At 30.9% G+C, this 54,772-nt stretch overlaps 1 protein-coding gene and 3 non-coding genes across 4 annotated transcripts; 3 read left to right on the forward strand and 1 right to left on the reverse strand.

Annotated features, from left to right (window-relative positions):
* The first annotated feature begins 15,752 nt into the window (after positions 1-15,752).
* Positions 15,753-35,244, forward strand: LOC139094446 (leucine-rich repeat-containing protein 15-like). The gene is made up of 3 exons (XM_070645483.1): positions 15,753-16,581; positions 20,024-20,128; positions 34,469-35,244. The coding sequence occupies exons 1-3, from the start codon at positions 15,753-15,755 to the stop codon at positions 35,242-35,244; spliced, it is 1,710 nt and encodes a 569-aa protein (XP_070501584.1).
* TRNAK-CUU (transfer RNA lysine (anticodon CUU)) lies at positions 28,144-28,216 on the forward strand. Its single transcript has one exon. It is a non-coding gene; the product is annotated as a tRNA-Lys (tRNA).
* On the forward strand, positions 31,168-31,240 carry TRNAK-CUU (transfer RNA lysine (anticodon CUU)). The gene has a single exon. It is a non-coding gene; the product is annotated as a tRNA-Lys (tRNA).
* On the reverse strand, positions 31,473-31,545 carry TRNAK-CUU (transfer RNA lysine (anticodon CUU)). Its single transcript has one exon. It is a non-coding gene; the product is annotated as a tRNA-Lys (tRNA).
* Positions 35,245-54,772: the final 19,528 nt, after the last annotated feature.

The following is a 54,772-nucleotide window of genomic DNA, read 5'->3' on the forward strand; positions in this document are numbered from 1 at the left end:
ACGGACTTTCGGAGTCCGGACTCCAATGTCCTGCCAGTTCTGATCCCATCAAATCCTGTTCACTTTGATTCAATTTTAAATATTAAAATGCTAATAGATGGAAACATGATTTTAAGTATCTTCAGAGACAATTAAATGCCTGTCTCCGATACTCATAGTCCATGACTCCGAACCATAAAGGATAAATTTGAAAAATAAAAGAAGACTCAGCTGTGAAGGTGCAGGTCATGAAAATTAATATCAAATTGGAACTCAAGGGTTTGAATCACAACATCAGTCTAGTTATTTTTCGATAGTTTTAGTTACTTTAACTTTTGTAGGAGTTTTACAATGTACACTAAGAATTAGACAACGTGAGATGTTAGAATGAGTCATGAATGTTGAAGATAAAATGAGAAAGATAAGAGAGAAAAGATGAATAATTTATAAATAAAACAACAATTCTTACCCAACGTGGTTTGAATAAAGCAACCAAATTCAGAGAAAGATTCTCAAAAAAACCAAAATTCTCTTTTTCTTCTCCCAGTAAATTAAATTATCTCAATCTCCTGATTCAAATTTTTAAATTTTTTTACTAGCCAGGACATGAATTTTTGATATAAGATGTTCAAAAATTCTTATTAGAAAAAGAATATCCAGCATAAAAAAATCACTTCCATTCACCACCAGATGTCACTTTCGTGTCTTGACTTTAAAAACTGTTTCAGCTACTCAAAAAATTATTTTGCAATTTTTCCCCTTTCAGTTTATAAAATTTCTGATCTTATTCCTGTTTGTACATCAAAAATGGAAGGGATTGTAGGAAATTTATGTATTTTTTTTCATGTCCAACACATTCAAAACTCCATTCATGAACATTTTTTATGTAATTTTTTTTCTGTATTCTTTAACAAAACATAAAACTCCGCCTACTTTTTTCATTGTGATTTTTACTGCAGATTCAGAAGATTTTTCTGCTTTGTAATGGACACAGAGGACTGTGCGGGGTAGATAAAATTGATGTGAGAATGGAAAAATTTTGAAATTCATGAAATTTATTAAATTGGGAATGTTTGAAAATTGAAATTAAAACGATTTAAAATTAGAATTTTTTTAAATTTTGAATTTTTATAAAATTGTTAAAAATTAAGAGAAAAAATTAAAAATTTAAAAATTGTTAAAAATATTTAAATATTTATGTTAAAAATTGTCAAATATTTAAAAAATTTAAAATATTTAAAATGATATTTCCAGAAACTTAGAAATTATATAGTAATTTTTTTTCTTATTTAATTTTCATTTCAAAAATTTAAACTTAATTTAATTCGAATTAATCAACAAACTTATAAATTATTTAAAAATATTTTATCTTTTTCTTAAATTATAATTTGTTTTAGAATTTAATTAATAAAAAAAAATTAATTATTTTAAAAAAATAAACTTCTAATTTTAAAATTCAAAAAAATACAATTTTTTGAAAATAATTGAAGTTTTGATTTTTTAAAAATAATTTAAATTTTAAATTTTTAAAAAAATCAAATTTTTAATTTTTTAAAAAAATTTAAATTTCCAATTTATTTAAAAAATTAAAACTCAAATCCAATATTCCTATAATAAATTCAAAAATTCTCTCCAATCCACATAATAGAATTTATCAAAATCAGATTGGTATTTAATGCGGAATTTGATTTCAAATCGAAACTGATATGAGAAAGTATTTCACTCATCAATGAACGCATTTGAACAATTTCTGATTAAAAAGTTTCTAAATCGATTGATTTTGTTTTCTGCGAATGAAGTGGAATGTTAAACTAAAATGAACGGAATTGCTGAATAGATCTGCGGATTTATGTATTTTATCAATAAATGCACAATTGTGCACTTAAAAGTGAAATAAAATTTGATTTTTTAATAATTTGAATTGAGAAATTAGTTTTGTAATTTTTAGGAATAATTTTTTTTAATTTTTAATAATTTTTAAATTATAAAATTTAAATATTTAAATTTAAATAAAATTTAACTTAATTTTTTTTTTAGAAAATTAAAAAAAATAAGGTAAATTTTTACAAAATTTAAAAAAAATTAAATAAAATTTTTATAAATTAAAAAAATTTAAAATTTAAAAATTCAATGTTTTAACCAAAAATTAGCAAAAATTCAAATTATTTTCATAAAACTTTAAAAACTCAACCCGAACAACACAAATTGGGTAATTTACCCAAAACCCCAACACCAAGCTGACATGACCCAGACTTGGTGTCATATGCAGTTTAAGTTTGATAGCTACATCAACCTAGTGCCAGATTTTGGGTCTATCAACCAACTTGAACGAAAATAATCCTAAAAATCCACAAGAAATGCCAAATTTCCCAGTAAACTTCATTATTTTCAGGATTAATCCAGCATACCCACGCCATACTTTTACCTTCATCGACCCACTAACAATACCAACAACAGCAACAACAACAAAAACTTTCACAACTCATCGATAAATTCCCAAATTATAATTAAATTGTCATTACAAATCAACACAAGAGAAGCAAAATTTTCTCACAAGAAGACGACGTCGACGTTTAGTTGAATTTGATGATGGATTATCGGAAAACTTTTCATCAATAATTTTCAATCACATGTGATTATGAATTATGTGATAGGATGTGAATGTGAGGGCGTGTGTGTGGAAGGTTTGAGAAGGTTATAAAAAAAGTTTTACTGATTGATATTTAAAATGTAGTTTTGGGGTTAATTTGAGTAAACTGGTGATTTGACGGGTTTTTTGGCATTGAAAATTCAATGGTGATGCATTTTTTATGCTAATAAGCTAGAGAATAGTCCCAAAGAACACTTGGCAATCAACAGTTTCCATGTTGATAGAGATAGTGTTAGACTCGGCATTGAAAATAGGTAGATAGAAGTCAGCGATTAAACCAGTTTCAGATGACATCTATGAGGAGTCATTGGCCACAATTGATCTGTATGAACAGCGCAGTAAGTAAGTAAATTTGGCTTATTTTTTTGGTTAATGCGTATGAGGGCCCACAACAGATCATCGATCGCAATGCCGTCGCTATAAGCGAACCCAACATTATATTCTATATAAGGGCCAACTGCCTTCCAGTTTGGAATATTAAGAACATCAGCCAGTTTCAGCATTTTTAAAATATCCTAGCAAATTGAGTATTATTTTCAAAAATGAGTAGATGGGGCTGATTCCCTCCTAACCATGCACCGAGTCCAAATACAGCATTCATTAAATAAATTGACAATATGTCTAATTTATTTTTGGAATATTCATAAAATTGTCACGAGTTGAAGACCTTTCTATGCATTAACTGCACATTATGCTAAGTTGTCCGAAAACATCTTGATTCCCTGTTACCATATGTATCAGAGGTACATACAGATTGTCATACTTTGACATTTTGAATAAATTCAGAGAACCAAACTGACAAAAGGTCAAGATTCTTAGCTGTAATGATATGAGAATTGGGAGAATCTCTGTGAAATAGACAGCATTATATGTAATTTCTTGTCTGTAGTCTCTGATGGGAGTCGAACCCAAGTACTCACAAGAGACTGATACAGATTTAAAGTCTGTTATCTACCCATTCGAGTACAGAGTATTTACTCTCGAACTAGCACATTCGCCTTTATATGACTCGATACCCTATATGTCACTCTGCTCATACACCATATTTCCATTCTCAACAATAGGAAAAGTTCCAATTTCCTACCTTTATTCACTTTAAATTTCCGACAAAACATTCAGCATTAAAATATTGTTAAAGCACAAATCTTGAACAAAACACACAAAAATAGCCCAAAATAAAATTATCGATTTTTTTATTCATCTTCAAAAATTTATTTCCATTTCCTAAACTTTTCATTCTCTCTCTCCATCTCACTCACTCTACACATGTGTCAAGTCCAATTACATTCAACATATTCTCTCTGCCTGCTCATTCTGTGACCTTTCATTCCATTCACAAACAACAAATTTTTTGCCGTTTCCCTTTCAACCTCAAAATATGTACAAAAATTTTAGAAAATTTTAGAAAAATTGATAAAAAACTTTAAAATGGACATGAGACTTTAAAGCAGGAAGGCAGACGGAAATCGATAAGAGAATTGCTTCATCTTTGTCCCTTTTTTTGTACGGAGTAAATTTTTGTGGCATGAAAGTTTTGTGAATGAGATTTTGGGAATATTTAGGTCAAGAATAATGTGTATTTTGTTGGATATGCAGCCTGTTGAGGCAGAGATGTGTGTGTTGAATTTTGGAGATTGTTTTGGCAAATTTCCATTGATGAGAGGTGTTGTGGATGGCATGCTTGATATGTTGCACAATTTTATTTATTTTGAGGTTATTCTATCGAAAGTTGATATAAAAGTGAGGTTGAGTTGACAAAATTTGTGCTAATTTTGAGGTTATGTCATTGAAAATTGACAGAAAAGTGAGGTTAAGTTGACAAAATTTGAAGCTAACTTTGAGGTTTAGTCATTGAAAATTGACAGAAAAGTGAGGTTAAGTTGACAAAATTTGAACTAATTTTGAGGTTAAGTCATTAAAAATTGACAGGAATTTGAGATTAAGTTGACAAAACTTGAACTAATTTTGAGGTTATGTCATTGAAAGTTGACAGAAAAGTGAGGTTAAGTTGGCAAAATTTGAGCCAATTTTGAGGTTATGTCATTGAAAATTCACAGAAAAGTGAGGTTAAGTTGACAAAATTTGAACTAGTTTTGAAGTTATGTCATTAGAATTTAACAAAAAAGTGAGGTTAAGTTGACAAATTTTGAGTTAATTTTGAGGTTAAGTCATTGAAAATCGACTGAAAAGTAAGGTTAAGTTGACAAAATTTAAGCTAATTTTGAGGTTATGTCATTGAAAATTCACAGAAAAGTGAGGTTAAGTTGACAAAATTTGAACTAGTTTTGAAGTTATGTCATTAGAATTTAACAAAAAAGTGAGGTTAAGTTGACAAATTTTGAGTTAATTTTGAGGTTATGTCATTGAAAATTGACAGAAAAGTGAGGTTAAGTTGACAAAATTTGAAGCTAACTTTGAGGTTTAGTCATTGAAAATTGACAGAAAAGTGAGGTTAAGTTGACAAAATTTGAACTAATTTTGAGGTTAAGTCATTAAAAATTGACAGGAATTTGAGATTAAGTTGACAAAACTTGAACTAATTTTGAGGTTATGTCATTGAAAGTTGACAGAAAAGTGAGGTTAAGTTGGCAAAATTTGAGCCAATTTTGAGGTTATGTCATTGAAAATTCACAGAAAAGTGAGGTTAAGTTGACAAAATTTGAACTAGTTTTGAAGTTATGTCATTAGAATTTAACAAAAAAGTGAGGTTAAGTTGACAAATTTTGAGTTAATTTTGAGGTTAAGTCATTGAAAATCGACTGAAAAGTAAGGTTAAGTTGACAAAATTTAAGCTAATTTTGAGGTTTAGTCATTGAAAATTGACAGAAAAGTGAGGTTAAGTTGACAAAATTTGAACTAATTTTGAGGTTAAGTCATTAAAAATTGACAGGAATTTGAGATTAAGTTGACAAAACTTGAACTAATTTTGAGGTTATGTCATTGAAAGTTGACAGAAAAGTGAGGTTAAGTTGGCAAAATTCGAGCCAATTTTGAGGTTATGTCATTGAAAATTCACAGAAAAGTGAGGTTAAGTTGACAAAATTTGAACTAGTTTTGAAGTTATGTCATTAGAATTTAACAAAAAAGTGAGGTTAAGTTGACAAATTTTGAGTTAATTTTGAGGTTAAGTCATTGAAAATCGACTGAAAAGTAAGGTTAAGTTGACAAAATTTAAGCTAATTTTGAGGTTTAGTCATTGAAAATTGACAGAAAAGTGAGGTTAAGTTGACAAAATTTGAACTAATTTTGAGGTTAAGTCATTAAAAATTGACAGGAATTTGAGATTAAGTTGACAAAACTTGAACTAATTTTGAGGTTATGTCATTGAAAGTTGACAGAAAAGTGAGGTTAAGTTGACAAATTTTGAGTTAATTTTGAGGTTATGTCATTGAAAATTGACAGAAAAGTGAGGTTATGTTGACAAATTTTGAGTTAATTTTGAGGTTAAGTCATTGAAAATCGACTGAAAAGTAAGGTTAAGTTGACAAAATTTAAGCTAATTTTGAGGTAAAGTCATTGAAAATTGAAGGAAGATTAAGGTTAAGTTGACAAAAACTGCACAAAATCCCTTTCCCCACTCACAAATCCCTCACTTTAATCCACAGCTTCTCAAACTACATCCACAATCCCAAAAATACTCTCAAACTTAATTTACATCCGCGTGCACAGACACAAAAATTTTCCCATGTTAATCCCAAATCCATTCATTTGCATCTCAATTTCAATTACCATGTTTTTACATCGGTCCAGTACGGCTCTTTATGCTAAATCGCAGTCAATTTACAATCAAGCATTTGGTACGAGGGCAACAAATATCCATCCAAATTGACCACTAAAACAATTTGAGGAAATTTTTTCCGTCTCTCAACGCGAATTTTTTACTTTTTTTTGTATTTAAATTCTCCCTCGTGTGCAATTTTTTTTTGTTGCTGCTTCTCGTCTTGCTTCTCGTTACGTTGAATGGCAAACCACAGCGTTATGGGTAAAATGAGTCCTTTTCGGACTGTGCTGGACTGTGTGGACGTTCTTTTTTGGTGGGAAATTTGCATTTTTTTAACTTTTTTTTTTTTATTTCATTTCATGACACCGCAAATCTGTTTTCTGTTTCTGATGTTGTTTGGTGCTGTGGATGTGAATGGATGGGAATTGAAATTGGAGGTTAGGGGTGCACTGAGAGGAATTAAATTTGTTTTTGGTCATTTTGGAGCTTTTGAATCAAATTTTTTATAGAATTTCTGTAAATTTTGTCATTTTTCTCTCTAATTTTGGTCAAATTTTTTCAATTTTCTTCAGTTTTTCTTAATTTTTCCTCAATTTTTTCTCAAATTTTCACCGTTTTCCTTCAAATTTTCACAATTTTCCATTAAATTTTCTCAATTTTCTTCAGTTTTTCTTAATTATTCCTCAAATTTCACCGTTTTTCCTCAAATTTTCACAATTTTCCATTTTATTTTCTCAGTTTTCCATCTAATTTTCTCAATTTTTTTCAATTCTTCTCAATTTTCCCTGAAAGTTCTACAATTTTCCTATGAATTTAGTCTTTTTTCATCAAATTTTTTAGTTTTTCCACAATTTTATTAAATTTTTCCTAAAATTTTCAAAGTATTTCCTTAATTTTCTCTATTTTTCTTTAATTTTACACCGTTTTCCCTCAAATTTTCATAATTTTTAATCTTATTTTCTCAATTTTTCCAAAAATTTTCCGTTTTTCTTCAATTTTTCTAAATTTTTCCTCAAATTTCTTCAATTTATTCTCCAAATTTTCTCAATTTTTCCTCAATTTTCTTACTTTTTTTCAATAGTTTTTCCATTCTTCTTCAAAATTTCACAATTTTCCTCCAATTTCCTATGGAATTGCCCTCATTTTATTCACAAATTTTCTTAACATTTCCTCAAATTTTTTTCCATTTTTCCAAAATTTTTCTCAAAATTTCCCCATTGCTCTCCTCATTTTCTTCAATTTTGTCACAATTTTCCATCAATTTTCCCACAGTGTCCTCTCAAAAGCATGTCCATTTAGCGGTTTATTTCAACTCCATCGTCTCCGTCCACCTTCAAATTTTTTCATTCATTTCACTTCATTCATCGTACGCGCGAAAAAAATGTGTTTTTCATTGAATTTTCCTCACAGGCGGCATTTTTTTTACAGCACAGAGAGATTTTTTTTTTCATTTGGTTTATTTTGATCCCCGCATTCGCGTTGATTGTTACATAATTTCATTTACCTTCATTCATTTAGTAAACGACAAGCGAGGGAATTTTTTTTGTCGTCATCGTCAATTTTTTAACAAAATTTGGAGCGGTATTTGAGGAAAATTGAAGGAATTTTAATGCATTTTGGGTGGGATTATTGGAAAATTTGAGGTTATGTTAGGAAATTTTGTTGGCAATATTGAGGTTATGTCAACAAATATTGAGGTTATGCCCAGATATTTTGATGTTATGTAGGGTTGGGCAAATATTCGAATATATTCGAATATATTCGAATATGCATTATTCAAAAAAAATCCGTTGCGTTTTGTTTCTTCAAAGAGTAATTTCTAATCGCGTTTGTGAAGTATGTAATTTCATACAAAAGTTGATCAAAAATCCTTTTTTTGCTTATTTCAAGCAAAAAATTAGAAATTCTTAATAAAATTGCATTAATGCGTCATCATTCTTTAATAAAAGCATTATTCCAAGTCATAGATACATGATTTACCACAAATTTACTAAGGTTTCAACTTTTTTTGCCAAAAATAAACAAAAAAAGGATTTTTGATCAACTTTTGTATGAAATTACATACTTCACAAATGCGATTAGAAATTACTCTTTGAAAAAACCAATTGCAACGGAATTTTTTTGAATAATGCATATTCGAATATGATTCGAATATATTCGCATAAAATATTCGAATATTTGTATTCGAATATATTCGAATACGATTTTGCCCAACCCTAATGTTATGTCAAGAAATGTTGAGGTTAAGTCAAGAATTTTGAGGTTATGTCAAGAAACTTTCAGGTTATGCCAAGAAACTTTCAGGTTATGTCAAGCAATTTTGAGGTTATATCAAGAAATGTTGAGGTTTTATCAAGAAATTTGGAGGATAAGTCAAGAATTTTTAGGTTATATCAAGAAATTTGAAGATCAAAAGTTTGTAGGTTATGTCGAAAATTTTGAGGCTATGTTAAGGTTTTTGAAGTTATTTCAATGCTTTCGAGGTTATGCCTAGCTCGGTAGTCTACACTAAATCCTAAACTCCAATCAACTCCCCAATCCCAAAAAATGCGCCTTAACCATCCACCAACCAATTTCCATCATCCTTCCAACGCATCACAGTACGCTGCTCACATTCTGAACACTTGATGAGGTGCAAATGATCCGCTTATCATGTTCACCGAATATTCAACATTTTATGTTGATTCAACATCTAAAATCTGTTTTGTTGGTTAATTGATTTATGGTAGACGTATGTGTGGAGTGAAAAAAATAAAAAATTTACAAGCACAAAAAAAATCGCTTAGAGTGATTTAAAAATCAATTACATGCTTGCTCCATTGTTTGCGATGTGAAAAAATCTTTTGTTGACTTTGTTGTGGATAAAAAAAAAAATAAAATATAAACAATGAGGTAAAAAAAATGCAAAAGTGGTTAGACAATCGATTATTGTTGTTTTTATGGAAGTGATAAATGTGGAGGTGGGGGATGTATAGGTATGGTTATGTTGATGAAAATTGAGTGGAATTTGAATTTTGATAGATATTGAAGGAATTTACTTTGTAAATTCAAATAATTGAGTGACTTTCTGATGATAATAATTTAAGGTGATGCATTTATTGAGAATATATGAAAAATTTCATAGTTTTGGGCCCCTTTTTGTAGTTTTATCCTCCTTCAAGCTTAAAATTTCTTTCAAGCTCCTTTGACTGAAAATTAACAGTTTCATATCTGTAGGCCTCTTTAATCAAAAATTCGTAGTTTTTTTGCCCCTTCTTTTTTCATAGTTTTATGCTCATTTAATTGTAAATTCGTAGTTTTGTACCCCTCATAATTTCATAGTTTAATGTCACTTTATTAATATTTGATAGTTTTGAACACCTTAAAGCTTATAAATTCATAGTTTTAGGGCCCTTTTTTTAAAAAATGGAAGTTTTGTGGCCTTTTTGCTAAAAAATTCATATTTTTAAACCCTTTAATTGAAATTCTGTAGTTTTGCACCCTTTTGAGCTCATAAGTAGGCTCCGCGAATTAAAAATTCGTAGATTTGTTCCCCGTTTAGCTCATAATTGCATAGTTTTAGACCCTTTTTAATTGAAAATTCGTAGTTTTGTCCAACTTAAAACTCATAGTGTAGTAATTTTTGGCCCCTTTTACTGATAATTTGTACTTTTGTACCCCTCTTGGCTCATAAGTTAATAGTTTACGTCCCTTTTGTGGACTGTTGTAGTTAAGTATCATTTTAAGGTTATAACTTCATAGTTTTAGACCTCTTTTTTAAAATTAGCAGTTAAGTACCACTTTAAGCTCTTAGTTCCTCTCAAAACTATTTTTAAGCTTAAAAAACCCCAAAAATTCTCATTTCAATCCAAAAAAAAAAATCAAAAAAATTTTACTTAAAAATAAAATTACAAAGAAGCTTAAAACTTCAAACATTAATACCTTCTCCCCAAAAAAATACTTCATAATCCTCAAATTTTCACAAAAAATTCTCAAATCTCAAAAAGAATTAAAATTTTTCCTTCCATTTTGAATTCTTTCACCATCGTCGACAAAAAAACCTTCTTTTCTTATCATGTGAGCGTAAAAAATTCAATTTCAGATGGGGTGGAATTTCACCCTCGCTTATTTTTTTTGGAAATATATTTTTTAGTGTATTTTTATCTCGCGCGTGTGTTTGCTCCGAATAAAAATGAAATTTATTCATTCTTAGAAAACTGTTTGGAATAAACAATGATGAAGATGGAATGATGAAGGAGATTAGAAATTGAATTTTTTTTTTGGATGGCGTTGAGTTTGAGATTAAAATGGATTTTTTGGAAGAAAGAGTTTTTTGAGATTTTTTTTAATGTAATTTGGTAAATACTTTTGAAATTTGGCTTCTAAATTCAATAAAATTTCCTTAAAGTTTTTCGAACGGGACATCTTGGTCTCGATCTCGAGTAGCTCTGTTAAAACTCAATTTTAATTGTCTTTAAATTTTTAAACTTTATATTTTGATAAAACATTTGAATAGGCTTCAAAAAACCAAGAGTTTGGCCGTCTCAAATTCGTGTTTTTCGAAATTAGATTGTCGAAAAATTCGGACATTTTAAACTCAACTTATTTTAAAATAAAAATTTACGTTACGAAGAAAAATTAAAGTAACGGTTAAAATAAATTTGAATTTTAACGACAATTTTTTTTTTGAAAAAAATTAACGGTAATTTTTGAGGCAGCCATGTTCTGAAAAAACCAACCAAATGAGTCCAGTTTTCATCCTAATTTTACTGATTCACAGACTAATAGCAAACTTCTCATAGATTTCGCCTGAAGCTGGACCTATCGCTAGCTTCCATAAAACAACCAACCTTGATTTTCTTCAAAATTTCACCACTTTTTCATCCCATAATTAGTCCCAAATAGCACAAATCGATTAATTGATCTAAAATCCAGCCCAGCTCGGAATCCGACCCTACCTGACATGGTGCTTGATTGGCTTCTATTCCGGCAACAACCCAGAGTCAAGTTAAATACCGGATTTTAGATCCATTAACCGATATATACTCTTTAGGTAAACATCATCATCATATTATTTCTGTAGAAAATTCTTACACAATCTTTAGTAAACACAATCAAGGATCATGAAAATAATTACGGGTAACATGATATTGTGGGCTGTTGATCAAGTTTTATGAGATGAATTTTAAGAAGCTTCTTGATTGATGCAATTTAAAACTTTTGCGTCAAAAAGTTTTGTGCTTGTTTAGATTTTTGTAATAAAACCAAAAATTATGGTTAAATTTTAAAAAAAATGGAATTTTAATTTGAAATTTCATAAATTTATTTGAATTTTTAAAGTTTACAAAATTTATTCAAATTTTAAGATTTTTGAATTTTAAAATTTTTTTTATATTTTTAAATTTATTTAAACTTTTAAATTTTTAAATTTTTTAAAATTTATTTAAATTTTAAATTTTTGAATTTTAAAAGTTAGTTTAAATTAATTATTTAAATAAATTTTTAATATTTCAAATTTTAATAAATTTTTAAAATATTTTATTTAAAATTTTTAAATTTTTTTATTTAATCTTTTTTTTATTAAAATTTTGAAAATATTTAAATTTTTCAATGATAAAAATCATCAAAATTTACATTTCCTTACAACTGACCGTTTGACCATCTGTTGCACAATCTTATAATTCACCCAATTTACCCCTTTTTACAATCTTATTTCTTACTTATTATTCCGATTTCTTCAACATTTCTTCCCAGACTGTCCTGCATGCGTACGATAGCCACAAGGAAAAATATTTACGAATGGAGAAATCACAAAGGGATGAATTTTTTAATTTTTAAGGAACAAAACAAGTTTCTTTTGTCTCAAAATCATTTTCATGTGAAAAAACTTGTTCTCATTTTTTTCAATTGACCAACGGTCAACAAAGGGATTTGCTTGATTCCCAAACTGGACGATATTGTTGATTTTTTTTGTGATTATTTGTCCCAAATGAGAATTATTTAACCAGTTTTACTGGATATTTTTGTGATTATTTTGTGATGTAGTTTAGATTTGGGACTTCTTTTTAAAATAAGGGGAACTAACTTTATATAAATGCATAAAAAATTGTAATTTTAATGAATATCACTTTTTGTTTCTAGATTAATGAAGTTTATCATTTGATTATTTTTAAATTTTACTCCTTATTTAAATTTCAGAGATCTTTTATATTTTTATTTTTATTAATTTACTTTTTATTACATTTTCAACTTTTTTAAAAATGACAAATTTTTGATTTTTTTTTGTTTTTTAAATTTTTTAAAATGTTTCAATATTTAATTAAACTCTTTTTTTTAAATTTTCAATCATTTTTAAATTTTAAACTTTTTTTAAATTTTCATTTTTTTTTTAATCTTTTATTTATTAAAATTTTTTTTTAATTTTGAATTTTTTAAAATATTCAATTTTCTTTAAAAAAAATTTCAGTTTTTAAAGTTTTCAATATTTTTAAAATTATCAATTTTTTTAAAAGTTTTAATTTTTTTAAACTTTCAGTTTTTTTAAACTTTCAATTTTTTGACATTTTTAATTTTTTTAAAATTTTCAATTTTAATGTTTTTAAATTTAAATTTTTGTAATTTTGCTTTTAGTGTTACTTTTTATGGTTTTTTAAATCATATTTAACTTTTTAAATTTATAAAAATTTGAAACAATTTACATTTCTTAAAATTCAAAACTATTTTACAAAATATCAAAACTTATAATAAACTAACAAATTTCCATTCAAACATTTAATTTAAATAATTAATGAAATAAAAAAAAACCTTTCAAAATTTTAATTCACAAAGGAAATAAAATTAAAAAATTTTCCAACCCGTTTTTCCATCTTTTTCTTTTCCTTTAATTACATACATTAGGAAAAACTTTTTTCTCCATTTTCATTTTCACAATTTTTTATTCCAACATTTTCTTACATAAAAATATGATTTATTTAAATATAATGAGCTCTCTTAAATCTCATTTTCCTGCCGTATTTCCATCCCGCATTAAAAAAAAGCAGCAACAAAAAAAATTATCATGAAAAAATGTCTCAGCACACTCGCATAGCTGAAAGAAAAAAACCAAAAAAATAGAGAGAAAAAAATCCATTAAAAACTTTTTTTTCTTCTCCACCTTCATCTGCCGTACGTACTTTATAGTCGCATAAATGTGGATATGTGTATGATTTTATTATGTGCTGTAGAATCATGGAGTAAAAAATTGTATATAAAAATATTTATTTAATTTATTAAGCGGGAAGTGGGAGGAATTTTTGTATGAAATTTTTTTTTAAGGGTAATGGAAGGTTGCAGGAATAAGTTAGAAATGGAACTAAGGTTACATGATGGAGCGCTTGTTAGAAAATATTGAGTATTCATGATCAGATGCCTCAAAATTGGAGTTTTGAGGTCAAGGTGCCTTCACATTAGAGTTTTGAGGTTCAGCTGCCTTTACACTAAAGTTTTGAGGTTCAGGTGCCTTCACACTAGAATTTTAAGGTTCAGGTGCCTTCACACTAGAGTTTTTGAGGTTCAGGTGCGTTCACACTAGAGTTTTGAGGTTCAGGTGGCTTCACACTAGAGTTTTGAGGTTCAGGTGCCTTCACACTAGAGTTTTGAGGTTCAGGTGCCTTCACACTAGAGTTTTTGAAGTCCAGGTGTCTTCACACTAGAATTTTGAGGTTCAGGTGCCTTCACACTAGAGTTTTGAGGTTCAGGTGCCTTCACACTAGAGTTTTTGAAGTCCAGGTGTCTTCACACTAGAATTTTGAGGTTCAGGTGCCTTCACACTAGAGTTTTTGAGGTTCAGGTGCCTTCACACTTGAGTTTTGAGGTTCAGGTGCCTTCACACTAGAGTTTTGAGGTTCAGGTGCCTTCACACCAGAGTTTTGAGGTTCAGGTGCCTTCACACTTGAGTTTTTGATGTTAAGGTGCCTTCACACTAGAGTTTTGAGGTTCAGGTGCCTTCACACCAGAGTTTTGAGGTTCAGGTGCCTTCACACTAGAGTTTTGATGTTCAGGTGCCTTCACACTAGAGTTTTGAGGTTCAGGTGCCTTCACACTAGAGTTTTTGAGGTTCAGGTGCCTTCACACTAGAGTTTTTGATGTTCAGGTGCCTTCACACTAGAGTTTTGAGGTTCAGGTGCCTTCACACTAGAGTTTTTGATGTTAAGGTGCCTTCACACTAGAGTTTTTGAGGTTCAGGTGCCTTCACACTAGAGTTTTGAGGTTCAGGTGCGTTCACACTAGAGTTTTGAGGTTCAGGTGGCTTCACACTAGAGTTTTGAGGTTCAGGTGCCTTCACACTAGAGTTTTTGAGGTTCAGGTGCCTTCACACTAGAGTTTTTGAGGTTCAGGTGCGTTCACACTAGAGTTTTGAGGTTCAGGTGGCTTCACACTAGAGTTTTGAGGTTCAGGTGCCTTCACACTAGAGTTTTGAGGTTCAGGTGCCTTCACACTAGAGTTTTTGAAGTCCAGGTGTCTTCACACTAGAATTTTGAGGTTCAGGTGCCTTCACACTAGAGTTTTGAGGTTCAGGTGCCTTCACACTAGAGTTTTTGAAGTCCAGGTGTCTTCACACTAGAATTTTGAGGTTCAGGTGCCTTCACACTAGAGTTTTTGAGGTTCAGGTGCCTTCACACTTGAGTTTTGAGGTTCAGGTGCCTTCACACTAGAGTTTTGAGGTTCAGGTGCCTTCACACCAGAGTTTTGAGGTTCAGGTGCCTTCACACTTGAGTTTTTGATGTTAAGGTGCCTTCACACTAGAGTTTTGAGGTTCAGGTGCCTTCACACCAGAGTTTTGAGGTTCAGGTGCCTTCACACTAGAGTTTTGATGTTCAGGTGCCTTCACACTAGAGTTTTGAGGTTCAGGTGCCTTCACACTAGAGTTTTTGAGGTTCAGGTGCCTTCACACTAGAGTTTTTGATGTTCAGGTGCCTTCACACTAGAGTTTTTGAGGTTCAGGTGCCTTCACACTAGAGTTTTTGATGTTAAGGTGCCTTCACACTAGAGTTTTTGAGGTTCAGGTGCCTTCACACTAGAGTTTTGAGGTTCAGGTGTCTTTACACTAGATCTGTAGTTTGTAAATATGCCCAAACTTTACCACAATTTCAGTTTTTACTAGCAACAGCTGAATAGGAAGTGAATTGTGTAAATTGCTTGTCCAGGAAATGTTTCAAGTATAAAATGTGCTAAAAATTGCACACAAAATTTAATAAAAATTTCAAAATTTTTAATATTTCCCAATCAAACTTGAACTACAGCTGCATAAAGATGCTCAAATTAGTTCTCCTGCTAATCCTGTTCCAAATAGTAAAAGGACAAATCCTGAATTGCAAGTATTCAGAGGAAGGTTCCGAATATTTATGCAGATTGGACATCATAGTCGCAGACGTACAGATCAACATGACAACCTTCGATGGTGTACACGTGGACAACAAGACCGACAACGATGTCGTCAAGGTCATATCAGATTCTGGAACTTTTTCGGACATTTTTCCATCATTTTTATGTGAAAAATTTAAAAATTTAAAATCCGTTGACATTTATGAGATGTGGCTGATGAGAATCCAAAGCAATCCATTCCAAAATTGTTCAAATTTGACGACATTGTCGATTCGTTTCTTGAACGATCAGGAATTGCCAGATTATTTGTTTCCAGACAGCATGAAGTTGAGGAACTTAAAGCTGCGTGGTGATTCTTTAGTGACTTTATCCCGTGACTTACTCGAAAATCAGCAAGAATCATTGAACAATTTAGAAATTGAGGTTTATGGAAATGATAAATTTGTGCTTCAAGGTTCCTTTTTTAATCCACTGGTGAATCTAGTCATCCTTAAAATTGGAATCACTAACTTGACATATCTCAATCCAGAATGGTTCCTGACATTGTCAAAACTGGAAGTTCTCGAATTTCATCAAACAAATTTTACAGTTTTAAAGAAATTCATTTTTGAGCCATTGAAAAGTTTAAGGAAGCTTCAATTGCAAGGAAATTCCCTTCTTGTCATCAATTCCGATTCCTTTACTGGACTTGACAATTTAAGCTCTTTGGATCTATCGAGTAACAAGATTTATGCCATTGATCCAAAATTATTTCAACTTAAAAGCTTAATATTTGTTGATTTAGCTTTTAATAAATGTAATGATAGCACGGTTGTAGATTTATCTCTAAATCATACAAATCTGCGAGGACTTACGAATGAATGCACTATTAATTATGTTAATAATGATGGTAAGTTTTCGACAGGGACATAGACAGAAATTTATCATTTGAGGTAATCGGAAGGAAGTTTGGAATTTTGAGAGGTTTTTAGAATTATTTTACCAAAGACCAGGGGCTTAGCCAGGGTAGGGGGACATAGGGGAACGAGCCCCCCTCTGAGAGTTGAAAAACTTTATTTTGCAACGTTTTTTTTTTTTTTTAATTTTAAATTTTTTGTTAGTTTTTTTCTAATTCAAAAAATAATGGCCGGTGAAATTTTCTGGCTACGACCCTGCCTAGCAACCTGATCAAACAAGGAACATGCGTATGTTCATGAGTATACTCACAAAATTGAACATACTGATTGAGTATACTCATAAATTCGATCATTTAAGTGAACATGATTGTTGACTGTTACGACAAATTGAAGATCTTTTAATCAAGAGGGGGTTAACCAACCCAACCTTTCTCCTTAAATACGCCCCTGGTCACCATCTGGTCACTAGATAATTGATTTGAAAATAAAAAAATTAAATTTTTGTTTTGTTTTACATTTTAATTGTTATAATTTTGATATTTTAACTATTAATTGGATTAAAAATGCATATGGTAATTAATCAATCACTTCTATAGCTGAATCCGCCATCAAGTCAAAGTCATGTCTTCCTGTGACCAAATTAAAAATTAATTAATTTGTTCGATTAACCGATTTATGCTATTCGAAATAGTTTCATAATTACTTCCTTAATTGAGGCGTATGTAAGCCCATTTTCACGCGGACAAAACGTCTAAATATCTGCCATTTCGAATGTAGCTTTATGTCTTTAGTTACACATCCAATCCAGGATTTCGGGATAGATATTTGGGAAAGACCTGTTACATAGTTTGCTGGATATTACTTTATAGTCCAACTCCTGACTACAATGAAATCAACCATTGAAGTTCGTCTGAAGTCCAAGAGTTCTGCCAAGCTTGGCCTACTCCGCTCTACCGGTTTACATTAGTAAGAACAATGACATTCTATAATGTAAACCAACCGCTCAACTTCATAATTTTAATAATTTGACCATAAAAAGAAACTGTTGATCAAGAATCTTGATTCAAGATAGTATTATACTTGGAGTCGGGAATTGGCAAGCTGTAGTCAGCGATAGAGTTAGTTCCAGGCGACATATATTGGTGAACAAGGATCTTAATTGAACCGTAAGTTCTGCGAAGTAAGTGCTAGTTTGATTCTTTGTTCATTTGATGCATCAATACCTGATTTACTTGAACTTTGCGTCAGAATTCCGAAATTATTTAGCCAAAAATCCTAGGAAATCAAACATATGTTGTACATGCCTCGATTTTGGATGCCGTAACACACCTCTTGACAACAACGTAGATTAGCGTACGCACATTGTATTATCTAATGGATACATTTGTAAAAAGTGTTAGAAATGTCAAAATTCTACCGGAAGTTTCATGTCAAACATAACACAAAAAACCTAGCCAAAATTAAATAAATTTTCAATTCCAAAACTGATCAGTGTGATTTCAGTCAGAACTGCCAAAAGATGTTAATTCAAATTATATTCTCAATTTTGATATTTATTCAAAAATCCAAAAGTCAAGTGTTACATTGTAAATATTCAAATGAGCTGGTTTATGCCTGCAAGATTGACGTCCTCGTTGGCATAAATCTGAATACAACAGAGCTGACCGGTGTGCATTTAGATGACAAATCAGATGACGATGTGATCAAAGTTAGAAGCTGTTTTGGAACTTTTTCGGACATATTTCCAGTCACGATTTGTGAAAAATTCAAGAATTTAAAAAGTTTGGATCTGAGGGAATTGAACATACAGACTATCCAAAATAATTCATTTGATAATTGTCAAAATTTGGAAAGATTGGGATTTAGTATTAAAAGTAATACTGAGTTGCCGGACAATTTGTTCAGTAACAACTTGAAGTTAAGATATCTGACACTTTTGGCAGGTTCATTGCAGTCGCTGTCAAAGAATCTATTAAAAAATCAAGGAAATACTTTAACTAGACTGGAAATTCAAACAAAAAGAGCGAATTGTTTAATTGCTTGGGACTTTTTCAAGCCACTCATTAAGCTTCAAACTTTAATCATGGCCATCAAAGGATTGAAGACTCTCGATTATGACTGGTTTAAAAATCTAACAAAACTTGAGGAACTCGGTATTGTAAAGTCAAACTTGCTTCATATTCCCAAAAATATTTTTGTAAATTTGAAAAATTTACGTAAATTGATCCTACACAGCAACTTGTTGCGGGTTGTCTACGCGGATTCCTTTAATGGACTTGACAATTTAAACTTATTGGATATAGCAGCTAATCTCATTTATGCTGTAGATCCTAACATACTTAAGCTGAAAAAATTAAGATTTGTTACTTTTGCAGATAATTATTGTAAACAAGATATTGTTTTTGATTCGAGTCTTAATAGAACTACAATGTCGTTCATTACAAATCAGTGCACGCAAAATTTTACACTTCAACAAGGTCAATCTAAGACTTAGTTTGATGATCTAATTTGTAGAAAAAATTGTACGGATTTAATAAAGACATTTAAAGTTGTCATTTTGGTTTTTATTGCCTAAATTTGGATTAATATTAAGTGTTACTTTAGATTCGAGTCGGTGCTGTGAAAATAATCTTCAAAATTTAAGTTATGACTCGGTTGTAGTTTTGATGTTGAACCTTAAATTTGCTTCATTGCTTTGAAAGTGAACTTAAAATGTTAATCGTCGTTTTAAAATTGAACCTTAAATTTATATTAAAATCATTGATTTAAAGCCTCGCTTAAAATTAAAACCGTTCCCTTGAAGTTGAGTTTTAATTATAAATCAGTGCTGTAAAGTCGAATTTCAATTTCGAAGAATTTTTGTGCAATAAAATCAAATTTAGGTCGTCGCTTAAAAGCTGAGCTACAATTTTAAGAAACTGAGTTAAATTAAAATCGTTGATTTAAAACTGAATCATTAATTTAAATCACTTACTTAGAGCAAAGTTACTTACAAATTTGAACCATCACTTTAAAGCTCAACCTCAAATTTGAATCATCACTTTGAAGCTAAACCTCAAATTTGAATCATTACTTTGAAGCTAAACCTCAAATTTGAATCATAACTTTGAAGCTAAACCTCTAATTTGAATCATCACTTTGAAGCTAAATCTCAAATTTGAATCATAACTTTGAAGCTAAACCTCTAATTTGAATCATCACTTTGAAGCTAAACCTCAAATTTGAGTCATTGCTGTAAAGTTGATTTACAGATTTGAGTCATTGCTGTAAAGTTGACTTGCAGATTTAAGTTGTTGCTCTGAAATTGAATAACTTTCTTAAAGCATCGCTTCATATCTAAGTCATCACTTTGAAGACATGCTTCAAAATTAAGTCATCGCTTCAAATTTTGTCCAAAATTATTTCAACTTAAAAGCTTAATATTTGTTGATTTAGCTTTTAATAAATGTAATGATAGCACAGTTGTAGATTTATCTCTAAATCATACAAATTTGCGAGGACTTACGAATGAATGCACTATTAATTATGTTAATAATGATGGTAAGTTTTCGACAGGGACGTAGACAGGAATCTTTTGAGGTAAACGGAGGAGAGTTTGACAATTTTTAAATAAACTTAGGATGTTTTGAATTTTTTACATCAAAGACTAGGGGCGTAGCCAGGAGGGTAGGGGGACATAAGAGCATGAGCCCACCTCCGAGAATTGAAAACCTTTATTTTGCAACGTTTTTTTTTTTAAATTTTTTGTTTGGTATTTTTTAATTCAAAAAATAACGGTCGGTAAAATTTTCTGGCTACGACCCTGCTAAAGAATTTAGCAATCTGATCAAACAAGGAGCATGCTCATGAGTATACTCACAAAATTGGGCATACTGATGAAGAATACTCATGAGTACGCTCATTTAGGTGAGGGTGTTCAATGTCTGTTACGGCAAATTGAAGAGTTTTGTACCCTAGAGAGGGTTGACCAACCCAACCTTCCTCCTTGAATACGTTTGTTGTTACTAGCTGATTATTGCTTTGAAAATAAAAAAAAATTAAATTTTTGTTTTGTGTTACATTTTAATTGTTATTAATTTGATATTTTAACTACTAATTGGATTTAAATTGCGTATATTGATTAATCGATCACAACTATAGTTGAATTCGGCATCAAGTCTGAGTCTTCCTGGGACCAAATATTATTTCGATTAATCAATCGATGGTTTCTTAATTACTACCTTGTCTGAGGCGTACGTAGGTCGTGTGGAGAGAACGTCTAAAGTAGACTCTATTATTGGAGAATTTCAACCAGTTCAGAATGTTAAGCACTTTACTGTGTATAAACATCCAATCTAGGAATTTAGGATAGATTGCCTACTTATTAAGTTCGTTTACTTTTTAGATGATTATGTAACCTGCTACAGAATTGGCAGGACTCTTTTTTAGTTCTTTCTTTGTATCCAACTAAAATAGAGTCTTAACAGCAATGGAGTCAGACGCTCAACGTTTAGAGTCCTGTCATCTCTGACTTGCTGAAACAATGACATTCTTCAATGTGAACCAAGCGCTCAACTTCAGAAAGTTACTCATTTGACCATAGAAGGAAGCTGTCGATCGAGACAATATTGCACTTAGAACCAGGAATCGGTAAGCGGCAGTCAGAGATAGATTTAGTCCTAGTCGACATCTATTGGAGGCCATGGATCACAATTGATATGTACGGCCTTCGAAGTAAGTTCTAGTTTAATTCGTTGTTCATTTACCGTACCTATACTTAATTTGCTTAAACTTTGCGTCAGAATTCCGGTTGATGCAGTAACACACCTCTTGACAACAACGTAGGTTAACGTACGCACATTGTATTACCTAATGGATACATTTGTAAAAAGTGTTAGAAATGTCAAAATTCTACCGGAAGTTTCATGTTAAACAAAACATAAAAAACTAGCCAAAATTTAATAAATTTTCAATTCCAAAACGGATCAGTGTGATTTCAGTTAGAACTGCCAAAAGATGTTAATTCAAATTATATTCTCAATTTTGATATTTATTCAAAAATCCAAAAGTCAAGTGTTACATTGTGAATATTCAAATGAGCTGGTTTATACCTGCAAGATTGACGTCCTCGTTGGCATAAATCTGAATACAACAGAGCTGACCGGCGTGCATTTAGATGACAAATCAGATGACGATGTGATCAAAGTTAAAAACTGTTTGGGAACTTTCTCGGACATTTTTCCAGTCACGATATGTGAAAAATTCAAGAATTTAAAAAGTTTGGATCTGAGGGAATTGAACATACAGACTATCCAAAATAATTCATTTGATAATTGTCAAAATTTGGAAAGATTGGGATTTAGTATTATAAATAATACTGAGTTGCCGGACAATTTACTCAGTAACAACTTGAAGTTAAGACATCTGACACTTTTGGCAGGTTCATTGCAGTCGCTGTCAAAGAATCTATTAAAAAATCAAGGAAATACTTTAACTAGACTGGAAATTCAAACAAAAAGAGCGAATTGTTTAATTGCTTCGGACTTTTTCAAGCCACTCATCAAGCTTCAAATTTTAATCATGGCCGTTACAGGAATGATGATTCTCGACCATGACTGGTTTAAAAATCTAACAAAACTTGAGGAACTCGGTGTTGTTTACTCAAGTTTGCTTAATATTCCCAAAAATATCTTTGCAAATTTAGAAAATTTACGTAAATTGAGCCTTCGCGGCAACTACTTGAGTGTTGTCTACGCGGATTCCTTTAATGGACTTAACAATTTAAACTTTTTAGACTTGGGTTACAATCACATTTATGCTGTGGATCCAGACATACTTAAGTTGAAAAAATTAAGATTTATTACTTTTGCAGATAATTATTGTAAACAAGATATTGTTTTTGATTCGAGTCTTAATGGAACTTTAATGTCGTTCATTACAAATCAGTGTACGCAAAATTTTACACTTCAAAAGGGTCAATTTAATTGTGGCTTTAAAGTTGAACCTTAAATTTGAGTCATCACTTTGAAGCTAAACCTCAAAAATTGAGTCATCACTTTGAAGCTAAACCTTAAATATAAATCATCACTTTGAAGCTAAACCTCAAATTTGAATCATCACTTTGAAGCTTAACCTCAAATTTGAGTCATCACTTTGAAGCTAAACCTCAAATTTGAGGCATCACTTTGAAGCTAAACCTTAAATATAAATCATCACTTTGAAGCTAAATCTCAAATTTGAATCATCACTTTGAAGCTAAACCTCAAATTTGAATCATCTTTTTGAAGCTAAACCTCAAATTTGAGTCATTGCTGTAAAGTTGATTTGCAGATTTAAGTTGTTGCTCTGAAATTGAATAACTTTCTTAAAGCAACGCTTCATATCTAAGTCATCACTTTGAAGACATGCTTCAAAATTGAGTCATCGCTTCAAATTTTTAAAAATGCTTATTTATCTTTTCAAGTTAATTTCAAAATAAATAGTAAAAAAACGTATAATTCCCAAATTTAAATTCCTTCCATCACGTTCCCACTCCCCTCAAAAATTTTCCCCACTTTTTCCTTTTATTTTCTTTCAACTTTTTGTTTGTATTTAATTATTTTTCCTTAACGTTATTTAACCTCGCTTCAGTGATTTTTTTATTGCCACCCAAACCCAAACTTACTTGAGTTTGCTGCTTTTTATGTGTCACACATTTTCCAATGTGCTTGTTTTTTTTTTCATGCGACGAAAAATTTCCATTCGAAAAGAAAAAGATTTTTCAATTTACGCACGAAAAACGAGGGAAAAATGGAAGGAAAATTCTTATTTTTTTGGTGAAAAAGGAGGCAAAAAAAGCTGCGGAAAGATTAATGAATTTCCACCCCCATCGTGTGTTCTTTATGGTATCGAGGCTGTTTTTCGTCTTTTTCTTTTTGTTTATCATAAAAAAAATTTTTCTCTTTTTAGCGCGCATAAGCTGCTCGGCACAACCCTCTGGTGTTGATGTTGTTTTTTGAGGAAATTTATGGCAATCGTCTTCTTTATGAAGATTCTTTTTGAGATTGTGGAATGAGCGAAAATGAAATTTTTTAGTTTTAGGTCTTTAAATATTGATGCTATGAATAGATTTGAATCTTCAATTTTTTGTGTGTTTCATTTTCCATGTCGTTTCAAACAAATTAAAAATGAAATCCAAATGGTCATTTTCAACCATGTTCTTCTTTTTAGCATAGTAACTACGGTCATAACTATTTTTATTGAATTTAGATGCTCAACCGTAAGAAGGCGCAGCTCGAAGACGCTCAGCAGAGGCTACAATCAGCTATTCACAATCTGCAACTTTAGGTCTTTCACAAAAGAGCATGATTAACTTACTCAGTCATGAAGATGCTTAGTTTTTAGAATGCTCAACTGCAAAGACGCTCACTCATGAAGATGCTCAGCCGTAAAAACGCTCAGCTGCAGAAACATTCAGCCGAAATGACTTTAAACAATTCAAATTCTACAATTTTATTACCTTCGGAGATGATAGGCTTAGGTGACGTTTAATACTCCAAAAATCACAACTTTATCACCAGTATACGTGCTTTGCTTTCAATACGTTCAGCAATAAATATGCTCAGTCATAAAACGGTTCAGCTGTAGAGATGCTCAGTCAAAATGATGTTCAGTCAAAAAAAAAGCTACAAATTTAAGGCATTAATCAGTGAAGGAGTTTTAAAGACACTCAGCAAACAAGATGCTCAGCATTAAGAAACTTCAGAGTAGCTCAGCTGGTGGAACGCCCAGCCATTACAATGCTCAATCGCCACGATGCACAGACAAAATGAGTTTCAGCAATATAGATCCTAAGTTTTAATGATATTTAGCTGTGAAACAACTTGGCTTTAAAAATGCTTAGTATTAAGAACCCAGCAATAATGACACTGCTGAGTGTAATAACGCCCATCTGCAGTGACGCTTAGCCGTTAGAACGCCCAGCGACAATAGCGCTTTGCCGCAGTGACATCGACGTAAGAATGCTTTGCTGAAGTGACGTTCAGCTATATACTTGGCTAAATTTATGGTTAATTATTAAGCATAAGGATGCTTGGCCATTATAATAACCTTATTGCATTAAAATGTTTATTCTTGTTGTCACTAGGTAAAAAAAATAGTCAAAATATAACAAAATCTCAAAATATAGAGCTGGCAAGAACCTCAAAATCTTAAAATTTAATTTTTTCCCCAATTTTCCCCATCACTTTTAGTTAGTTTTAATCAAGAAACTCCTCTTTAATCATTTCCATTTCCCCCCATAATCATGTAACATTAATTTCAACATTCCCATATACAACATAGAAGTAAGCCTACCTCATCTCATCTTACACGAAAAACAAAATTCAAAAAGATTGCGAAACAAGCACACACAAAAAAAATTTGTTGTTCATCAAAAATTCATCTCAGGCACTGAAAAAATTTCTGTTTTTCTTTCTTTTTATTTCAACTATGGTTGGTTGCTAAGTGAACGAAGTGCCTCAAACCATAAAGATGAAGAAAAAGAAGGCATTAAAAAATAACGAAAGGAGAATTTTTTGCTGCTGCTTCGTGCTTTGAAAAATAAGAAAGCATGATTGAGGATGTGAAAAATTTATGAAAAATTCATTTTTAAACATGGTGAAGTGGATGTGTCAAGGAATGAATGAGATGCTCTAAGTTAAGGAAAAGGAGTTTGTTTGAAGATTTAAATAGCAAGGGGGGTGCTTACGGCTGTGCGTAGTTGTGGCTAGGCGTCATTGTCTAAAACAGAGCGGAGCAACTTAAAATGAGCATCTAATGCAAACTATTTTGAAGCTGAGAATCTTGAAGCTGAGCGTCTTAAAGCTGAACAACTTAAAATTAAGCAACTTTGTAGCTGAGCATCATATAACTGAGCGTCTTAAAGCTGACTACCTTGAAGCTGAATTACTTAGAGTTGATCATCTTGAAGCTAAATAGCTTAAAGCTTTAAACATTTTATTGTTGAGCAATCTTCCGCTGAGCAACTTAATGCTGAACGTCTTAATGCTGCGCAACTTAATGCTGAACGTTTTAATGCTGAGTAACATAAATCAGAGAATCTTAAAGCTTTACAACCTAATGCTGAGAGTCTTAGAGCTAAGCAACCTAAAGCTGAACGTCTTAAAGCTGAGCGTCTCGAAAATAAGTGACTCTGAGCTAATAACCTTAAATCTGAGCTTCTTGAACCGGATCAACCTGCATCTGACCGACTTAAAACTGAGCATCTTAAGGCTGAGCGAACTAATTCTGAGCGTTATTCTATTCTTGCTTAATTCGAACAAATCACTCTTAAAGCTGAGCGTTCTTAAGACTGAGCATCCTAATAACAGCACCTAATTCAAATCTATTAAGAAATACAACAAGCACACCCCCTAAAACCCCCCTCAAAATTCAATAAAAAACTTTTAAAAAATTATTTTTTTTTTCCCCATCTAAATTCATCTCACAAAGCACATAGCACATTTAATAGAAAGGATGTGTAAAAGAAGGGAAGAAAATAAAAAAAAATTCATGCATGAAAAAATGAGAAAGAAAATGAAAAAAAATTTTTTTTTCCATTCTCGAAGGTGAATGTGCTTGCTGAAGCATATACAAGCAGCATATAACGTTATAGCAAGGAAAGCTCTTGGAAAAAGAGAAAAATGAGTCGAGGATAAAAAAAAATTGGTGATGGAAGTGAGTTGGATTGGGGTTTTTGGGGAATGAAGGCGCATTTTTTGAACATTGATCAGCTATGTATCTTGAAGCTGAGCGTTATTGTAGCTATGCATCTTGAAGCTGAGCGTTATTGTGGCTATGCTTCATAATGCTGAACGTCATTGCAATTATATACTAAAAGCTGAGCGTCATTGAATTTATTCATATTAAAGCTGAGAATTATTGAAGTTATGCATCTTAAAGCTGGGCGTTATTGCAGATTTGATTCTTAAAGCTGAGCGTTATTTCATCTATAAATCTTAAAGCGTTGTTGTAGTTATTCATCTTAAATATAAGCGTTATTGTAGCTATTCATCTTAAAGCTGAGCATTATTGTAGCTATGCATCTTAAAGCTGAGCGTTATTGTAGATATGCATCTTGAAGCTGAGCCATTTTGTTAGCTATACATCTTAAAGCTAAGCGTTATTGCTACTTAACATTATTGAAGCTGAGCGTTATTGCTACTTAACATATTAAAGGTGAGCGTTATTGCTACTCAACATAGTAAAGCTGAGCATTGTTTCGGCTTAGCGTTGTTCCGGCTGAGCGTTGTTTCGGCTGAGCGTTGTTCCGGCTGAGCATTATTTCATCTGAGCTTCTTGAAACTGACAGTTCTAAATTTTGTGTAAACGCCAGTCAAACTGCCATGATTACCTTAAAAATTCTTTCAAAATTATAATAAAAAAAGACTCAGCATCAAAAAAATATTCGAGTAGATGAGGTTTCTGTTCTGCTGCCTCGCTTGCTTGCGGTAGAAACACCCATTAAGCAAACTCGTATAAAAAATTTTTCCTCCTCGTCTTCTTTTCACTGAGAAAATTACGATGAGCAAAAAAAAAAAGAGAAATTTTTTTATATTTCTTCACTGCTGCTCATGGAGGTCTCACCAAACCACATCGAGTCGAGGCGGGTTTCAAGAATAAAAAAAAAAATATAAAAATTCCATCTTTTTCCTGCAAAGCTGCCGTTCATTTTGGTTTTTCAGCGAGAAAACTTTTTTTCATTCACAATTTTTTTGCTGCTGATGCTGCAAGCTGTATTTATGAGATATGTAGTTAGTTAGACTTTAGTTTTAAAAAACTGTTTTTTTTTTGTGCTGCTGGAAAAATAAAGACGAACGAAGCGAATGAGAGGAACTAAAAAAAAAAGGAAAAAGTTTCTCGACAAATTGCTTCGCTTTCATGATTACAGACGATGGAGAAAAATGGAAATGAAGAATGGAAAAAGTTTTTTTTTTTTTTATTCTAGTTAGTTAATGATGAACGACTGAGCTACGAGATAGGAAATGTGATGAGGATGAGGATGGAAAAATGAGAATGGTCGATGGGTAGAATTGTGGGTGAAGATTTTGATGCTGGATGGAGCTCGGCAAAAATTGTAAAATGGAGGTTTAAATAAAGACTTTGAAGGTAGAATTTTTGGGTAAAATAATCTGCATGAACCGCAGTTTTTTGGAGATGTCTTTTGGATGAATTGAGAGATTTGCTGGGGATTTACTGATCATTTGTGCTTTAAAATTGAATAAATTTGCATACCATTCAAGGAATTATAGTAAAATTGTCGAAATTCATTCAAAATTGCAGCTTGTTATGTATTTCTTGAATTTCAGACAGTATCAAGGTCAAGAACCCCTGATCGGATGGCACACAACATAGAATACCGAAGATCGAATCACATACCAATTTAAATTGAGCTTCTTACCATTCAAAACCCAATAAAACTCCCCAACCTTCAATTCTCAATATTTAAACACGTGTTTCCACAAATTCTTCTATTTACGCAGCTGATCTTCATTCTGTACGATCACATAGAACATTTATTTTGTACCAAAGGCCAAAGTCGAAACATCAAATGAGAAGCCGAGCTAGCTCAGTCGGTAGAGCATGAGGCTCTTAACCTCAGGGTCGTGGGTTCGAGCCCCACGTTCGGCGATTTCTTTTTTGCATTTTTAGCGCATTTTTGTTTAGATTTTTTGGCATAAATTGAAGAATTTTTTGGACAATTTTTTATTGATTTTTTGAATTTCAAATTTTATAAATATTTTCTTATAAGATTCAGATTGTAAATTAAGATCAGTGTGCAGCATCCTTACTATTTAATCCCAAACCTCATTTTTCTTCCACCTTATCTTCTTAAAAATAGCTTTTTTCATCATTTTCCAATTTTTCTTCATCTTTTCACAGCAAAAAAATGAGAAAATTTTCTTCAAACTCAGCAAAAAATAATGAAAAACACACACAAAAAAGCAGCTCAACTTTCATATTTATTATTCTCTTTTTTCCATATATTTTGCAGCATAAAAGAAGGAAGAAAATTTAAATTTATCAAAATGACAGCAGGAAAAAGTTGTGGAATGAGACAAAAAAAGAGGAAGAAAAGTTTTCTGAAAAGAAAGTGCGATGGTGGCAAAAAATGAGAAGATGAAAAATGAAATCTCATTGAGGAACAGAAAAAAAAGGGTTGAAGAAGCTGGAATTAAGGCAGACACAAGCTAAAATGACAAAAAAATTTAGTTCGAAGATATTAAAATTTTAAGAAGCAAGAAAAATATTTTTTTTTAATCTCCTTCATGGGAGTCAACAACGGTAAGTGACGGTAAATCAAGTATAAATGACGGAACGAAATTCTTTAAATTTAACGCGCATTTTTAGATTATGAAAGGATTTAAAAAATTTTAAAATAATTAACCAGATCTGCTTAATAAAAATTCCCGTTAAATAAACTTGACCAATGATCGAGACGAAGACAATCACAGGATACCCTTAAAAAACTCACTCAAATGTTATTCATGCGATAGCTTAGTGGACAGAACAACTAAAAAAATATTGTACCTGCTGCTGTACTATGACACCCACTTGGATTGCTTTTAATGTACTAAATACTAGCTTAGTATTGCAAAAACTGTTCGTTTGGGTGTCGTGTAGACACTGATTCAAATAATTTTACGGATTACTGTCAAATTAAATGGAAGTTCACCTCAATTTTCTATTAAAGCCAATTTTGAGCATTTCTGGAATAGAAAATTTGTGAAAGAATTGGTAATTTACAGATATCTAAGAAACTAAACCTTACCTCATCCTACATATTGCCCTAAAACAGACACTTTGCTTAATTATCTCACAAGTACTCACTTTTTGCTTAAAAATTCTGTCTTTTAAAAAAACTTAAAATTTGTTCCATAATTTACAAGAATGATGAGCACAAAAAAGTATTTTCATCGTTTTTTGATGCTTTGTGAAAAATCAAAAAGTTTTTAATGAGATGAAAATGATAGGAAAAATGAAAAATGTTTTTTCGAGAAAATTTTCTTTTATTAGAAAACTTTTTTGTCATCTTTTGATTTTCTCAGCTTTTTGTAAAGTGATTTTTCCCTATATTTGGGTAAAAATAAGGAATTATTAATCATAAAAAATTGGAATTTTTAGGTACTGGAAGGGGATTAAATGATAAAGGAAAGTTTTCAATTTTTTTTCCTAAAATTTAAGATTTTTTAATCCATTTTTTAGGAAGAATTTTGAAAAATGTACCCAAAATCTTCAAAAATGGCAGAAGTAAAATGAGGTTTGGGACTGTGCACGAAGGATTATGTACACTGATCTTAATTTGCAATCTGAACCTTACAAGAAATTAATGTAAAAAATCATCAAAAAACTTAAAACTTTAATAAAATTGTCCAAAGAGTCGAACTACGCCTTTGATGGCATTACCGTTTAAAGCCTCTTTAAAAGGAAGTTTTTGGCAGCATTACGATGCTTGGAAAAAAGACAATTGAAAAATTTCGCATGTTGAGTTTCGGAACCCCACTCCTCTACAATCTTTAAGAGGCTATATAATAATAACATCGCGAATAATGGAACCACTAAGTTACCGAGCCACTTTGATTCACCTTAAAGTTAGAATTTTCCGATTATACTTGGATTCGAACTCGAAACCTCTTTGTCGCTGTCAAATACCATCGCCGTAGTCATTACTCCAATGATTTATTTTATCTAAAAATTAATATATGGCAAAAACAATACATAAGTACTGCAAATAATTGATTGATTGGACTCAATCGCTAAAATGAAATGCTCAATGAAACTTAATGGAAAGTATATATGCAACGGACCGTGATGGTCTACACAAATAAATAATAGAAGTTTTAAACAAGTTTAAACAATATTTTTTCGATTGCATGAAATTATATGCTTCACAAGAGCTGATTAGAGTCTACTCTAGGGAATACTATGCTGCATTCATTATATGCTCATGATAACATGCTTAAGAGAGCGCATTATTGAACATACTTTCTAACATGCTCAATTTTGCTAGCATAATTTATGACTTTTAGAGAAATTACACACAATTTGTTCAGATTCCTTTAGAGTTTTGCCAAATTTGAAGTTTATTGATTTTAGTTTTAATGAAATTGCAGCAATTGATGAAGCATTGATTGACAATACAGGAGTTGTGTCGATGGATATGAGGAGTAATGACTGTGCAAATGAAAAATCAGAAGAAATTGAAGGAAATAATAAAGAAAATTTGAAGAAACTGCAGAAAAAATGCTTTGAAAATTACTATGGATGTTGATGATGACATGAAGCATGCAGGAAGCTAGAATTTACAGGAATATTTACAGTTTAAATTTTAAAGAATTTTAAATTCAATTTTTATATTGAAAAAATAAACGAAAACTATAGTAAAATAGAGACATCATCACAATGTCACACACAAACCACGTGCTAAAAATAGCCTAACATGTGGCTTCAATTCTCAATATTTTTCATGTTCCAATGTTCTATTATTTACGCAGCTGATGATCATTTAGTACGATCGCACAGAACATTTTCTATCTGTATCGGCTGCGGGCTAATGCAAAATTCGAAACATCAAATAAGATGCCGAGCTAGCTCAGTCGGTAGAGCATGAGGCTCTTAACCTCAGGGTCGTGGGTTCGAGCCCCACGTTCGGCGATTTCTTTTTTTGCAGTTTTTTGGATTGTTTGGCATAAATTATGGAAATTTTGAATATTTCATTAAATTTTTATGTTTTATGCTGATTTTTGCATAAATTTTGTTTAAAATCCTATAAAAAAATTTTATAATATTTTTACAAAAAATCAAATAAAAATCAATAATTTAGTAAATTTATTCATGAATTCTATCATTTATGCTGCAAAACTCAAAAAAGATGCAAAAAAGAAATCGCCGAACGTGGGGCTCGAACCCACGACCCTGAGGTTAAGAGCCTCATGCTCTACCGACTGAGCTAGCTCGGCTTCTCATTTGATGCTTCCGGTTTTGCATTTGGTACAAAATGATAATCATCTGCGTAGAATTGTAGGAATTTATAGGAACACGTGGGTAAATATTGAGTATTGAAGCCTGAGTATTTTTATTTAATTTCTTAGTATTGCTACATATTTGAAGATGATACTGAATAAGAATCTGAATTAAGTTTTGAAGAATTTTATATGATTTTGACTCAATTGATTCATTTGGTGACAAAAAGAAGAAAAAATTGATGTGGATGATATGTACAATATAGTCATGAATAATTTATATTAATACATATGTTGGGCTATTGTTAGCACGCGATGTACCTGACCTTGGAATGATGTTTCTATTTTTTGTGTATTCTTTATAATTTTTATTGGATTTTTTTGATACTTTATTTCAATTTTCTTATAATTTTCGAATAAAATATTGTAAAATTAATATTTAAAATTCTATAAAAATTAAATTTAACTTTAATTCTTGCTTCATCCATGCCTCACATCCACATCAACATCCATTGTAATTATCAAAGCATTTTTTCAGAATTTTCTTCAAATTTTCTTTGTCATTTCCTTCAATTTCTTGTGATTTTTCATTTGCACAGTCATTACTCCACATATCCATCGACACAACTCCTGTATTATCAATCAATGCTTCATCAACTGCTGCAATTTCATTAAAACTAAAATCAATAAACTTCAAATTTGGCAAAAATCCAAACGAATCCGAACAAATTGTGTGCAATTTATTATTGGATAGACTTAAATCTGTCAATTTTTTGAGATTGTTGAATGTGTTTTTGGGAATTTTGGCAATTTTGCAGCTCGTGATGCTCAAAGTTTTCAAACTTTTAAGATTCTTGGTCCAATCAAAGTTGAAATTTTCGACATTTCCAATCTGTAAGTCTTCAAGGTTTTCAAATAAGGCAAAGAAGTTTTCGGGCATTTTATAGGTCAACCTTGAGGTTATGTGCAGAATTTTAAGCGACTTTTGTTGACTTTTTAATAAATTTCTTGGCACTGAGTTGATGAAGATATTTTTAAGCATCAGCATCTCCAAATTTATGTTCTCAATTAACATATTTTCTGGAATTTCCTTAATTTTATTGTCACTGAGCATCAAAAATGCCAAATTTTTGCAATTCCTAAAAGCATTATTGTCAATAGTTTCAATTTTTGAGCTTCTGAAGTCAATTTCGAGGACATTTGGGAATGTTTCACAGATTTTTGATGTCAAATGAGTCATGACTGAGTCGAATGTGGCGCTGATAGCTGTGACTTGATCGTTTGATATTTGTGGGAGATTTTTAGCGTGGAATTGTGTATTCTGAGCTTCAATCTTTAGTTCACATTTGAAGGAACTTCCTCTGCCAATTTTGTTGCCAATTTTCAAATATTTATATCCAAATTCATCAATATTCTGGACATTTTTGATCCACAAAGTACAAAAAATAGCAAAAATGATTTTTCTGGTCATTTTTACAAAACTTCTAGCCTGAAGAAGCACAAAAACACAACTGATGAAGTAACGGAGCTTAGGAATATTATTTTTATAGATCAATAGACAGTTATAGCAACATGTTGGAGTGTGCAGTCAACAAAGTCAAGTTGAAGGTCGTTCATAGTCATATCAGCAAGGAATTGTACGAGAAATTTCATCTTCTTTCTCTTCTTTGATCACAAATTAAGATGTTATTCTAAACCTGTTTAAGAATTTAATGTCGGAACTAAGATTGAAGTTGAGTGGTGTGTCATTGATTTGATTACTTTCTTTCTAGGACATCATGTGGATTGGGAAAGCCGAAGTCTGACACCAAAGCGTGTCAAGTGCATCGATGACCAAATGCTTCGCAGGTGACTGAAATACACCGCTGGTGTCTGATCCATGATAAAACAGCTTTGATCGCCAGCGGTATTATTAATAAAAACAGGATGGACCACTGGAAAGTGAAACATTCGACGTTTGATCAGTCGAGTCATATCGACAGCCTCCTTAACTCTCTTAGTATCTATATGATGGATCATATCTTAACTCCTATAAGAGCTTAAAACATAAAAGTCATATACATTTTCAAATCAAAGTTAATTTAATATACACAAAAATTGCAATCTTAGTCCGAAAATAGCCAGCAATGATAATTTAAACAGCATGTTCCAATTTATCTTATTTGTTTATGTTTATTTCATTGTTCTTATCACTTCTCCAAGTCTGCATCCGTCTGGTGTTTTTACTTTCTCTCATTTTCAGCGTTGTTGCTTGTTATGACCAGAGTTGGAAGGATTTTAGGAGTTACTGGATTTTACCTCCCCAGTGAAGCACTTGGCGACTTCGTATTGGCACTTGGCGAAAGGCAGCCAGTTTTAGACATCAAATACAGCTGACATGTCAGGTCAGCGAAGTAAATTAAGTAAGATTCAGCCCCAGCAGTGAATATTATGTCAGATCTACTTACTTACTTCGCTGGTCGTACAGATCAATTGCGATCCATGATCTACCTTAAACGTCTTTTATATCTGGTTCTATTACTGGATTCCGGCTGTCAATTACCGATACCAAATGCCATGATATACCTTTCATCCTCCTCTCTGCATGAGTTCTTGGACATTCCTCGTGTTATTTTGCCATTTGCGATTTGACGTCCTGTTAACTCTAGTTATGACTATTCGAATCCTGGTATATTATGGGTGTATTTTCCTTGGGTATGATTGATCTACCCTAACATGGATGAATAAAGATACTTAAAAGTTATGTATCGCTTACCTAAAGCGCTTTGCGATTGTTAGACTATAATCAAGAATTTGGGCGCTGGGTATATACATAACAGTAATCTACAATCACACCACTGCCTTTCTTCTTATCATCCCGAATAATGTTTTCATAAAAACAAAAAAATTCTTCTTTTAATTTCATTCAATTCACAATCAGTTCCAGTTTTAATCGTTCAGTCACTTCAAAAACTTTATAAAATGTGGACGTTAAAGTTTATTGCTCTACTTATATCCATTGCTTACGCATCATCAGTTGAATTAAGCTGTGTGAAGCACTCCGAACTTGAGCATGTTGAGTGCCAATTGAATCAAAAAGTTGACGATTCTGAGGTTGTTGCTGTTTATGGATATAAGTCAAAGATTGGCGAGAGCTTCACGGACATCACTGATCTGGTGCTGACTTATAAGAATCTGCCAGCGCATATGCCACATGGAATTGGAAATGTCTTTAAGAAGCTCATCAGCTTTGATGTTTCGTCCTCAAGTGTCAAGTTTTTTGACAAAATTTGCTTCGAAAAGATGGAAAAAGTGAAATTTTTGAGGATGTCACATAATGAGATTGAGGAACTGCCTGGTGATGTCTTTGAGGGTTTGACAAACTTGCAGCATCTTGATATGTCCAGGAATAAAATTAAAAATTTGCCGAGTGAAATTTTTGCTAAAAATTTAAATTTAAAATATGTGAAATTGAGTGAAAATCAGCTTGAGGTGCTTGATGCTGGTGTCTTTGCTAATAATGTGAATTTAAGGAAGATCTTTTTGAGTGGAAATAAGTTGAGGAAGATTAGTGTAGACTTTACAATCTTGAGTGATTTGTCGTTCTTGGATTTGCTTGGTAATGCTGGAAAGTGCAACTTTAGATTTGACAGGAAGTCTGGAGACAGTTTTGACCTTCAGAATATACAGAATACTGTGGACAGTGATTGTAATTAAATTTTTAAAAAAGGTTTAGAATCTGAAAAAAAAATTAAAAATTTAAAAAAATTTAAAAATTTAAAGAAATTTAAAAAAATTTAAAAATTGAAAGAAATTTAAAAATTTAAAGAAATTTGAAAATTTAAAGAAATTTAAAATTCAAAGAAATTAAAAAAAAATTTAAGGAAATTTAAAAATTTAAAACATTTAAAAATTTTAAAAATTTAAAAATTTAAAAATTTAAAAATTTAAAAATTTAAAAATTTAAAAATTTAAAAATTTAAAAATTTAAAAATTTAAAAATTTAAAAATTTAAAAATTTAAAAATTTAAAATTTATAAAAATTTAGAAATTAAAAAAATTTAGAAAAAAAATTAAAAATTTAAAAAAATTAAAAAAAAAACTAAAAATTAAAAAAAAAAACTAAAAATTTAAACAATTTTTTAAAATTCATCGAAAATTAAAAAAAAATTAAAATGTTTAAACTTTGAAAAAATTGACAATTTAAAAAAGTTTAAAATAAATTTCAAAAATTTAAAATTTTTTTTAAATTTAAATTTTAAAGAATTTAAAAAAATTTTAAAGAATTTAAAAAAATTTTAAAAAATTTAAAATATAAATTTCAGAATTTCAAATTGTAATAAATTTAAAAAATAATTTAAATATTTTAAGATGAATAAAGATTCCTAATTTTTCAAATATTAAAACTAGAAAGTTTTAAAAAACTTATTGTAAATTAAAATTTAATTTTTTAAAATTTAAAATCAAATTCTTTTAAATTAAAATAAAACAAAATTTTAAAAAATATTTTTTTAACAATTAATTTTTCAAAAACATATTTTAAAAATTACAAAAGAAAATTCAATTAAATAAAATCATCAAAAACATTGACAACCAAAATACAAAAAAAGAAAAAAATTGTCACTGGTTTGAGTAAATTAATTTAAAATTCAGACACAGCAGCCCATACCAATGAACACATAAAGGCCTTTTTTTATATCTACAGGCTCAATGAGAATAAAATAAATAAAATAAAATATATTTAAATGTACATAAGAGCTTGTACACATGATAATTGTATAATCAAAAACATGCACGCATAAAATTTAAAATAATTTTAAATGTTTAAATATTGAGTATTGATTGTTTTTTAATTTTATTTTTTTGGTGGATTTCTGGGGTTGGTAACTTTAAAAAATTTGGTAAATTTGTAATTTTTTAAATTATTTAAAATTTCAAAATCTGAAGTTTCTTTATTCAAATATTTTTAAATTAAATCAAAGTTAATTTCTTTAAAAAAATTTAAAATTAATTTATTATATACTATTTTTGTAAAAAATTAAATATAAATTTAAATGAAAATACGCAAATTTTTAAAAAAATCAAACATTTATTTGCAATACTTTAATTTTAATCAATTTAAATAAAATTCAATTTAATAATTTTTTTAAAAATTTTAATTTTTTAAAAATTTTAATTTTTTTAAATTTTTTAATTTTTTTTGAATTTTTTTATTTTTTAAATTTTTCAATATTTTTTTATTAATTCAATTATTATGTTCCAAATTTGTTTTTTAAAATTTCTTTTTAATTTTTTTTTAAATTTTTTAAACTTTTTTTAAAATTTTTTAAACTTTTAAAATTTTTTAAATTTTTTTTAAAATTTTTTTAAATTTTTTAAATTTTTTTTTAAGTTTTTAAAATTTTTTAAAATATTTTTAAATTTAAAAGAAAATTAAACAAATTTAAATTTTTTATTAGTTGCAATTACCATCCCTTGATATTACCAACCCCCCATCACTTCATTTCACCTATAAAAAACACACAATAAAAGAAAAAAAGAAAACAAAAAATCAACTCGACAATGCAGCAAAAAGTGCACAACAGAGACAAAAATTTCTCAACTTGCCAATTGCTGTTCTGCCAGTTGCGTGAATTGCATGTTAATTATATGCAGTATCGATTTTCTGTTCTTTTTTTAGCGCATTTTTGAAATTTTTTTCAAAAAGGTAGCTTAATAAGACACTTTGTTCGGCCGGCTGGAACGCGAGATCTCAGCAACCAGACATTGTTGAGAGCTCTGGTTTTTTGCAATAGCTCAGTTTCATAAAGTTATTGCGGCGACGGCCATTAAAAAATCTTGAAACATTGTCTAAATACTATAATTAATGAATTTTTGTTTTCAGTACAAAACGTGAACAACTTTTGGCGGGAAAATTTTGAATTTCGCAAAACCGTTAGAAAGTTTAAATCCCAGAAATCCGTTATAAGAAAATTTTATTTTTATTGTATATTTTTTCGATAAACCTACTGGATCTTGTTTTGTAAGTCTGAAAGTGACTTATAAATTAATTACTGATCGCTGGGACAAAAATGCGCTTAAGTCCCTCGATCAATAACACGAGGACTTTTGTAATTTTTTTTTGGCTCATTCACGACTACCACAGTGCAATAAATAACAGCAAGCTGCTTTAGCTTGCAGGGGAGTTTTTGAGAGGCGCAAAAATTATTTTTCATGTTTTTTCAGTTGACATTTTTTTTTTGTTATTTATTTCGGCCAGAATAAACATGCAGTTGCATAAACAGGAACATTGCAATCGCATTAATGAGTGCTGTTTTTATGTTTAAAGGGTGTGCATGTGTGGGTGTATGGGGAGGGGGTCTGGCGATCCTGATGAGCATTTGACTTCTGAAATAAATTGGATATATTATTAAAATGCAATAATAATCAACATTTTTTGTCAATTTTAATTATATTTGTAATGGACAGAATATGAAATTGATGTAAAATCAGTCAGTCAAATTTAAATTATTCAAATGAATTTTGTAAATAAAGTTTTTTTATTTATTTACATTTTAATTGAATTATTTAAAAAATTAATTTACTTTTTCACTTATTTTTTTAATTTTTAAAAATTAAGGACAAAAAAATTAATAAAATTTCTTTTTTTAATGTGAAATTGAATCAAAAACTGAAACAAAAATTGATTTTTAATATAATTAAAACTTTTTAATTAAAAAATTTGAAATTTAATTAAAAGAACATATTTTAAAGATCAAAGACTTTTATTTAAAAAGTTTAAAAAAATTAATTAAAATTTTAAAAAAATAGTGCAAAAATTAAAATTATTTTGAAATCAGTTAAAAAGTTAAAACAGTTTTTAAAAATTTTGTAAATAACAAAATTAAACAGTACATTTTAGATAGTTATTTTTTTTTAATTTAAAAATTTTTAAAAAAATTAAATTTTTTTAAATTTTAAAAATTTTTTAAAAAATTTAAAAAAAATTATGAATTAAAAAAAATTTAAAAAAAATTAAGAAATTTAAAAAAAATTAAAAATATATCAAAGTTTTTAAAAAATTGTTAAAATTTTTTGTTAATTTTTTTAAACTATTTATAAAAATTTCTTAAAGTTTTTAAAATTATCAAAAATTCAAAAAAAAATTTTAAATTAAGAATTTCAAAATTTTTACATTTATAAAATTTATTCAATTCTTTCAATTTCAGAAATACATTTTAAATTAAATTACTCAGCAAAATTTAAAACACTAAAAAAAAAAAAAGAAATTCGCATTTTAACTTCCTGCAACTCATACATTATTGAGTTTATTTTTAAACCGCTTTGTTATTTTTCATGACATCGCCTGACTGCATTTCCCATGATGCAATAGTGCAATTTTAATTACAATTTATTATAAGAGATAGGCAGATAGAGTCTGAAATAAATGTTACTTCACGTTCGGTGAAGCGAGTCATTGAACTTCTGTGCTGGAGGTTGTTTTGATGAGTTTTGAGGAAGCTGAGCGTTTCTAACGAAGTCGGACGTCGCTTTAATAAAACTATGCTCACAAAAGCTGAGCGTTACTTAAGCTGAGCTTTATTAAAGCTTAACGTCACTAAAGCTGAGCGTTTATGAAGCTAAGCGTCACTAAAGCTAAACGTCACTAAAGCTGAGCGTTTCTAAAGCTGAACGTCGCTAAAGCTGAACGTTTCTAAAACTGAGCGTTACTAAAGCTATGCGTCATTGAAGTTAAGCGTCATTAAAGTTAAGCGTCACTAAAGCTAAGCGTCACTAAAGCTGAGCCTTTTCTAAAGCTGAGCGCTTTTAAAGCTGAGCGTTACTAAAGCTAAGCGTCATTAAAGTTAAGCGTCACTAAAGCTAAGCGTCACTAAAGTTGAGCGTTACTTAAGCTGAGCTTTATTAAATTTGAGCGTTACTAAAGCTGAGCAACACTAAAGCTGAACGTCAGTCCAATTAGTCAAATTCGAGTCAATTTGTATCATCAGAGTGATCCAGATGAGAATAATTTCAACAGTCATCTCTCCACACCCTTTACAGCATAGAAGTTCATGTCCATCCACAATTCGGACGAAAAAAAAATTACAGCAATGTCCATTTTAAGCCTTTAATTATGATCAAAGTTTTGTGCTTTAAAATCCTTCATTAAATCTACAAATTTGTGAGTTGCTGTGCATGTTTGTGTGCATTTCGTTGTCCATTTGTGTGTCCATTGTCTATATATGCATACATAAAATATCATAATGTGGGTTTTGTTTACGTTTGCCACCCCAACATGCATCAACAACCTTTGATTGAAAAAGCGCATTCAACCGTGCACATTCATCCCATCAAACCCATCAGAATTAACATCCAAAAAAGACTGCAAAAATGTTTTTAAATAATTAATTTTTTTTTCAGTGCTGCACCGCATCTCCACCTTTTCGTTGTCTATAATTTCATTATTAAACTGCTTTTTTTGTTGTTAATGTTCCTGTTCCCACATACACAGACATGTGTACAAATTATATCATGTCATTTATGATGCAACCTCGTCCCATGAATATTTTAATAATTATTTTTAATAATATAAATACTAGAATAATTTCCCAACAAGCATGGCGGGAAGATTTCAATTTAACAATTAGTCGGACTTCCATTGGGATTTGATGTTTATAAAAAAGGGGAGGAGCTTAGAGCGGAATGACAGACATAGCGAATTGACAGAAGGACATAAGGGACAGAACTGACAGAAGGGGACACAAGGGGACAGAAGGGACAGAAGAGGACAGAAGGTGACAGAAGGGGACAGAAGGGGACAGAAGGGGACAAAAAGGGACAAAAGGGGACAGAAGGGACAGATGGACAGAAGGTAATAGAAGGGACAGGAGGGATAGAAGGGGACAGAAGGGACAGAAAAGGACAGAAGGGACAGAAGGGGACAGAAGGGGACTGAAGGGGACTGAAGGGGAAAGAAGGGGACAGAATGGGACAGAAGGGGACAGAAGAGGACAGAAGGGGACAGAAGGGGAAAGAAGGGGACAAAAAGTTACAGAAGGGGACAGAAGAGGACAGGAGGGAACAGAAGGGGACAGAAGGGGATAGAAGGGGACAGAAGGGGACAAAAAGACAGAGGGGACAGAAGGGACAGAAGGAACAGGAGGGACAGAAGGGACAGAAGGACAAATGACCTAAATTATATTACTACAATTGTCACAACATTCTCGCTAAAATTAACGTCGAATTTTTTTAATTATTATTAATTAAATTTTTTTTTCACTCTTTTTCCATACCCGACAATGTCACTTTTTTGTGTGCTACTGATGTGCTTTACTCATTGAAAATGCATGAAAATTTGATTGTACGATGGAATGAATAGGTACAAAAAAGTTCATAATGAGATATTAAATTTGCAGTATAAAGTGACGGGGATGATGGAAGATGTGGGGGATAATGTGGGGTTAATTGAGGAAATTGATGAAGAATTTTTGATTTTGTTAATGAAAAATTGAACATAGTTCATGGATACGGAATGTGGGATGTTACTGGAAGTGAAAAATTTTGAAGGAAGTCTGAAGATTAAGAAATTTGGTTGAAGCAATTACAAGATTGAGACAATTCTGCCTGTAAAGATGGAATCATAGACATTTGCACCTTTCTTGGTCTGTTTATTTATGTCTAATTTGACTCAGGCATTGCGCATAGCTTAAACTGAATCCGGAACCATGTCAAAGTCATGCTAGCCTCAGCCGTACCTTTAAATACAGTGATATGATAGCCACTACCAGCCAGGACCCTTCGTCCATGGAAAGCGACCATATACAGAAGAAGCCGCTGTCGATAGGTACACTAGCGAGTAGGTAGTCCTGGTTTTTAACCAAATCTTCTACCAAGTTAATTTAGCTTCTTATTAGTAAGTATTTAAGGAACTATTGCCAATAGAAATCCGATTTTCTTAGCTCATAACTGCATCAAGATTTCAATCTAATTCAATATCTTGAAAACCATAAATTGGCAACCATAAATTTAATTATGAGTCACATCTAGCACATATGTATCTCCATTCTTCCTTCTTTCATACATCCAGCTACCCCATCCTTAATATCATCCATGAAAAAATGGTCCAGCAATAAATTTTCATGCCGTTAGTGTAAAAAAAAAAATGAAAATTCACAAAAAAAAGTAGCCAAACAGCACAAAAGAGAGCAGCACATATGTCCACTTAATTGTGGACAATACATACGATGTGAATAGAGACGGCAGCGGTTAAGGAAGTAAATTTATGTGGCAATTTTTTCCTATACTTTTTTTCATTTTTTTTTTGAAGTTCATGTGTGTTGCTATTTTTGCGGTTGGACAGCAACTGGTTGCTTAATATAAATTTTGTTGTTTATATTGAGATAATTTGTGTACATTTATGGGATTTTATGATGATTGATGAATGCGGGGTGGTTTGAAAGTGATGAGTTTATTGACTTTTGTTGTAGATTAGAAAGGCAATGTGGAGTGGCGATTTGTGGTTGAATATTTTGAGGTTAGAATGTTAAATTTATTGCTAAATTTGATGTAAATTATTAAAATTGTCAGGTGTGATTTTAAAGTGATTTTTAAAGTGGTGTACGTTAAATTTTGGGAAGACATTAAAGTTTTCCTCGAATATGGCGCACAGATAAAGTTTGGTCAATTTTGTCGTAGTCATGCAGGCTTCAACTACAATTTCTGATGTAAAACAGTCAAAAATTGATTAAACTACTTTGAAATACCCAACAAGTCATGCAGAAGCAACAATTTCTAAATAATTCAGGGTCAATGACCTTCAGATGATTATTTTCTCACAAGATGACCACACGAACCCCTTTTCAACTTTCTTCAAGACACTCAACCCCTCCTTATACACTCTAAATTCCCAAATTTTACCTGCGAAGTGGACAATATCCTCAAACTGGACAGTCCCTTCCACCCCTTTCATTTATTCCCATGCAAAATTGACCATCACATAAGAAGTTTCACATTCCGTTGTTCAAATGTCTTCAATTTCTTTGTTCCTTTAAAATATTTTCTCATGAATCTCCTTTCTTTCCAATTTTAACGCATTTTTTTATTCGTGTCCTAAATGAGAATACTTGAATGGGACTAATTTACATAAACTGACCGTTGATGACCAACATAGCCATATTGACCAGAAAAACAAGTTTCTCATGGATTATGGCATTTAGAGGGGTTGATTGTCATTTAAAATGTGTGAAAGAAATTGTTTTTTGAGAATTTTTTGATTCCTTTTCTTTTTGATATATGACAATTGAATGAAAAAAGTTGAAGATTGCATTTAGTATTGTGTTGTCTTGGTCTAAGACGGCTGATTGAGTCATTGTTTGGTAAATTTTTAGTTTTATCTTGTCAAGTCTAGCTCTAAAATTTCAATAATTTTGTTAAATTGTCCATTAAACGAAGCATTTTTTTGGGATTTAAGAAGTTTTGGTTTTCAACAATATTCTTGGATACGCGTAACACTTCTGTGCAGTGAAATATCTTAGAAGTTCTAAAATTCAAATAGAATTTGACACTTTGATACGGTTTAATACAAAAAAAAGGTACCCAATACTCTTCTAGACCAAGATCGAAACTGTAACTTAAACTCAAAAGTTGTTCTCGAACTGTATTCTGTATGACTAAAGCTGGTTCGGCTTCATATTAAATTTCAACCGATTTCAAATTATGATTTCCCGAAATCCCGGTCCCGAAACTTTTCCGAGACTGGGACGGGATCGAGACTGGGACGGGATCGAGACTGGGACGGGATCGAGACTGGAACGGGATCGAGACTGGGACGGGATCGAGACGGGACTGTCCAGGGATTTCCAGGGACTCGATTCCGGTATCGAGAAAGCATAGTTCAAATTCTGGATCTAAATCTAAGATTGATATTGAGATTAATTTGCATAATTTCGTTTCTGGGAATGCATGAGGATTTGTCATTACGAGGAGTAAACGTCTAAAGTCGGCTTCATCGTTCGAAACCTTCGGTCAGCTGGGAAAATTAAGGACTTCTTTAAAGAAACATCAAACTCAATTATTTTCTGGATTTCCTTGAGATATTCTACCATTCACAAATTCGGATACAGTTACTCTATATTGGTACTGTTAAAATTTGTGCCACGATACAATGATACACTATAGAACAGGCTCAGATGTGCCGTGAAAAGTGCCGTTTAACTAAAAAAGTCTGTCGTGGCTTAAAAATGTTAGGACAACAATGCTGTATACACTAGGGCATCCTATTGGCGTCTATACACCTGTCCAACCAATCTCAAACAATTTATTTGAGGAACCAAAAAATTAAGATTAAGAATGTGTTTAAAATTCAAGCTTGCAACCTTTACCAAGACCATACCATTCCCAAGTACATGACATCCCCAAGACTGCCAAAATTTCATTCAAAATTTATCTGCATTTTAGCAATTCCAACCTTATAAAAAATTCTATTTCATAATTTTTCTTACATAAAAAGCAAGCAAAACTCATTTGCGAGCAACTTTAATCTCTCCTTCATCCTTCATCCATTCAATCTCCCATTCCACATTTTAACTCTCATTTTACATTTTCACATTTTTCTTTCTCCCTTCCTCACCCACACCCTAATATCCAGCATTATTCTTCATTTTCATTCTTTACATCAAGATGGAAATTTTTTTTTTTCACCATCTCATCCCGCAACCCACCCTCCATACTTTTTTTTCATCTCTCCTTTCCGACTTTATTCTCTCTCTGTGTATGTATTCACGTCGTCGTTTGTGCTATGTGCTGAATGGCAGAATTTCATTTCACATTTTTTTATATAAAATTTTTTTTGAGAAAATGAAAGAAGATTTTTTTTTGTGTTTCCATAGTTTTATGTGCAGCAGTTCTGATGCTTATTTTTATATACCGTCTGTGATGGTTTTGGGATAGTTTTTAATGACTTTTTTTTTTGTGCATGAATATTTTTTCTACTTTATTTTTTCATTTTTACAGTTTTTCATTTTTACAGTTTATAGATCTCTTTTTTTTGTGCTTGATGAATGGATTCTGAGATGGGAGTTAGAGATGGGTATAAGGATGATTTAGGGGTAAATTGAAATGATTTTAAACAGAATTTTCAAAGAAAATTTAAATATTTGGAAGAATTGACAAAAATTTCTTTTAAAACATCAAATTTGATGCCTTTTGAGCTGTCTTAACTTAGTTTCTAGCCATAATAAGTCATTTGACGAGCAAAAGTCATTTACGAGTTGACTCACAAATAAGTTTTATTATAGACAGATACAAAGAACTTCAGATGTCATCCGAAACCAAATAAAAAGTTTTACATCCAGGAAAAAATCTTAAAAAACACCACAAAACTCAAAATACCTCAAATTGTCACCAGAACAGCATAAATCGACAAATTGATCAAAAATCCGACACTGGACAAACGTAAAATTTAAGAGTTCCCAAAGCCAAAACCGGCACGAGAACTTTCCAGGTAGTCTCGGCTTCGGACTCTTAGTTACATTACCGTACAGATCAACTATAATCCATGGTCTCTCTCAGATGTCGTCTATAACTGGTTCTATCGCCGGCTTCCGCCTGTCAATTGACAATATGAAATACAATGTTGTCTCTATAGACAGCTTCCTTTCAGGAGTTCTTCGGTCTACCACGAGCTCACTTATCATCTACAAAATCTGATTGAATGGTCGGTTTCGGTCTCGGTGTCGAGAATTTTACTTCGGGAAATCTAAGTGACAACTACTTGTTGCTAGATTTTTCTTAAATCTCGAACTATATCGTCGAGAATCTGGTATGGTGCGGAATTGAATCGAATTCAACATAGCGCTAGAGACACGCCAGTCTAGATCCGGATTTTGGATCCATTAACTAATTTTTGCTATTCGGATCAATAAATTGTCTCAAAAATCTTCAATTTTATTCCCTAAAATTCCAAAAATTATGATCCTAAAGATAAGAAAAAGCCTGACATGAATGCATAATCATCCCATCAATCCCTTCGAGAACTCAAAAGATGACAATAAAAAATAATTAATTCAATTCTTTTAAGAGATTTTTCCTTTCAAATTTTCCAAGAATTTCTCCCCTCAAAGCATAAACAATTTTTTCTCGAAGCAATTCACTAATCTCGAAAATTTATGAGCACCATAGTGACATCACAACCTGACACATCTCATGATTAAATTTTTTTTTTTTTATTTTCATCTCCCATTTTCATTCCTTTTCTTTTCTTTCCTTTTTTTTCACAACCCTTTTTAGAAAATTCTTTTTCTCATTTCCCATTCCCAAGCTTGTTATTTTTCCATACATCCTCACATTATTTTCTCATTCTATGATTTTACTTTGCACCGTTTGTAGTTAAACATTCATCCATGATTGGGATTGTATAATTTTTGAGATTTGTTTGCTGCTTATGAATTCTTGTTTTGTTCTGGCATTGAACTCATTCATGGACTGAATGGATACTTTAACTGAACTGAATTATGAACTGAACTTGTTCTTGAACTGAACTTATTCTTGAACTAAACTTATTCTTGAACTGAACTTATTCTTGAACTGAATTTATTCTTGAACTAAACATACACTTGAACTTAGCGTCCTTGAACAAAATACATCTCTAAACTGAACGTGTTCTTAAACTGAAATCATCCTTAAAACTGAACGTGTCCTTGAACTGAACTCATCCTTAAATCTGAACGTGTTCTTGAACTGAACACATCCTTAAAACAGTACATTGAACTGAATTCATCTCTAAACTGAACGTGTTCATGCATCGAACTTGTCTTGAAACTAAACGTAAACTTAGATAGAGGGCATCTTTGAACTGAATGTGTCATTAAAAGAAACCTAAACTTGAATTAAGCATGTCATTGAACAGAACTTAAATTTGAACGAAACTTGTTCTTGAACTGAACTTATGACTAAGCTGAACGTATCCTTGAACTGAACTCATCTTCAAACTTAATGTGTCCATAAATTTAACTCATTTAAAAACTAAGCGTGTCCTTAGGCTGAATTAATATTTAAACTGAACATTTCCTTAAACTGATCGTATCCTTAAACGGAACTTATTCTAGAACTGATCGTGTCCTAGAACAGTACTCATCCTTAAATTAAGAACAAAATTCAAAAATCCTCATTAATTGATCAAAACCCACCATAACGAGCCCACCAAGCTAGTATCATAAAAAAGAAGTAAATGTGCACATCTGAAATGTTCCATTACTGCTTACTTGCTTCGTTGCTTCACATGCCTTGCTTTTTCGTTGTGTGAAATGGAAAAATGGAAAATTTTTCTCTTGTGGGATTTTTTTCTTCCTCCTTCAAATTTTCTTTTTTCCACCCTCGCTTTTTTCTTATTCCATTATTTTTTTTTTTTGTGAGCTTGTGCTTCTTTTATGCTGTGTGCGGAGTGAAAAATTTTCCTTCATCGTTTGCTTTTGTGTTGCTGATGCTAATGCCTTTTTTTCAGGATGGAATGGGAAATGCAGGAATTTATGAGAGATAAGTTTGATGTTGGATTGCACTTTGGGTCTGTTATGTAACCCTTATGTTAGGCTATGAAGGAAGGATAAATTTGGAATACGTTTAGTTTTGAAGCATATTTAGAAAATCGATAGGTTTCAAGGTTCCCAAATTCAGCTTAAAAAGTGATCGTTTGGGATAAGTATAGCCTTAGGATATGTTCTGTTATAGAATAAGTTCAGTTTTGGGAAAAGAATAGTTTTGAGATTAGTTCAGTAAAGAGATAAGATCAGTTTTTCAAAAGGGTTTAGTTTTAGTACAAAATCATTTTTGGATTAAGGTCAATTTAGCGACAGGTTTAGTTAGAGAATAAGTTCAATTTGTTTTGGATAAGTTCAGTTTCAGAATAATTTTAGTTTGGCATAAGTTCAATTTACGGGATAAGTTCAGTTTAAGGAAGAAATCAGTGTCAATTTTGAAATAAGTGCAGCTTATGGACAAGTTTAGTTTAGAAGCTTAAATAAGTTGAGTTTTAGAATGAGTTCAATTTAGAGAAAAATTAAGTTTTGGAAAAAAATTCAGTTTAAAGATAAGTTTAGCTTAGGAAAGAGTTCAATTTTCGGATAAGTCCAGTTTTAGGATAAGTTCGATTTTAAGGCAAAATTGGTTTTAAGTAATTTAAGTTTAAGGATTGGATTTGTGATAAGTTCGGTTTAATGACAGATTCAGTTTTAGGATAAGTTCAATTTAAGTACAAGTTCATGTTCAGTTTAGAGTTGGTTTAGGGACAAGTTCAGTTTAGAGACAAGTTCAGTTTAGGGACAAGTTTATTTTGTAGATAAGTTTAGTTTAGGGGCAAGTTTGGTTTGTAGATAAGTTCAGTTTAAGGATAATTTCAGTAAAATTAAAGGGATAAGTTAAATTTTTAGGGATAAGTTTAGTTTCAGAAAATGTTAAGTATGTAAATCTGTTTAGTCTAATCAACAGTATAGTTCAGATTTAAACACAGATCACTACTCAATCGATGCCTCACTAACTTGCCATCCTCTTACGCTCCTTAATTTTTTCAACTGTATTTGTGAGAATACTTTGAATGCCGCTTAATATTATTATTTTTTCCATACGAACAGCAGCAGTAAAAAAAGAAGCAGGAGGAATGAAAAAAATATATAAAAAGCAAGAGAGTCTTGTGATTTCATTAAAAATTAAAATGTGTATGAAATAAATTTAATACAAGCACATGCAATAATAATAAAAGAAAGAAAAAAACAACATAATGGATGTAAAAAATATGAGAATAAAAGAAGGAAAAGAAGATGAATGTAAGGTTTAATTTCATTTTTTGGAAAGAACAAAAAAAATACCAAAAAAAGAGGGTGGAAAAAAGAAAGAAAATTTTTAATGAAAAATGAGAAAATTTTTTAATGGAGCAAACAAAAAAGAGGATGAAGAAAATGGGAAAAGAAAAAGACGAGGGTGGAATTTTTAGCAGTTTTATTCAAAATGAGGTAAGGAAAAATTACTAAAGGAACTGAATCTTTTTTTATGGATATATTTTGAAAAAATGAATTTTTAATGTTAAAAATTTATCAAAAATTAAACTAAAAATCCTTCAAATTTTGTCAATTAAAATACAATTTTAGTCAATCAGGCATGAATTGCCAATAAGACACACAAAATTGCCACTTTCTACTAATTAAGTACCTAATATTCAGCTATTAATAAGCATTCAATCTCATCTGAAAGACAAAACTCTTTTAAAAATTAAGAATCAAGCTAGAAAATAAGGAACTTTGATTAAAAAGTAATTAAAGTATTAAGTATCTTCAAAATTGAGGAGTAATAATCGACAAAATGATGAACATAATAATCAAAATCTGAAAACATTTATGTTACATTATTATGAGCTTGTTACATTGTACATTGATTCCCTTATGTTCATTATTGTAAAAATGCAGAATATGAATGAATAGACTTTGTACGTATGGTCATCTTTGCTGGTTGATTTATTGACTTATATTTGTTGAATTGTAGATCGAACATGTCAATTAGGAATAAGCGATAGTATTTAGCAGTTATTGTTTTTAACGGAGCTCAAACTCTGCTCGGATTTTGTATGGAGTCGAGTCGATTTGATTTGACTCGACTTGATCTAAAATTTGAGTAGACCTCGAGCTCTGGTTTTAAAATTTCATTTCAAATGTTAATTTCAGCTTACTCATTTTATTATTGAGTTGCCCTGAAAATTCACTAAAATTTAGGTCCAATGAATAGTTATGGTGCTCAGTTCAAAAATAATTTAGTATTGCCAGTTAAAAATGTATTCATGAACGAGTTAATGGAGAGCGTAGGTTCAATTAAAAGATAAATTCCGTTTTAGGACAAGTTTAGGAATACTTGCTTCAACTTAAGGTAAGATTAGTTAAATATTAGGTTCATTCAAATGATAATTTTAGTTTAAGAGCTTAGGACAAGTTAACTAAATTTGATTAAATTCAAAATCTAGGATAAATTCAGATCGAAGACAAGCTAAGCTTTATTGTTGTGTCAAATGACTAATTTTGATTTATGAAAAATTTAGTTAAAATTAAGGTATAATCCATGGATAAACTCCAGATTTCAGTAGAAAGTCAGAGGACAATTTCAGTTCAAGGTAAAATTCAACTCAAGGATAAGTTCATCTCAAGGACAAGGCTAAATTACTGTCTTAAATCATACAATGTATTTGATTCTAAGATAAGTATAGTCTTGGGACAAATTAAGTTTATGCCAAGATCAATTTAATCATTAAATTAGATAAATTGTCTGCTTTCTTTGAAAAGTAAACACAATGGATGCATAAAAAGCAGTCTAATCAGGTTCTAATATTATCAATTAATTATTGTAAAGTGCTGTAAAATGAGAATTATAATTATGCTGTAAATATTCCTGTAAATCTGAAATAAAAGACACTTTTAGGTAATCAAAAGTCAAAATTTAGTGGAATATAATGTAAATTACGCTTTTATTGAAAATTATGTACAAGTTGTTCATCAAAATCCTAACCAATTTCCTGCATCTTCTACAAAAACTCCTTTCATCTTCAAGCCAATCTATATCCTCATACCCCAAAAAAAATTGTTATTCATTTCCATTCACTCATGAGATTAAAATCATCACATTGTGCATTTTATAAGCATGAAAGGATATAGAAGATGGAAAAACACATGTGTGTACATGCTAAAAAATAGAAACAAAAAATATTAAGCAACAAAATTGCACAAAACTCAAGTCGAGAAGATGTAAACAAAACTTTCAATTTCCGCTTTTCTGTTTCATTCACTCGAGAAAATTTCTCATAAAAAAATGGAACTAAATTTTCGATTTGTAAATTTGTAGAAATGAGAAAATTTTATTGATTTTTCCATTTTCCCATTTTCAGGTTATGTGCTGTGTGTCTTTGTGATGAGTGCTTTTGACTTTTCAGGTTTCAATTACAGATTTCTTATTGTTGTTGCCAAAAATTTTGGATGTGAAATGAGACGGAAAAATTGTTTTACATCAGAACGGATTTGTGAAATTTTTCGGAGAGGATTTTGATGGAATTTAATGAATTTTAAAGGAATATTAAATTTTTATTTTGATGGGATTGTGTTTTGATCTGTTTTCATATGTTTGATGGGGTATAAGTAGAAATTCTTTCAAGGATGGAATAATGGTCTAAATTCGCTACAACATTCAATTGTCAAGTTTTAATTTAACTTTTTGTATGTGTAGTATTTCAATCATGATGACACTAATTAAGCCACAACTCAGAGCCCTAATAATCATACAAAATAGCTGGAAATTATATTCAGTTGTTTATAATTTTGGAATGTAAAAAAGAATATTGTTTTAACTGTAAGAACCAGGATCAATTTTATTGAAGTCTTTCGATACACAGTGGATTGATAGAATCAAATTATCTTTTTTTTGTGTCCTAAGCAACATGCAGAACTGGACGCATCAACACATTTTTGGATTTATGTTAGTTTTACAAATATTTTCGAAAATTGTCAAAAATAAATCCCGCCGGTAAGTTGAATCACAAAAATAGTTTCTAATCGGCATTTATGTAGCTTTAAAATACAATATGTATGTGTGCTGAACATATTATATGTGTGATACTTGAAATTTCTTCATAGATTATAAACAATTTTGGAACTATACCATTTCCATACATTTTTACATTGACAAAATTGTAATGTATATGAGATTTATCGAATATTTTGACAAATATCCGCCATTATTCAGCACACAAATATCAAGAATTAAATAAAAATGCTTTAAAAATCATTTAAAATTAAAATGTCTTCTATGTTCTTGACACATATAACGCTCAACATCATTTTTGCCATTTTCCCAACGAGTATCCAGTCTTCGAAGCTTATTTAATCCATGAAAATGTGCACATCCTTAAAAATTTAATAATAATTAAAAATATCAATTAATTCTTTTTCAAACATCACTTAGAATAAACTATCATTAAAAATCCATTAACTAGGCACAATAGTGACATGCTTGGCAAATTTTAATAAAAAGAATCTCAAACAATCATTGAAGGAATCTCATTAAGAAGATGATGATGCAATTCATTTCATGTAAATTTTTTATTCAATCTTCAAGCATAACTTTATGAAATTTTGAATCATTTTGTGTTTATGGCACACTTTACTGAATTCAAAATAACACAAGCCGGGAAATCGATCAAAATTCTTAATTCAGGCTTGAGTTAACCTAACAGGCAAAGATATCGCTTTTAGGTACTACAGTGGCCTCTTTGTACCATGAAAGCATGCTTTTTGTCTGCTAGAATTAATCTGGTATTTTACAGGATTTAAAACAATTTCTTCACAAAATCAAAGTCACATCAGTTTGTGATCAGATTTTTGATGAATTTGAAAAAGCACAAGTTTAAACAATCTATCAGCAGGTTGGTGCCTAGTCGGTGTAAAGCCAGATTCGGTGTAAGATTGACATCAAGTCGATATGATGCCGTACATTCGAAATCATTTTGAAATCTTTTGCGTCCGAAAATTTTGGAGTAACAATATTGAAAACATTAATTAAATCTTGTAAGATTTTACAATTTTACATTCCAAATTTCAATATTTAAGACCACTTTTGGTTAGTTTTACCAATTCACACTTGGTATGGTGGCTTTATTTGAGATTTGAAGTTGAATTTTTGAGAAATTTATAATTTTTCAAAAAGATTTTGAATCAAAACTTGAAAATTTGGTGTGAATATAAATGTTCAAAATTTAACAATAATTAATCCATAAAAAATGCTCCAAAATAGGACAAATGAAAGTCAAATCTTCAAGAAAAAAAAATTCAGCTTCATCATCATCATTATCATCAAGAACGAGTTACGTTTAATTAATTTTCCTTGAATCTGCACACACATTTTTCTTTTCATTTTCTTCACAATTTTTCTTCATCTTCAGCACAAAAAAAAATAAGAAAAAAGAAAAACTTTTTCTTGCGCACACAATTTTTCTTTATCTCAAATCTACCCACAAACTTGACAGCTTGAGACTTTTTTTCCCTTCATTTTTTTATTCCAAAAAAGCTTCACAAATACACACACAAAAAAAAAGAGAAAATTTTCCTCAAACATTTTTTTTTATTCCACACGAAAAAGAAACGCGAACGAGCGAGAAAAACGAGAAAAAAAAGCACATAAAAAATTTTATTTTACTTTTTGTGATGGTTTGAGAAAGAAAAATGATTGAGGAGAGCCTTGGAATGGCAACAAGAAAAAGGAAAAGAAAGGCAAAAAATTTCAGGTTTTTTTTACTTTATTAAAAAAATTTATTTTTGTGTGTTTGTGTTGGGGTTAAAAAAATATCTTAAAGATGAATATAAAAAGTTTGTGGAAGGGATGGAAAGTTTTGATGATGTTAGAAAATAACTTTTTTACCCCTTTTAGTGATGATGTTTTGAATATTTGAATAGAAAATTATTTTCTAACCCTTTTCAAATTTTTATGGTCCAAGGCACATAATTAAGAGATTTTAGCTTGATGCTGATAGATGGCGGTAAGGTTTTGGGGTCTGTTCTTGAATATTAGTGAAGATTTTCATTTGAATATCAGTTTTTAACGATTTTTTTGCTTTTAGATTCATCAATAAATTTAATTCTTATTTTTCCGATACAACTTGTCCATTTTTGAGCCATATTTTCAATTACTTACTTGCTTACTTCCTTTGCTGCAGCGCACAATGGTCCAATGTCGCGCGTAAGGAATTTCTTAAGATATATTTTTAATTAGTTAGGCATTCAAGAGTGTTGTTGCTATAACTGGTATACGTTAAATCTCAAATGATGCTCGATACAGTCCAACTGAAGTAAGCTCTCACAATTTCTTAGTTTCACAAGATTTGCTGTATATAGAATGTAGCCGGGATCATACTAACTTACTTTATTGGTCATTCAGATCAACTGAGATCTATAGCATCTCTTAGTTAACGTCTGCAGCTGACTCTTTTGCAGACTACACTTTTCCAATTACCAATACCAAATGCTGCATTGTCTCTATCAACAATCTCCTACCAAGTCCTGCTTGTGTATCTTTTAATATTAAATTTTAAAAAAAGGTAATTGTGAACTGCATAAGATGACAAACCAGCAAGTCATCGCTGTCGAGATTGGAAAAAGAAAGTGGAGATGGATCGGTCACAATTTAAGGAAGCACGAAACAGATATAGCACGAAAAGCACTGTTTTGGAACGTTAAAGGCAAAAGGAGTGTTGGCAGAAGGAGCCGTTAGAGCTCAATCGTTTTATAAACGCCCTACGATTCACAGTGGATCAATAGGAACCAATCATCATTATCATCATTAAAAAAAGAGCATTAACATCCCTAATAATTCGTTATATTGAAGTCTCAGCAGTCATACATTAAGTTGGTCGCTATTTTAGCCTAAATATTTACTATATGACTTGATTGCGACTCAACTGTTGTCATTAGAAACAGGTGCTCTACCTCAAAAACATCTATCCTAATCTTCCCTACCAGTTCAATCTTCCTGAGTTGTCTGGAAGCCTTTTCACAGCGGCGTTGGCGACTTCATGTGATGGCATCCTCACAAAATTTTCCGCATCGAGCTGATCGGGCTCATAGCTTAACATCTTCTCATTACATTAGTAATCTTATTAAATGTCTTATGTGTATAAAGCTTGAAAACCAAATTAAAATTGTTTCCATTCCCCCAAAAAAATCAGCAAAAAAGTAGCATTTTTTCCCACTATCACATCGCTGTCAACAATGCCTTAAAAATAATTTTTTCCATCTATTTTTTCCCCATCGTCGTTTCCGCTCGCTAAACAAAAGAACTTTCTCGCAACTTTCAACGATGCGAGAAACACAGAAAAAAAGGAAGGAAGTGAAAATATAAAATAAAAAAAAAAAATCTTCCTTTTCTTCTTGCCATCGAGCCAATGAGAGACGCTGTGAAGTTCTTATTGGTTGTATGAGTCGCAAAAATTACATAAAAGTACTCTCGAAGCAGCATAGAAACGACGGTGAATAGTTTTTTATATTAAAAACTAGCATAAAAAAATTCCTCCTTGCTGTTGCTGTTGCTATATTAAAATAAAAAAAAAATCCCTCGGTTTTGACTATGCTGAACGTGAGTTGTGTGTCATGAATGTTTAAGGGAAGGGAAGTGAGGTTTGATGAGAAAAATGAAAAAGGGTTGCTAAGACATTTCAGCCATGACAGTAATTTTTTTTTCTCTATTCTATGCTTCA

The sequence above is a fragment of the Chironomus tepperi genome, unplaced genomic scaffold, assembly GCF_022539635.2.
Source record: "Chironomus tepperi strain 1889 unplaced genomic scaffold, CSIRO-AGI_Ctep_v1 contig_354, whole genome shotgun sequence".
Lineage (NCBI taxonomy): Eukaryota > Metazoa > Arthropoda > Insecta > Diptera > Chironomidae > Chironomus > Chironomus tepperi.

Coding starts and splice junctions, on each gene's coding strand:
- LOC139094446 (XM_070645483.1), top strand. CDS start 15,753: ATGACAACCTTCGATGGTGTACACGTGGACAACAAGACCGACAACGAT. Junction 16,582..20,023: donor TAATTATGTTAATAATGATG/GTAAGTTTTCGA, acceptor TTGTTGATTTAG/CTTTTAATAAATGTAATGAT. Junction 20,129..34,468: donor TAATTATGTTAATAATGATG/GTAAGTTTTCGA, acceptor ATTCACAATCAG/TTCCAGTTTTAATCGTTCAG.